The sequence below is a fragment of the Vigna umbellata genome, chromosome 9 (assembly GCF_029865625.1).
Source record: "Vigna umbellata cultivar VRB3 chromosome 9, Vumbellata_1.0, whole genome shotgun sequence".
NCBI lineage: Eukaryota > Viridiplantae > Streptophyta > Magnoliopsida > Fabales > Fabaceae > Vigna > Vigna umbellata.
This window is the reverse complement of record NC_142173.1, coordinates 40,336,198-40,401,557: the sequence shown is the minus strand read 5'-3', so window position 1 is coordinate 40,401,557 and position 65,360 is coordinate 40,336,198. Positions and strand designations below refer to the sequence as shown.

Sequence of the window (65,360 nt, the reverse complement as noted above, 5' to 3'; positions counted from 1 at the left end):
TAATAATAATAATAATATAAAATAATAATAATAATAATAATAATCTAATATCTATAATAATAATAATAATAATATAATAATAATATAATAATAATATAATAATAATAATAATAATAATAATAATAATAATAATAATAATAATAATAATAATAATATAATAATAATAATAATAATAATAATAATAATAATAATAATAATAATAATAATAATAATAATAATAATAATAATAATAATAATAATATAATAATAATAATAATAATAATAATAATAATAATAATAATAATAATAATAATAATAATAATAATATAATAATAATAATAATAATAATATAATAATAATAATAATAATAATAATAATAATAATATAATATAATAATAATAATAATAATAATAATAATAATAATAATAATAATATAATATAATAATAATAATAAAATATAATAATATAATAATAATAATAATAATAAGAATATAATAATAATAATAATATAATAATAATAATATATAATAATATAATAATAATAATAATAATAATAATAATAATAAATAATAATAATAATAATAATAATAATATAATAATAAATATATAATAATAATAATAATAATATATAATAATAATATAATAATAATAATAATAATAATAAACAGAAAAGGACAATGTACAAATTTTGGCCTAACACGGCAAATATAGACCAACCAATTAAGCCACTTTGTTAGTTCTTTGAAGGAGACAAGCAATAGTTTACACACTTTCTTTTTCATCCAACTAATTGAGAGAGTCATTAAAAAGTTATAAAAGCATATTTATATATTTATATATATCCACAATCGTAAATATAGGATATTATCTTTCTCTAGATCATATTTCATCTTTATAATTAATATTACAAATTATTGTTTCTCTTTCATAATTTTTAATGTTATATAAAATCAAACTTAGGTACAGGTTGAGCCTCTGTTGCCCTGTATTTTTAGAAGAACATTTAATCATATTTTTTAATTGTAACTAATTAATTAATATTTCTACTAAAATAATTATTATTTTTACTATTCTATTATAATTAATAATTAGAATATAATTTATGTAAAGTTAAAAAATAGTATTTTAAAATTGATAGTTTGTTTAAAATGACAATACTCAATTATTTTAATATTAAAAAATTAAAGTATGAATAGAAGATTTATAAAGTGATCTTCAGGACAAGCTCTCCAACATTTTAACTAGTCATTGTCTTTTAGAGTAAGTTGGCTTTTTACCATTTTCTTGGTATATTTCATCTTCTTCACATGTGAGTTTTTCTATCTTGCATGTAGTGTTCAAGTTTTCTATAAGAGTCTTTATTGATGAGTGATCCTAATGGCATGCCATAATATGTTTCTGTTGTTTCTAAGTACAGATAGAGTTTCTTGTACGTTTAAGAGTATTTTGGGGTCTTTGAGCTATTTTAGCTTCTCACAAGTAAGGAAAGTTAATGTTTTTAAGTTATAGATATGTTGAAATTACTAATTGTATGATTGTGTTGTGATTTGCCTGAATGATTGAGCTTTGTGATGAATATGACCTCTTGAGTTGAGATTAGATTCCTAAACTGCATGAATTGGTTGTATGATGAAATGTGAGAATGTTGTCTGAGTTGTATCACAATTGGGATGAATTGAGTTCATGTAGGTTGTATAATTCAAAATTTGTATGTATTGATCTCTGTATATTTTGTTTAACTGAATTAGTATGGTTGTAATTAGTATGGTTGAAATTATATAAATCACTGAATGAATTATGAGTAATTTAATTTCTAAGAATTCCAGCACTAGTGTCGTTGGACGAGATGTCTAGTCGTTAGACAAGCGGACCTTCAGACACTATTCGTTGAGCGAGTGAATGTTTTCGCTAAACGAGATTAGCAGAGTTTCAATCAGTTTCATTTAACCGTTTTTGTGTGTTTTACCTGATCTTATAAGTTGATGTAATAGTTACTTGTGTATGAGATCTGTATGAGTATTATTGGTATCGAATTAAACTTATAAATATTTAAATATTAAATTTATAAATATTTAAATATTTAAATATTAATTTATATCGTATGTGTATAATTTATAAATATTAATTATTTAAATTACAATAATATTATATATCTACATTAAATTTAATATTCGTTATTATTACAATATTAGTATAATAATAGAGGGTTTGAATAATTCACTTAAGATTTTAGATTTAAATAAAGTCATTGTTATAAATCAAGAGCCGTTTCTCTATTATTATTATCGCAATTATAAACTTTCAATAATGACCGTAAGAATATATTCTTCTGATACTTAATAAATAGTTGTGGACAAAAATTTTCAGAAGTGTAGATCGGCGTAATAAATTACATAATAGATCAACTTTCTTCTACTGTAACAATTAACAATCAAACTTTAGTCAACATATTTAAAAAACACAAAAAATCAACAGAAATTGGATTAAAATATAAGAACCAGCTTAATCACAATCCCTTTATTAATATCCCAAATGAATATTCTACTTGGATCTGCCTTGGTTTTCACGACTAAGTTTCCAAATATTAATCAATAAATTATAATTTTCATACAGCTAGACAAAGACCTTCCAAATCACACTATTGGAAAGTTTAATTATTTATAAAGTGTCGAAGTTTAAGTTATTAATTATTTATCACATGGCTTTGGATATGAAATTATCTCCCAAAAATAAATTTAATAGTGTTGAGTGATCGTGATGAAAACGTAGTTAAGAATTAATCTACAAAAAGATTCACACAATTTACTCGTTTGATCCATAAAGTAATAAAAGGTTTAGGGAGAAAGAGTTTGTATTACGTCTTGCATTGATATCTATGAAGAATTTAAGTAATAAATTTTTATGGTCAACTTTGAACAACCATAATAAAAAGTAAATCAGACGTCTTATGTAAAAGTAAAAGTCATCGTTCTATAACCAGTAATCACAACTTAATCTTATAATAATAATAAAACAAAACAAAAACTCAAATTCATTTCTAGAATGTTGCATACTTTTAAAAAGTTATATAAAACTCTTACTAGCATGTGTCTCAAAACAAGAAATTAAAAAAAATTATTATATAGGAGATTAAAAAAATATTGAAAAGTTAATTTTTCTACTTTGGTATAAAAATGCTTGCTCTATAATTTGTATATAAATTATTCGATGTCTTAAAAAAAATAACAACTTATTCTTTTAAGACATATAAGAAGAAAGTTTAATCAACTTATTTTAGAATTCTAGAAAAATAATAATAATTGTTTTATTCAAACTTGATTGAAGATATCTATCGTTTAAGCTAAGAACTACTAATAAACAACTTCCCAACTTATCAAAGGAAATTTTCAAAACTTCAACCTATAAAATTAACACTGTTACGATCAATAGAATTTTTTTATTTTTTAATTGATTTAGATAAATAATAGAGTGTAAAACTCATTAACTCAGAAAAAGAGAAACAGAAATATAATCAATTTTAAGGAAACTAAAAGCTTAGTGAGATCAAAATTTAATTCGTCTCTCTTGAATTCCTCTTTATTAGCTCCTAATAACATATATATGATCTTAAAATGATAGATAATCAACACCAAAGCTTTAAAAAGTATAAAGAAAATTTAAATTTCTAGAAATGTAAATTTTATTAGAATAAAGAATGAACTATTTAAATTTATTTATAATTTAAGAAAAACATTTTTGTTTTAAAATAAATCTTCTAAAATCAATTAAATTGAATCTTCATTAAGAACATGCACATGTTTTACGATCAAGTTTTAACACAATAGTAAAGTTAATTTAACATAATTACGAACTTTTTGAAATCAATCTGAACTCAAACAGACTTGAAAAAAGTCAAATTAATTGTAAAGTCTAAAGTTGGTTAACTTTTTTTCAAACATTTGAAAATTACAACCAGAAATAATCCCAAACAATTCTTAGGAAAAAAAAAAGTATTTTAGAAAATCATCTGTTAACTTAAGATCTTGTTCTCAAGCACAATACCTTGTATTAAATAAAAACTCAACACCTATCTATAAAACTGAATCAAAAATTATAACTCAACTCAATTTTTATCATTATTTTCCTAATCCAAAAAAAAAATTATTGGCCTAACTTTGCATTATCAAAATCATTGAGTCACTAACGGTATAGCTGCCTAGTGCTACTAATTTATTTTATTATCATGGTCTTACTATTATTGTGTAAGCAAAGGTATCATACTTTTTTATATTTAAATTACATAATTTTTTATATTTAAACAAACACACATAATACAAGAATGTTATGTTCAGTTGATTATAACCAAGTGTATAATTTTAAGAAGGATTATTGGTCTTTTAACTTTTAGTTAAAATTGAAATTAGTCTTTTATTAAGACTTTAGACTAATTTAGTTTTCTAGAACAGTATAAATTTAATTATTTTAATCAAATTTTGTTAAGTTTATTTGACGTTTCAAATGCATTTCTCAACTAACATTTAAGAAAAAAAATATGTTAAATTGTGTAAACAACTCAAATACTATCATGAGATGTGTTTGAGACGTCAAATAAACTTAACAAAATTTCGTTAAAAAAATTAAATCCAAACAAGAAATGAGAGACTAAATTGGATTAAAATTTTGAAAAGAGACTAACTCTAATTTTTTTCTTAAATAAAAACATATTTAACCAATAATCATGAATTTTTTTTTTATCTTTAATAATGAAATATGATAATCTCTGTTCTTTGAACAAGAGAAAAGATGAGGTATTCACGTAAAATAGAATTTGCAAAGTTTTAGCTTTCAAGTGCCACTAATTTCAACATAGTTGAAATTACACTTTATTTGGCACATAAATTATTTACAACAAGAATGAAATAGAAAGGCTAAAAGTAAAACTATAGAAATGAGTTAAAACTAAAATCACATAATCGACATTTGAGTGTGATTCCTTGATTCCATCATTGCTCCCTTTTGAACAACAGATGGTCCAAATTGTTTAAGAGATAATGAATGGCGTATGCAAAAGCAACTAAGCAGATCATCCAACGTAATCCATAGACAGCACCACCATTTTGTTCTGAAATAGCTGTTCCTTCTCTCACACCTTCACCACTGCAATGCAAATGGAAAGTTCTCAAGGGTGTTAGACAATGTTCTTTCTCATTCAAATCAAACAATGTAATCACTCACTTCCCACCATTTACCAAAACCTCATGCAAATATTCATAATACTCTTCTGTTATTCATTCACAGACAGACTAATCTGATGAACTTGTTCATTTTTATGATATACATCTTAAGAGTCATACCAGAAACGAATTTTTGTGAATAACAATGTTAAAAAACATTTGCATTAATACTGCAGGATCTAAGAAACTCGACATTCATTCATGTTGCTTGTTTTTTTGTTTGATTTGTGTTCGAAACTGGATTAAAATAAAACATTCATCTAGAGTTGTAGTTCAAATTTTAATATGTGTTTGAAATAATATAAGTGAGTTTGACTCTTACACCTTAAATAGAAATGATAAAGTTAAACACCATCTAAAAAAGAAGACACTCTTAAACTTAATAACTTTAGATTTTGGATTAAAAATATTATTAATGTTTATATGAGTTTGACTCATATCACATATATATAATCTTCCATATGTGGTATCATAATCCTAGGTTAGTTTCTGTGACCGGCTTGGACCATTATGACAAGTAAAAGTGGACAAATGTTACATCATGCATTAAATGACTTACTGTGTAGTTGGCTGATGTTTAACTTTTGGTGGAACTGGTGCTGGTAATAGGCTTATAGGAGCTCCAACTATACCATGTCCATCAACTCTTTGAGGCCTGGATTTTGCTTCTGGTCTTCTGGCTGGAGATGGAGCAGAAGACTTTGGCATTTGTGTAGAATATTGGGCTGTCTCACTAGGAATAGGTACCTTTTTTGCCTGCAATACAATAAAAAGTTTTCCATAGTATTTCAGTAACTATTGAATTTGAAGTAAAAGTACAACCAGTCAAAAACCTCAGGTTGTGTTAAAATAATAATGAAGTGTGTTGTAAAAAGTTATGTTCATATGATCTTGAACTTTTGACTGCTTTATTCTGTACCTATAGAAATTAGAAAGTATGAAGTATTGATCTTGAATTTATGACAAAGAAAGAAATATCCTACAGCAAACTTACCAAGTTCCTGAATTGAAGATTATAGAACATGTGGATGTATCTTTCCTTTGCCAACTTTTGCTCCTTGTTCAACCTTCTCCAAAAGCCATAAATTGATCCCATGTTCAAGACCTTGTTTGCATATATCTTCCATGTATAGCTGCAAGGAAAAAACAAGACTTACGTTAACAAATCCAACCATGAATGTAGTAAAAAGCAAAACATTTGTTGGTTAAGAATTACCATTCGTTGATGCGCTGAAGACCAGCTTTTGACATTCTGTTCCAGTGCTCAGAATCAGTGTTGCACCTTTCAAAGAAATCAGCAATTTTATCACTTGACTCCTCTCCATTATAAGGACTAATGTGAAAACCTGAGACCCCATCAACAATAATTTCTGCAGGTCCACCTTGATTTGTTGCAAAAGTTGGTAAACCACAGTTCATTGCCTCAATGACTGTCAGACCAAAAGCCTCATACAATGCCGGTTGCACAAAGGCTCCCTTTGTATCTGCAATGCACCGGTACAACTCACCATTGCGGTAGCGGTCAGTTTGAGCTGCAATCCATCTGAATTGCCCCTTGAGATTGTACTCCTTCATTAGCAGATGAATCTTCTTGATTTCCTCAGTTTCTTCTCTGTCTTTGGATTTGGCAGGATCGAAGAATCCTCCAACAACCACAAGGTTCACCAAGCTTCTGAGCCTCTTGTTTCTTGCATACCACTCAACTAGGCCACTAAGGTTCTTCACTTTGTCAAGCCTGGCCATGGAGAATATGATTGGCTTCTTCATGTCTTCCAAAAATCCTCTGAGTCAAATCATATTTTAGTTTGAATCAGGACACATTTGAATTACAACGAAACGATGAGGGCAAAGTGGAATGAATGAAACTCACATGTGTTCTTCACTGTCAACCTTACTGTAAAGTAGTTCTTGAATAGCTGGATGAAATGAAGTCAGCCGCTGGTCCTTCTCTGTGGGAGGGAAGTAGACAGATTGATCAGCTCCAGGTGCAGCAATGTTGAACTTTGGATCAAACACATTGATGCCGGAGACTGCTCGACAAAGTCCAGGCATGGTGAATGCAGTGTGTGTTTCATATTGTCCTGGCTTCTGCTTGCTGATGAAACAAAGTAGTGAAATGTTACCTCATGCTAATTTTGACCACAGGGTGAATACTTAGCTTAAAAGAAGGTTTCACTCAAAGAAAAGGAGGTGTACCTTCCAGCTATCTCTTGGTATGTGCTAGTTATAATGAAATCAGCTGAATTCATTGCGATTATGTCAGCTGAGAACTGACATGAGAAGTGGTACTTATCATCAAGCACCTTCCATTTGGCATCTGAGTCTTCATATTTGGTCATCTCCAAAGCATGAGCAATGGTTGCCTTCATTTGTTATGGATATAAGTTTTAGTTCAAAGTGATGATAAGAAAAGATTGTGCAAAAGCTAAAGGAGAATGAATGAATGAATGAATGAACCTGAGTCACTCCAAGTTTCGAGGCCATTAAGGATGACACCAAGTTTCCGTCTGTGTAATTTCCAATTATGAGGTCAGGCTTGTCTTCCATGAGGTCGAGAATCTTGGCAGTAGCAACCTGTTGATGATAAAGACATATGAATAAAAAGAGAAACACGAGTGTAACATGTTTCATGTTACATTCCTTTATTCTTCTCCGTTCTCTGATATATGGGAAATGGAGGATATGATTGTTTACATACCTGAGCAAATCTTTCTAAATAAGGGTAGATATCAAAACGGGAGACCCATTGACGAAGCATTCCCTTTTCTGTATAGAAAGGGACCCTGAGAATGTTGGAGTGCTTAGTGTGTGTGACAGGTTCCAGTTCTTGGTTGCATGTGGTTCCTTTGGCATCTGGTATAAGACGAGTTACCTGTGCATGGAACAAAAGTTCAGAGCCTTTGAAGATATAGGAAGCAAAAGCAAAAGAGAATAATGTATGTAATGGCTTTGGCGTTTTCAAGCTTAGTTTTTTATTGTTATTAGCTAGAACTCGGTGGCCTACCACTAGAATCTGAGGCTTCACATCAAGGCCTTGCAGCTCAATCTTATGAAGTAGCTCCTCCTCTAAGGCCCTCACTTGATCAAGAATGTATACCACCTGTTGGAAGAAAAAGAACAGCCTCAAGCTCATCAAAGTTATGCATTAAAATGTAGTGTTACAGAAGAAGAAAAAATAGTCATGATTGATGCATTTAAGTCAAATATTCAGGAACAGTGTTTTGAGTACTGTTTCCTAGTAAGAGGAGGAATTCAAACCTGGCCTCCTGTGTCTGGCAATCCAAGGACATCTGCTTGGCCAAAGTATCCATGAATAGAGAGGATAACTATGTTGAACATGTTTGGAAGCCTGCTGAAAAGTGATTCCAATTTCACCGGATCTGCAGATTCTAGTACCTCCGAAAGTAATTTCATTGTCTCTTTAACCCTTCCTGCAGTGTTGCCCCAACCTTTATCAAATCCCCATTCCTTGAATCTGCAGACAGTAATAGAGAATGAGACAGTAGGAAGCTATTTTACTTAATCTCAGGAAAGATAAAATAAAGAAAACAACAAATAATGTTAATTCATTATTATCTCTCAATAGAATTTTCAAATGAAGCTAATTGGCATCTTAAGAACATCAGATTGAACTTTCTTAACCTTTTTTCCAATCATTTTATGTATACTTATTCACTGATACCAAAATGGAGGAATAAAGAAAAAGAGTTAGATGTGGACCTGTCTTCAAATTTGTGGTATGGTGTATCTTTGTGAAGTGCAGATACATAGGCTTCAGCCACCTTCAGCGCTTGCTGAAGCTTTGGCATGGTATTCAAAGTGTCATTGATCATAAGATTCTGCACATTGATAAAAGAAATATGCAGTCACTGTTGTTGAACTCTGCTTTTTCCACTATTGCAAAATCATTTGTGTATATATTTCAATGTTTGATTTGATTCACTCATGCCTTTATTTACCTCTCCTTGATAGTTAAGGCTCAATAAGTATTCCAGCAAAGGATTTACGCTTGGGGAGCCTTCACTCAACCTTGATGTCAAGATCTTGGTGGTAAAGTTCAGTCCACTACCTATAGAAGAAGAAAGAACCATGCGAGGGGTGGTGAAATCAATAGCTCCAAAATCTAACTCCAAAGAGTTTTCATCATTTGCCCTGCAAATTCAAGTATGTTCAGCATTTGCACTAATCATTGGCACAAGCCAAAAGGGAATGTGAATGAGCTTCAGAGAGCATAACTTACCATTTCTCATCAAATATCAGTTCCTTGTACTTCAAGTATTCCACTGCATCAATACCTTCCACTTGCAAATCATCAGCATTCACTTTAACATATTCCCAGAAACCAGGATTAGGCCTAACTGCAAAAGCAACATACGGTGGAACAACAGCAGCTTCCTGAACACAATTCCAATTTGTTCCATAAGCTATATTGTCCTCCTCTTGATCTTAAACCCCACCTATGTTTTGAGTGTTAGCTATGAAATGAAACAACTGTACCTGAGTGCAACTGAAGATGTAACCCAACATGCCATCTAAAAGTTTTTTCCTCTCAGCTTTGTCTTCAACTGATTTCTCCAAATCATCCATCACATGATATTGTTTCATTAACCTCTTCCCACTCGCAACAAACCTGTTTCACATTTCCCTCCCATGTTACACAAATTGTAGAACAGAAATATGAAACCCTTTTGAGTATAGCTTATTGACATAGGATAAAACTAATGCAAAGGAACTTTTGATACACTTTCCAATCAGAATGCACCTCAGAAATTTATGCTGACTTTTAATGCATCCTCATCATACAATTTGAATTCTGATAAGAAAAAAAAAACTAGGATACCAAAGTTTCCTTCACATAAAGTACCTGCCAAAGCATTTCTTCATATGAAACCTGCTTTGCTTCAAGGCATCTGGCATGCTATCTGTGATGAATCTGATCTCTTCAAGGACAAGGATGAGGTATTAAAGGAAGCCATTTGAGGAGAATGAGTAGCAGTGGTTGATTAAGAAAGGGTAGTTTTGTGCATGGTGTTTTGGAGGGTATGGAGAGAGTATTTATATCGAATAATGAGAAAGAAAGAGTAGAAGCAAGGAAAGAATATGTGAAATATTGTGCATGAGGGACAAAGCAAAATATAGATTGCTCCGTTCAGTCATATTTAAAAGTAGGCAAAGAATGTTTAAGAACATGAAGTTGTTCTCTGAGGTAACACTCTTGTTCTTTTCTTTATTCCATGTCAAGTGCACACGTTGTTCTTCATCACTTTTCTCACTAATATTGCTTCCTAATCATGCAAACTAGATTTAAACTCATGCACTTAATAGTGATAAATAATAAATCACGACCATTTTTTATTTATGTTACAAAGTATACTTATTTGAAGATTAAGTAGGTGAAAGTGGTATTATTAAAAAATAGTATATTTAAATGAATGTGTTAAAGCATGCTTGTTTAGGATAGTGAGTTTCATTTTCTTACAAATATTCTTACAACATTCCTAACACCTATTCTACTATTTTTCAATTTTCCTTATCTCTTAGGAGAAGGGTTTTATGATAACTTTACATTTTCATATAACTATTTTTTTTATTTTTTATTAAATATTTTATTTATACTTTAACTAAATATCTTAATTTAATATTCTATCTTTAAAAAAGTTTGGGAAATAGGTGGCGTTTAAGAAAAAGGAGTTGTCCGTCTCTCTTTAAGAAAAGTTTTTTTTCGTATTCACAAAACTAAAATTTTATACGGATAACTATGAAAGTTTAAGAGTGCATTAATATTTTTACAAAAAGAAAATTATTTACTGTATTAAATATCCAATATAGGTAGTGAGAGTTGTTTTAATTATAAACCCTATGTACTAACTTAACCAGTTAATGGTTATATAAATGGTTTACTTATTCCATGATATCAAAGTACGAATTATTAAAATTAGTGAAAAGTATTAGGTTATCGTCATAGTGTATGATATTTTAATTTATCTTTGTGCTAATTGTGTCATACTAATAAATAAACGGAGAAACAAAAATAAAATTGATATTATAATTTTTTTTAATTTAATTTACTAACTTTTTTAATTAATTATTTCATTTGATATCCAATTTTTTTCTTTTATTAAGTTTTATTTACAATAATGAAGTTTGTTTTGCAAAAATCTGAATTCCTTACCATGATTTTTTTATTTATTAATTTTTGCTAACCATTTATTTATTCCATTTAACATCATAAAGGAACTTCAGCTAACAAAACATGAATTGACAATTTTAATTTAATTTTTATAATTGTTTTACAACTAACTGAATGGATAAATATGAACTTTTATATATATATATATATATATAAATAAAAGTTCATATTTTTCAAATACAATTTTGTATGTGTACTATATATATATATAGTACACATACAAAATTGTATTTGAAAAATAATAACAGTTTAAAAATGGTGAGACTCTCAAATTATTTTAATATTAAAATATTTTAATACAAATAGTTTTGTTATAAACGAATTTCTTTATTTTAAAAATATCATTTCTCTAAAAATCATTTTTTTAGAATTTTCTTAAGGTTCTTCCTCTTTGCTTGTTTGATTGAAGAATTGGGATTGAATGATTGATCTTGCAATAAGTTCTTCAGTTTGGATCAATCAATTTTTCATTTGCTTAAATTAAGTTTCAAATCTTTTTCATGGTCTGTTTGTTCTTTCTTTGTATGTGAATCTTTATGGCTTGTATGTAGCATTTGAATTTTCTATATGAATCTCTACTAATCAATGGTTCTAATGGTGTATTTGGATCATGTTTGTGTTGTTCCAAGATATAGATAGGATATCTTATGAGTTGAAAGAGATTTGGAATTCCTTAGAACAAGTTCATCTACCTCTCAAATAAAAAAGTTAATTGCATTGTTTTTAAAAATATAATACCTTGAAACTTCTAATTGTATGATTGTATGGTAATTGACTAGGTGTGATATGTGAGATGAGTATGACATGTTGAACTCTGGTTAGGCTCTTGAAGTGCACAATTGAATTGTGTGATGAAATTTGATGAATTCAAATTTATGGTTTAAATGTTTAATTCATGAATTTGTTGGTTTGGATTTGATTTTGTGTTTAAGAGAGTAATAATCTAAGTACTTGGTCAAGTGGTACGAGTTTTCAAATTTAAAACTACTTTGAACTAATTCACTCATAAAAGAGTACTCATTTGATGAGTTGAGTAGGTATAAGTTTGCTTAAAATGTACAAAATATAGGTCTTACATTTGGTATAGCACTAAGCAACGCCAAGATTATGCTGAGCGTCCTATTTTAAGAATGGGGTAGCGTTCGACGATGTTGGATTGACGTTGAATGCCTAGTTTTGCAAATAGTTTGGCATTGAGCAGCGTCAAGGTGCCACTGAGCATCATCCTTATATTATAGGTCTAAAGCATTTTAACTCCAAGATGTTAAGCGCCAGAAAATGTTATTGAGCACACCTTTTTGCCAGAAGAATAGAGCTAAGTGCCATGTTATCGCTCAGCACCAAGTTTTGTGAGAGGTCTAGCGTTGGATGACATTTTTTAGCATGAGTGTTTATGTTTGAATTATCTTTTTCTTTGACTATTTAAAATGAATTCACAATGGACTTTATGTATGTTTAAAAGTATTATGTTGTTTATTTAGGTATGATTTATTGAACATTAAAGTAATTGTTGATTTATGAAGTTATTTTGAGAATGGTTAATATATTTATGGATAAATATGCTTGTGAATAATAATTTAATGATTTTGAAGAAGAAAATCCTATCTACTATGTAAATCTTTAGAGTGTGCATTGAACTAAGAATTGTTCCATCTTGTGAAACTATGTTGAACTCTATTAATCTTTTATGCTCATGTAGAGGAGAATGGTTGGATGGTGAAAGTGACATAAGATCATGTCATAAGGATGGTCTCACGATTCTTATGATGGTATAAAAAACTAACTTTATAAGTGAGAGTAAGTCGTTGAATAGAACAGTGTATTACCATCACAATTATAGAGTTTAACACATTTAACTTTTTGTATAACTTCCTAAAATACCTTAGGTAACCAATTACAAGGAACATGTAATCTATCACCAGGGCCAAGTGTTGGACACCAACCCTCATGATTTTGACACATCTATGTTTAAACCACCTATCTAAACTTTGGCCTTCACAATTAAACAATTAAATGAACTAAGATTTCTTTTGATTTCCTAAAGACCATAAATGATGAGGCAACTCATTTATCCAAGGAAAAAATTAAAAAAATCACTCAAACACAAGGTCCAGACAATCCTAAAGAACCTAATTCTCCTGAGTGAGGAGTCATTTCCAACTTTCTATATAACTCCCAAAATGCTTATGGTAATTACCAGGACTATGTGATCTTTATTTAGTATTCTCAACCTCATTTAATAAAAAACATTTAATATGCATATAAATGTCGTTGAGAATATCTAGAGTAAGGAAATCTTCTTCCTTAGCAAACAACTGTTTGTAACGTACGTATCATCTTTCCTTCGTGCACTTGTACACATCCATTTCTTTAAATTTTATAATTTTCTCTCTGAAACAAAACTCATCCCTCAAATCAACCCATCTAACGACTCTTTCAAGACACTTATACTAAATATATCTTTTTGATTAAAGCTTTTCTGTTCTGAAATCAGTCTCCAATTCAAACCACCAACTAACTTCGTTTTAAAACAATATCACACACAACTACATCAAAAATAAACTAATTCACATCATAACAATTTAAAATAAAATAATGAAAGAGAAAACGTGAAAGGGAAAATAGCAAAAGAAATAACAAAAATAGCTTACTTCCATTAGCAAAATCATGGATATTTTCATTTGGCAACCTACAATCCAAGAAAGGGAAAAGAAAAGAGACAACAATTTCACACACACAACTATATCAAAAATAGACTAATTCACGTCATAACAATGTAAAATAAATAATGAAACAGAAAACGTGAAAAGAAAAATAGCAAAACAAATAACAAAAATAGCTTACTTCCATTACCAAAATCACTGGATATTTTCATTTAACAACCTACAATCAAAGAAAGGAAAAAGAAAAGAGACAATTTCGCAACCTTACTAAAATTAAGAAAGGGAAAAGAACGAAAATCAAATTAAGAACCTTACTACCTTATTGATACGACCGTTGTAAAAAAGTTGTTCACCTATCATAATCTTTACTAAAACTGTGGTTATACTTATATTAACCATTGTTACCCCATTCACGGAACAGAACCTTAACCTTTTAACAGAAATCTTTACACGCTAAAAACATCTCATCCGAATCCCAGATCATCATCCCTAGACTCGATAAAACACGTTAAACAAAACATCGTCCGTGCAACAACAAAAGTGAAACTTCTCAAGAGCAATAACAAAGACTGACCACAACATAGTCTGCATCAAATTAGGATCCTGATGACTCTACTAAGGAGTTCCGAGGATTTGACAAAATCATAAAATCTAAAAACAAATTATTCACAACACCACATTAACTCGGTCCCTACCAAATGACAGCACACACTTAGGAATAACCACTCCACAAAGCAAGGTTTTTGTCAACAAAATATCTTAACAATAAAACATAACCCTCTTCACATTCTCCTTCAGAGCAGGTAGTGGTCTCACAGCAGCATTAGCTCCAGGTGCTCGGGTGCTTCGACCAATACCGCCACCCATTCCACGGCCAGCAACTGCACCACTCGTCATGGACCCACTATCCGACGTCTCTGGTTCCATGTAAAATCTTGCTCGGAAAGCAGCCAAGTGGGCATAATATGCAGGAGGCACTGCAATTGATCAAAACAAAACACAATCAGTTAATCACATACATAACAATATACATAAACGTATAAATAAGACTCTATTGAACAAGACAAAAGGGGGAAACTCACCAATTGAAACAGATCGTGTGCATCTAGCATATCTAACAAAACAAAAATATCAAATTCAGTATCCTGTCTAAAAATGGAACAGTGGAAGCTGAAAAGCAACGCAAATTAACTTACGTGTAGCAAAGGTTGTTAGTAAGAGTTTGCAAAGCATCTGCAGTAAAATTGTTTTCATCCCACAACACGTGATAGTGAGCAGGACGGCTTGTACCCTGTGTAACACATGGTTTACATCAATGAGGATGCAGTTTAACATATAATTATATGTTTTTTAGCACAAAGTGTAGCAAATCACACCTGTATTCCAGCATGGCTACAAAGATAAAAGTCAAATTCTGTTGGATGACAGATTTTGGAATCGACAACTGTGCCTGCAATATTTTGAGGCAGTATAATCATTTAACAACATAGCTAAACAAGTTCCTTTAAAAAGTATGTCATCAAATAATGAACTAAAAAATATACCAGGCAATATGTTGCCACTCCTGTCAACAGAACTCTTGTCATGATGGTTGCTAGCAAAGAGCCTCGTGTGATGACGCTTCTGAACCACAACAAATGTAACAGGAGGTTGATAGTTGGGTTCAAGGGATGCACATGCCTGGGATTGGAACAAAAGAAAGATGAACATATTAGCATTAAAAACATTAAATTCTCACATTGATGCTGAACAAAACGTAAAACCATTCTTACCTTTCGAATAGCATCAAGTTCAAACAGTAGAACTTGGTAAAATTGACCTTCACTGACACCATCCCTGACAAATAATATTTGAGAATCATCATTATGTTGAAAGAAATACTGATATGTTGGTCACAACAAACAATTTGAGAACACAAGACTACCTGTAAAATATAATGCGTTGTGGCTTCTGTCCCGTAGCCCTCCTAAAAGATATAAGAAGTTCTCTGCCAAAACACAAGCGAAAATGAAAATCTACAAAATCAATATTAATATTTAAAAACTATCAAAAAAGCTAGCAACCCCCAATGTGCATTAATCAGCTCACATATGAGAGAAGGGTAGGAGAGTACTTGATCATTCCACCAGTCACTGTTCCTCTGACTGGATCTTGCCATTGTTTGAAAAGGTCCTGAATGAGTTCCTGTCTATGAGCTTGGGCGCAGACTAAACCAGCATACTTTGTAATTTCAGGATAATCTTGGGAAGCCACAACCTACAGTTTTAACACCTCATTACAATTTACATAGCTAAAGAAAAATAGCCAATAACTTGAGTTGTTTGATCAAAAATCCATACAGCTGCAATTGATGGGCTTGAATCCTCTCCAGGATGTGGATGAGTCACATCAGCTCCAAAAATAATAGTTGGTCTGTCTCCAACCAAGGGGATGCGCCGTGAAAGTGCATCAACAAGTACAGTGTTTCTCCCTCCCACTTTGACATTAATTTTCAATGCCACATTTGCAAGGTATTGCTTGCTCATTTTAAAACATGCTTAGTCAAACAACATTGTGAAACCAGTCCAAGATCTGTCTCACATATACGTTTGAGATCACCTACACAAAAAATAATACATATTACGATATTTTCACAAGTATGATTGGTACAACAGAAGAATAAATTACAAAGATCATGGTCATGCACCAACCATAAAGAGATCCATTATTGTCAGGTAAAATAACAATGAGCAAATCAAGCTCCCTTCCCTGAAGCTTATTCTTTGCATCATGATAACGGGTTTTTAGAACTTTCTCCACCTGATCCGGGCGAGCACTGACTGGTGGGACAACTGGCTCCGGATTAAATGCCTAATCACATGAAACTAATGAGTCAAGTATCAAAACACTCAATTCAAAACAATTTGATTAAAAGGAATATATACAAACCATTCCAGATATATAGCACATCTGAGCAAGTTCATAGCAAAAGCCACGGGCAACGCTATCCTGAACACTCCTTGAAAAATTGATGCAGAACCAATGGTTAACAGTACCCCCATTAACCATTTTCTGAAAGAAATAGAAATTTGTTATTATTCATCAAATAAAAGTCAACAAATAATCAGATTGCAAACCATAAGCCAGACATTTTCTATCCCTCGTAAAGTCATTCCAAAGACAAACACCTCGTCACCATGCATGTATTTCAACATGATACATTCAAATAGAACTTTACTCAAACTTACAAACTCGAACGAAATCTTAAAAACCAACTAACCCAATACACCTCACACCTTAAAACCGTTCAAGAAAGAAAAACCACACTTTTTATATTATCATTGTATACTGTACATAACCACCACACAAAAAGGCGCCAAACAAGTACCTTATTCATCATATTCCACTGCCCAACTTGAGGAAGACAATCCTTCTCTCTACCTGTATCATGATATTTGAGCTGAAGGAAACATAAAATCAATGGTTATTAATTAGAAAAAGAATACCTAAGTTCCTATAAGTTAATAAGTTGATCTTGATATTAAAAGAAGGTACCCAGGGTGCAGGTAGGATGCGTGCTTCAACTTGAGCGAGCTTCTCACTAATTTTGATTCCAAACTCTTGGGCATAAGGATCTTCATGGTATGCATTGTGATATACAGTCTACATAATGCAGAGAGAGATTACACCGGGAAAAAATAACATACAAAGAAATTGCCACATGGAAAGAATACAAACATAACACCTCACTAATTTTAGAAAAAATAAACAATATAATCCCAAAACATCAATTACCTGCATGATATCACGCTCCCTCTCAACGGACGCTGGCATGTAACTTTCAGAAGAGCAGTGATCTGTCTCTCATTCAACCTCTTAGAATATCTCTGCCCTTCCACAATCTTGCATACCTACTCCAGAGAAGCTATTAGCTAAAGAAGGCTAGTCCAACAAAAATAGCAAAAAACTAACAACAAGGGAGTTTACCTCCATTGGCAAATAGTTTGGCCTTTGTGTATTCCCAACTTGCAGACAAGGCCACTGAGTATGCTGAATGACAAACCCATATGTCTCATAGAAGTACTCCACAACAGATTTCATAGTTCCTCTTTCATCTACAGGGAACCTAAAACGAACCAAAACCAAATCAATATAAAAACTCATTCCATAAAATAAAAACTGCCACACATACTCACGTCAACTCTCTTGTTGCCTGAGAAGTCAGGCCAGAAATTCGGTATTTTCTTCTCATATTCCCTCTGTGTGTCACTTCAACTTTGATCCCTCGGAGAGCTTTCTTGATCTGTCATACATAAGCAGAGGGTGAGTATTTGTGTTTATTAGAGCGAATTATATCTTTATTTCTGTATAACTATGGTGCATTATTATCGTGTTAAACAAATGTAGGTAATTTAATCAAACCAAAAGATAATCTTAAATGGCAATATCAAAAAGGACACTACAAAATCTAACCTTCACTCGATCAGCATCAGACAGAGGTCGAGCAGAAACATCTCTATTCAGCAATTGGGTAACAAAATCTATAACTGGCAGTGGCTCGATAAAAGCAGTGGAGGACATATCTGCATATCCAAAGGAACTATTTAGATTATAAAATTTATTTGACATAACAGATTTAATAAAAATGAATAAAGAATTAAAGAAAGAGGGAACCAAATTTTGGTGTTACTTACCAATATTCAGTGACAACCCCATCTGAGTTGGACGAATACTCTGGTAGAAACCACGCCAGCTCTCCAATCCCTCACCTAAAGGTTGTCTTCTTCCCAGATCGGGTGAATAAAATGATCTTCCTACAGGACAATACCTACAACATCAAAAATCCAGTTAACAAATGAGTTGCAACACACTGAAGAAAATTGTAATAAAACAGCACTAAAAAAGAATTGTATAAGGAACCTTGTAGTAGGGAGTTCACGCAGTACAATGTCAAGGACCTGCAAAGCCTCTTGTGGCGCATCAGTCTGCCTTCCTTGTAAAAACAGCCCTAAATGGTGAAGGTCTGCCCGTGCAGCCAACTTAATCACCACCTTGAACTCTCGGTCCCTCCTATATAAAATATAAATAAAAGAAAATACATAAAAAAAAAGATAAAATCAAAAACTAAGAAACAACCACAAGCAATAAACACAAGTAAACCTCTGTCCTCCTGCTGCTCCTTCATCATCATCAATAAGAGTAATTCTAAACTCCTTTGAAATAAATGGCAAGGGCCCAGCAGTATAGAGGCTTTTGCGTCCATCATAGGCAGGAAGCCTCCTGCCCAAGTGAGATTCCCGATAAAGCCTGACCAATTGCTCCATAACAGCACGGTTCACACCTCTAGACGTCACTTCTGGAGTAATGGTTACCTGTGCAACAAGACAGAAAACAAATAGTTTGTTAAAGCAAGAGAATAAGAATTTTCCACCTACAATCGCTAAAAAGGGAACTTACGTCATATTGATGAAGATCTTTGTTAGGTAACTCCGCAAAGAAATGATTAGCCTTAACAATGCATTTTATGCCATAGCTACCCTTCCCAGGTCGAAGGGGAAACCTCATGGATGATTTACTTTGAGGAGGAGGGGTAGGAGTAGCTTCAGAAATCACCATCTGCCCCACCGATGGCTCCAAATCCACCGGTTCAGGCGGCAGGGAAGAACTCGCCTCAGATGATGTAGGCTGAGGACTCACCCCAGTTTGATATGATTGAACTGAGGTTGCTTGGTGCAGCTCGGGTACTGGTGGCCTAGAAGAGCCACCATATGAAGGACCTATTCCTCGGCCACCACCGCCGACACCACCACTGCGGCCACCACCATATCCCCCACGGCCTCCTTGCTGAGAAGACCCTCCTCTTCCCCTACCTTGATAATCAGCTGGAGCGCCATATTGCTGTTGGGGGATGCCATATTGTTGCTGAGGCATCCCACGGCCACGGCCTCCACCATAACCTCCTCGCCCTCCTTGGGGACCCCAGGCTCTACCTCCTTGGGGTCCAGTCCCACCAGGGGCAGCAGCCTGTTGTTGGGGCGGTGCACTTCTTTCAGCAGGGCGTTGAGCCTCAGAGCTTTCACCCCCACTAGGTCCTTCAGTTCTTTTCTTTCTACCCATGACGGAAACTACACTCATGGAACACAAGTTCGTGATTAACAATCCAATAACAACAGGCAAACCTACTATCAGCATTTGGCAATGCCGATAGATCAAGAAGTAAATAACCAAATGGCAGCAACAAAATCGAAAAATGCAACCAGTTGGAGGACGAGTACTGGAGCAGGTGAAACAACACAGTCAAACAGACAAAATATTCAATCAAGACAATGTCCAACACCGAGCACACACTTACTAAACATACATTACTTACAAATTATCATGACTCCAGGATAAAGGGTATGCGATACACACGAAAACTAAAACTCCGTTCCGCAATTTCAACTTCAACCACGATTGAGACGTGAGCAACAACATTTCAAAACCTCGAGAGCAACAACTTACCAATTTAAATTAAATGACAAAACACTCCACAGGCTCAACTCAAGACGAAAACACACTCAACTAAAATAACAGGAACAAAGCCCACGGACTGCATAAATCATCATCGGAGGTTAGAAACCCTAAGAAAATAGTGAGCGAGCAAAAATACTTCATACAGTACAGAAAGAATAAAGGCAAACAGCAAAGCACACAGTGATTATTTTCACCCCCGACATAGTCAAACACAAACAAACAGTCACAACCTACTCTTCTCTTCTCACGTAACGCTAAAAATTAACCGACTAAAACGAGCAAATAACCCATAAATAACACAAACTTCTAAAACTTCGATAAAAACCACACAGACATTGCAACAAAATGCAAAGCCGACACAAAAATGTTGCTAAATCCGCCAAACCTAAATCCCAAACCAAAAAATCGGTATAAAAGATACAAAAAAAAACGATCTGAAAGCCGCCGAAAACCTAACAAACAAAAGCAGAAAAGAACAGAAAAGGAAAAAACCAGAGAAATCAAACGAAAACACAGATCAGAGTCAATCTTGCTTACATCAAGAAGCACCACAGAAGGCAGAGACAGTAGATCTAGGCAAAGAAAGACCGAATAGAAGATAAAAACCCTTGAAAAAAAGAAGAAAGCAAGTGCAGAACGATTCTTTACCTTAGCAAAAAGAGAAAAAATATATATAGCAGAAACGGTTTGAGCAATGGAAGGGAGAGAAGGTGGGAGAGTGGAGAGAAAGAGTGGGTTTCTCTGACTAAGCAGAATAGAGAGAGAGAAATGAGTGACTAAGGTGCCTTGGTTTGAAGGAAAGAGGAAAACACATGAGAAGTTGGAATTGGACATGTTATAAAGATGGGGTAGGTCTTTGAAAATGACCACTCCGTCCCTACACTCTCCTATTCTTTTCTCTTTTTTCTCCTTCTTCTCTAAGTTCTTCTTCTACTTCTCCTCCAAGCAGTTTCTTTCTTTATTCTTTATTCTTTATTCTTCATACTAACAGTGTTTGTGTGTTTAAATTTCAAATAAAATTATTTAAAATGATTTTTTTAAAATAAAATTCATATCAAATTAACTATATTTGTTACCATTTCTTGAAAGTGGTTTCTTTTACTATTTACAACCACCAAATATATTTTTAGATTTTCTTTTCTTAAAACAAAAAATGTTAACTAATGATTACGTATTAAATAGTCGAATTAGTAAATTAAATATTTTGTGAAAATACTGCGGTAGTTTGAGAGATGGAAGGGTGAGTTTCAATTTTAATTAATATAGATTGTTTTATTTATTTTTAAAGGTAAAAATATATGAATGATATCCACTTAGAAAAAGTAATTATGGAGATGACATGAGGAATGTTAACAGATAAAATAGTTGTTTTTCAATTGATAATTACATTTTTTCCATTTTTAAAATAAATTAAGTTAATTAATAATGACATGTACCTAACATGAGTGTGGAAATTATTCATAGGGTGTTAGGAGGAGAAAGAGTAAGAATCAACTTATTTATTTGTATATAATATGTTAACGACATTGGATAATTTGCACATGTGAGACCCTTTAATATGCATGAGTCTGTGGGATGTTTATTTTCTTTTATGGTATTCCTAGTTCTACTTTACACCTACACAATACTCAAAAAACTATATTTTAAATATAAAATAATCTAAAAGAAATTAAATGAAAAATAAAAGTATTAGTTTTATTAGGTATTAGTTACAAGTACAAATTTAATGGTGTTGATGTAAAAATTTGTTTTTGTTTTCTTTTTATTTGAAATTCTGTTTATACTATCAGTGTATATTATTGTTGGATATAATTTTTTAGTAATGACAAAGGTTCACCACAAATTTAAGTTTGATAACATATTATTAATAGTCGTAAATTTATTGATAAAATGCACCAGTGAAATTTTCAAACGAATTTTAAAATCTGCTATTAATTATTGATAATTATAAATTTATTGATTAATTCTTTTGGTCGTTGATAAAAACTTGATTGGATTTTCTTTATTTTTTTCCTCTCTTCCTTTTTTTTATTCTTTTTCTATTTCTCTTCATGATCAACCTTTATCATTATCATCGTTATCAATAAAATAAATTTTCAAATTCATTAGTAAAATTTGGATTTAAAAATTGATGTAATTTTTGTTAACAATAATAAAAAAATTACTGATAAAACATATTTATCTTCAGTTTTAAGTTCATTTCTTTATTTTCTCTTTCTTTCTTATTTTTTTATTTTCACAAAACATAATTGCTTTTCTTTTCTAAGTGTCAAAGTGGAATCAAGACGAACAAAAAATAAATAGATTTAAAAAAGAATGTTTTGGAAATCTTCATCTTAATTTATTCTGAAAAACTAATAGAAAAAACATATAATAAGATATAGTCTACGAAAACAGAATTTTGGGTTCGAGAATCGATTACACGTACAGAAAATTTAAACACTATACCGTCTGTCCAAAAGCAATATTAATTAATTGTACAAAATTGAGGTTGTTTATCAAAATATTTAATTTTCACCAAAAATAATACAACAAAATATTTTTTTTTGTTTTATGGACCGACAATAATTGACCTTGCTCCTACGTATTCTCATTCAGAATGAAAAATCAAGGTTACATAATTATTTATGTGGAAAAATTGTTTCAAAATTTGTCAAAAATTATTATGGATTATTTTAGATTTTTAGAAAGTGATTCCGACAAGGATTAACCTTGGTATTTTAGGAATTATGAATGAAAAAAAACAAGTATTATACGCGAGTAGTCACACGAGTACTAGACGCGGGTAGTCACACGAGTACTAGACGCGGATAGTCACACGAGTACTAGACGCGGATAGTCACACGAGTACTTATACTTTTAAAACAACATTTAATTATTTAGGAAAAAAGTTATTAAACACTAAGACGATGTGAGAGTACTTATACTTTCAAAACCATATTTAGTTATTTAGAGAAGAAAAAATGATTAAACATTAAGACGATGCAACCCATGTCAAGAGTACTCATACCTTTAGGCAAACATTTTTATCTTTTTTTATAATTTAATTTTTTTTGTAAAAAAGGACACACATATGAGATAATAAAGAATGAAAAAACAAAGGTGTAGAAAGCGAGCAAAAACTTTTAAAATGAGAAGAGATGCAGATGTTAAGAAAAGTGCCAAAAGATGTTTTAGGTTTCAGCCTAGACAAAATTCATAACATGAAATATATGTAATAAGAAAATCTATTTTATTCTTTGAAATTGTTTATTTTTTTTAAAAGAAATTTGAAAAGATATATCACCATGTTAAAAAGTATACTTTAGGTCTAACTAAACCCCACAAAACGAGCTTAAAATCCACTTCTGAAAGTGGTATAAGAGATTAGAACCTATCCTAGCAAGATTTGTGTGGACATATTGTTCCATCCGCTATCGGATCACTATCGGACCATCCATTAATGTCTAGTCACACACTTGAGATGTATATACCTCGGGTGTAAGGGGAGTGTTAAAAATCTCACATCGACTAAAGATAACGCCAATTTAAAGTTTTAAAGTATATAAGTGAGTATAAACCTCACCTTACAATCGATTTTTATTATTTAAAACAAAATATTTGTGAATAGTGAAAATAACATCCTTAAAAGAAAAGGTCAAAGTTAAGTGTAAAAGTAAAACACATACAATATGAAGACATAATATATTGCCCAAATTAAAAGAAAAAAAAAGTGAAAGTGACATACCTTTCAAGCTTTACGATTATCTAAACTTTCAGTACTCTAACTATTTCTTCCTTAGTCATTGTTGTTGACAGAGGTCCTTTTTATGTGAGAACTTATTCCCTTCTATCTATACTTTCATTCCCTCTTTCTATGTTTCTCTCTCTATTTTTTTATGATAGGATGTGTATTTATATACACATATTATGATCTTGTTTTAACTGTGAATCAATTAATAATTAACAAAATAGAGAAAGAAAGGATTTTGATTGCAATATTCAAAAAATCAATCAAATCATATAATATCTAAGACATTAATTATAATTATTATCATAAATATTTTCAATTTTTATACTCTTTTAGAAAGAAGTTAACCCAATAAATTATAGTATTGTTACAATATATTATTATAAGGAATATTGCTTATAATTATTACCATGATATTGATTCAAATTATTATATATTAAAAAGGATACATTTATCTAGAAATCAATATTTTAAAAATATTTTATAGTGACTTGTTTTGAGGGATATGAAGAATAAATAGGGTGAAAATATGCATAAAATTCTTGGACTCTAGTTAAATTAAAATTTAAAATTTATATATTCTTCAAAAGAGATTTATTTATTTATTTTTTATCCATCATTAATTATTATTATTTTATTTTTTATATTAATTTTTTTTTTACTTAAACGTAATTGGATGTTGACACTAACTTTTTTTTTCTCTTTTCATTATAACACATGTTCTAATTTTTTTTTATCGTCAGATACTACTTTGTACATTATAGTTGGACAAGAAACATATTTATTTTTTGAAAGTAAGCTCATTTTTATTTACCAATTTCGTTGTTTTTTATAGTTTTTTTTTTTAGTTTTTGAAGTTGTGAACTTCGATTTTCTCAATTGGCTCACATGAATGATTTATATTGATGTTTTTGTGGATATTGGACTTAGAAGTTTCAAGGTGTTTTAACCCTTGGAGTTTTAATTGTTTGTACTATTAATGAATTTAAGGCAAATTTCTAGCAAATGATTTTATCTACTTTTAATATCTACTCTTAATATAGAGTTGAATTAGTGTTTTAGTATGTGACATGATATTTTTCTATTAAGATTTTGAAGTGAAAACAATTTAGCTATGAAATTAGTAAAATTACGAATGGGTTAATGTAAATTTTTAGTATAATTTAAAAAATAAATAAATTATCATAAAATATTTCATGTAATGTTATTTTTTTTATAAATATTCAAGACTGTAAGCAAAGTTGATAACTTGCATTACGAATTTTTATTCAAAAACAAATCTAAAAGGCATAAATAGTTTTCCTTCTGATCCCTGCTTTTGGTAATTATATTTTTTTTTTTTGTATTTTCGTATAGAAACTATTGGTAGATTATAGATTACTTATGTTTGAAGTTATTACTTATTTTGTGTATTGCGAAAGTGACAAACCAACATATCAAATTAATAATTATCAATGTTACTAACTGCTTCTATTATTAAAAATATTGTTTAAGCTTGATTCTAATTAATTATAGTTGTATTTTTTAAAATGGTCACAAATTTTAAATGTTGGTTCGTACTTCTTTTTTTCACCACAGGTCTTAATTAAAAAATACAATCTTCATTAAACTATTATAATATATAACAGATTTGACAATATATTTATTGTGGATATTATTATTTGAATCAAGCTTAAATTAAGGCAAATCAAAAAAATTTACAATAATACTTTTCTTAATTTGTTTAGATTTTCGTATTGTTGAGATGTTTCTCAATATAAACTGAAATTAGATGATGATACTTTTATTTTTTTTTTTACAGTTGAAAGCTAATAGCTCAAACTAAAACCCACCCAAAAAGAACACAGAAGAAACAATTAAAATAGCTAAAGATATTAAAAGAATAATAACTCCATTTTCCATGTTTAGCAGAAGATTTTCATTACTATACTCTCATACGATTTAAACTTAAATAAGGTGAATATGAAAGAGAACACATATTTATTTTTCTGATTGATTTTACTTATTATTTTCAATTTTTATATTGTATTATTTTAATTTTTCTTCATGAATTTCATCACAAGTTCAATAAAAAAATGTATGAACATTTTTCTTAGTTTGTTTTACTTTTATGATATTTAATTATTTTAATATGATGTAAATACTCTTAAGGAAATATTTATTTTAACTAGCTGCTGGTGTTATTTGATTCCAACATGAATAAAGTTCATTAGATTTTATTTTTACATTGTTTTTTTGCTACTTTGAATATTTCAATTATATTATAACTTAAAATCCTCATTGCCACGCATTCAAAAGTATTTTATTTTATTTCAATTTAAATAAGGTAGAAGATCAATAATATGTAATTAATAAATGATAAAAGCAAGGTCTTCGTTTCAATATTGTTAATTGAAAAAAAAAGGTTATATTATTTAGTGTTTTCTCTCTCAATATTAACTATTTTATATTATTTTTATTAATATGTTATTCGACATGCTCAATTAAATTTAAAAATACGTTTATTGTTTAAATTAGTTTATCTCAATTTTCTTAGCAGTAGTGGTGGTATTCTTGATAAATTTAAATATTTTCGATACAGTATTCTACTAAATTTTTGTAGGCCAGAGAGTAGTAGAAAATTTATATGCTTCAATTGGGTGACATAATTGTTATGATTATTAAAACAAAATACATGTGTATTTTATATGATGTTGTTAGTAAAAAAGTAAAGTATCAAAGTAAAAGTTATTTTTAGCACAACAATTTAAATGTAACACAAGATATCAATTTAAGGCAAGCTTATTAAACTCAATAATTAACTCGTTGGAGTTTATGTTTTTGAACTTTTTCGAGTTAACTTGAAAATAAATTCATTTGCTGAGTAAATTTGGTATAATCATAACTAAAATTGATGGATCATTTAGAATAACAATTTTGCAACGGTTTTGTGAGTTTGAAAGGAGAAAAACAATAAAAGATTATGTCGTTTTGAGTTTAAGGTTTAATGTCTTGGTTAGGGCTCCATCATTGTTCTTCGTTTTTATTGTGCTCCACTTCACCATTGTCTCTCACTATCGTGCGTCAAAGTAAAGCCTGAGTCATCTTTTGCTACTGTTTTTTTAGTGAAAAAACTTCAAGCATCATGTCTGGAAATGCATCAAATTCAATGGATATTAATCTAAGTGCATCTTCGTCTATTAAAATTAGAAGTAAAAGTACTATAGGAAATCAGTTTGATATTGGATGAAAAAATGGGTTTGATATTAATGGTAATGGAAAAAAAAAAGTTAAATGTAAGTATTACTCAAAGATTATGAGTGGAGTGATATTTAGATTTAAGCATCATCTTTCTAGAACCAGGGATGATTTTGAACCTTATGCTTCTATTTTAGATGAAATAAAAAAAAACATAAAAATAGTTGCAAAAGCTAAAGATGCTTCATTTTAGAAAAGAAAGTTAAATGTCATTAATGGACATTAATGGATAAAGGAGGATCCAAGGTATTTAGTTTTAAAGAAAAACAAAAAGTTCCTAGAACTAGCAAGGGGAAGTCCAAGCAACCATAAATCAAATGATGGAAAATGATACAAAAAAGAAGTTAATGCTAAAGTCGCTCAACCCTTTTACACCAGTGTCATTCCTTTTAATGTAATTAGAAATCCAACATTTGCAAAGATGTGTGAAATGATTGGTAAATATGAAGTTGACTACAAACCACCGTCTTATCACGATATTATAGATAAGCTCTTGAAATAAGCTATGAACAAAACATATACAATCCTTGAGGAATATAAGGAGGAGTGGAAGAGAATTAGACGTATCATTAACTCTAATGGTTGGACAAATTAAAAAAAGACATTCTATTTGCAACTTCTTGATGAATAGTCATAAAGAGACAATTTTTCTTCATTCACTTAACACCTCAGACATTTAAAAATAATTGATAAAGTATTCAGAATGTTAGAGTTTGTTGGAGAAAAAAATGTTGTCTAAGTTGTCACTGATAACGCTGCAAATTTCAAGGCAGTTGAAGAGTTGTTGATGCAAAAAAAGAAAATTTGTTTTGGACTTCATGTGCACTACACTACATTGATTTAATCTTTGAAGATTTTGAAAAAAAAAATAAAGGTACATGAATTATGAATTGACAATTAAAAATGGAAGAAAGATTACCACTACGATTTATGGAAGATCAATGTTGATTTTCTTGCTGAAAAAGTTCACTAAAGGTAGAAACTTGATGAGACCTAGTGCTACTAGATTTGCCACAACTTATTTAACTTTTACTTGTCTTCGTGAGTTAAAGGCGTCATTGTTAACCATATTTAGCTCTAAGGAGAGGAAGACAAGCAAGTTTGGAATTTCACAAGAGGGGAGAAAAGTATAACATGTGGTATTAGATAGCTAATTTTGGAAGAATCACTATGTCAAAAAAGGGTTTTTATACCTATTAAAAAAGTTTTTTCTACCCTTTTTAGCAGGTATAGAAAGTTTCGCTTTTTACACCGGTTCTAAAACCGGTGTAAAATGTGTACAACTTTTACATCGTTTCTGTCTACAACAGGTATAAAAGTTTTATATTTATGCCTGATATTCTTAAGACAGGTATAAAAAGTCTCATTAGTTGCTAGGTTAAAAGCTTAGTTTTCACACATTGTTGCTGCTAGACCAGGTATAAAAGAGTATCACTTTTATACTTGTACTGTTATAACCTATGTGAAAAAACAAAGATTTTTTATACCTATTATGAGTTTAACCGGTCTAAAAAGTGACGTTTCTTTAAATATTTGCTTTGTATGTGCTACTATCCATATTCAGGCCTGTATAAAATTCAATCCCAAGATACAGTCTAAATAATCCCAGAATACTTTCTTGGTTTCTATATCCAAGAAAAGACAATGCTAAAGTAAAAAAATTGTACAAGAAAATATATAAGGATCCTATACTTGAATGAATAAATAAAATATCTATCTAGAATGGTAAAATATCTGAGTCTAAAGGCAGAGAAAGATGTTTACAACAACTACAATATCTTTTGTGGATAGAGAAAGATGTCAACTAGATATATGTTGCGCTATTCTTTTCAAAACAAGATGTCTAGCCCATTGCTAAGTTTCCCATAGTGTGAAATGTTATAGGACAAGAAGCTATCACCATGTCAATAGTTGTCAAAACAGCAACCTGCAACTGCTCCAATACTAGTAGTCTTGTTAAAGCAACAAAAGCAATTGCCCAAACCTGCAGTAATACGGAAAAAAAGAAATACAATTAATAGTTTAAGAAATTAATTGAAAGATTCTACACTTAACTCATTAAAATAATAGAAATTTACTATATGTCAATTTTTGTATGAGTCTATACATCAGTTTATAATTTTACAAAACTTCTTTCTTTATTGATATATTAACTCGCCAAATAAGTCTATATATAAGTTGATTTTTATTTGCGATGAAGACTTTTTTTCTTATTTTCTTTTCTTGAGAATTTTTATCTAAAACTTTATGAAAAGGAATTCAACTAATTAATAACAATTGAATCCAAATCAGCAACAAGATTATACTAAAATCACAAGGTACATTCACACGTTCATACATCCAAATGTAATTAATTTTGCAGCAATCTAGTTAATACTTTTAATATAATATACTAATAATCCCAGAGGAAAAAGTTTATTACAAACTATCAAATAATTTTCTACAACATTTGAATCAAAATAGCAACAATTTTCAGCATATTTTTATTATGAAACAACAATAGTTTATGCAGAATTCTGAGAGATGAATAAAATAGAATTAAGGGGAAAAGCAGAAGTTGTACAAATATAATATTTTACAATATACAAACCTGGTAAAATGCATTGAAGCACAAACTTATCCATTGAGTCCAATTCCAAATCTAGAGCAACATCATAATCCTTGACCTGAGATCATAAATGAAGTTGCTGAGTGACAAATGTGAATCAATATTTCTCCCAAAAAGTTAAGAGTTAAACCTTACCACCTCTTTGTATTCTTCAAGAGCATGGTAGCATGAAGCTCGCAAATATAAACACTCAACATTGGGGCCATCAACGCTCAAACCCATTGACAAATCATTGATCGCCTTCCTGTCACAATCAAACCCAATTTAAGTCAGAAACAAGATAAATTATATGATGGCACTTGTAGGGTCATAATTTAATTGATGGCATGCTTTTAGGTTATACAAACATGGTCTTCTTACCAATAGAGAGGGGAGAAAAAAAGATCAATATTGTCTTTTAATGTCTTTTAGATAAAGATTTTATGTACTTTTGAGTAGTTTAGTTCTTCCTATCAGATTTCATCATATTCCAACTTCTACCACCATATTTTCTTCAATAACTACCTATAGGTGTGCCACTATATCTCAAAGTGTGTTACTTTAATTCATGGCCCCAATCATAATACTATTGAAGGCTTGCAAGGTATAGTTATCTCAATTAAATAGTCAATCTCCAATTAAACAACAGTTAAGGTTGCTTACATACCTATGTTGTCCCATAGCATGGAACAAAACGTCACGCAAATTATGAGCTCTGGAAAACCTAACATACAACACAAGTAATCAGCTGCTGATAAAGAGCAAACATGCATAAAGTACTTCAAACTTTATAAACCAATTACCAGCTAAAATGCTTGTGATGCCAATGATACCATTTCATTAACAACAATTACCTTCCATCAATTTGCAACATCTGACTTAGACATTCTTGAGCTTTTGTTGGCTTTGATATATCTTGATAGAACTGCCAAAAACCTCATGTTCAAAATAAATTTAGCAGCCAAAATAATTTAAAATACATAAAATGAAAGGCCAAAATCTATGTCCCATAATTAATAGATAATTTTATAAATCACACACTGATAGATCCTGATAAACTACAAAAATCACACATTCAGAACCGGGTTAGTAACAAAGTCATCAAACAGAAAAGCCACCATTAAAAGGCATGAAAGACGAAACCTATTTTGTAGAGTTAAACTTAAACCTATAAGTTACTAAAGGAAAAATGCAAATGTAAACTAAGTTACTTGGCTGACATTAAATGGAAACTTTAATTCAAGTAGAATGAGTTAGTAGTATACGAGACAAAAATGTTATGAATGAAAGAAGTGAGGAAAGATACTATTAGAGAACATAGAGCATCCATTGATACAATAGATTACATTTCAAACCACAAAATAATATGCACACAAATGACTCAGGATGTTTAGAAAAAGCTTTCTGCTAAGTTAATAACTAAATGTTCCAACAATCTATTAGTACAATAAGGTTGATAGATACCTGAGTCAGGTGTGCCCATGCTTCAAGAAAATTTCTATCAATTTGAAGTGATTTTATATGTGCATCCTCAGCTTTCTTATATTCACCAATTGAAGATAATGCTAAACCCTGTAAAAGAAAGCATTAACTCAGAAAAATAATAAAGATATATTTTCATGTGACGTGAGAAACCCAACATAAAGGGCTCATAATCAATGAGGACTAAAATGTTAAGACTTGGGACCCACCAAATATGTGTAGGCAAACTTATTATCCATGTTTAATTGCACACAGGCTGAAAGGTCTTCAACGACAACATTAAACTCTTTAAATTTGACAAACTCAACAAGCAGATACCCGAAAATCAAAACAATCAAAACATAAAACAATCAACTTGAATCAATTCAAGACAAACAAATAGAAACACATATCACAAAGTATTTGAAATTAAGGTTTATCAGAATTTGAAACTTGAAATGAAAAACAAAATTGAAAATGACTTGGGAGATAATAAATTTACAGATATAAGAAAACACTTATGAAAAGGTAAATCTATGAGGAGGAGAAGATGACTTACATAGGAGAAAGGCTTCTGTGAATAGAAAATGCTCTGAAGGAGAAGAAAAGATGATGCGGATGAGAAGCGAAGATGGCTTCGTAGCAACTCTGTAAATGAAAAACCTATCCTTTCTCGTCACCAATCACTCTTTCTCGAGCTTTTCAAACTTCTCCCTTAGAATGATAGGGAGGTTGTCGAAGATAATGATGTTACCAAATCCAGACTCGAACTCGAGATTATCCTCTTCGTAAACTTCTTCATCATCACTAAACAATGCAAGAAAAAAAAAAGAGCGTGAGAACATCGCTTCCTAGGGTTTCAGTTCAGTGGCCAGAACAAAATAAATTAAAAATCACAAAATAGACACCTAACAATTCTGCAAGTTTCGTTGGGAGGAAGACAAATGGAGTCGAGATCAAGAATGGAGAGATTGACACCGAGAAGCAGTGTAGTGTCTTCGATCTCCTTCATTACCATGACATCCACCATGATTATGGCCTCAGCGTTTTCAGAGGCGAGTATGAAGAACAGAAGTTTGGTTTCTAGGGTTCAACACATGTGCGTTTTCAGCTCTAAATTAAATTAGAACTAATTTTTATTTTTACAGCGGTTATAGTGTTTAACAAGTATAAAAGAAGTTTTTCAATTTTATATTGTTATTATTATATTATTTTTATACCGGTTCTAGGTTTAACAGATGTAGAATTATTTTTTATACCAGTTTAGGATGTAACTGGTATAAAAAGTTTCTCTTATTTACGATACTGTCATCGCACCATTTTTTAAATCTGTTGGATTTCAACCGGTATAAAAATTAGCTATAAAAAGTATATTTTGCATTAGTGAATGTCTCCACATGCCTGAAAGTTGTTGCCCCTCTTATGGTGGTTTTGATATTGGTGGACTTAGATTTAAACCCACAATGTGTTCCATTTATAAAGAGATGAATTGTGCATAAGAGAATATTAGGTTCAACATTAACAATATTAAGATGAGGTAAAATTTCAAACTTTTACTCATTCAAAGTTTAATTATTTATGTGTGAAATTATTTGTAATATAGCATAATTGGTTTGATCATTATATGTAGTTATGAAGAGGTTTAGAGAATAATTGATGCTCCATGGGATAATCAACTTCATAGGCCTTTATATGCAACTGCCTATTTTATAAACCTCCATTTTCACTGTGAACATACTTTAAATATGATGATGATGGAGAGGTGAAAGAATGATTGTATTTGTGCATGAGAAGATTGGTACCAAATATGGTAGAAAAAGAAAAATTAATTTGCAAATTGTTGAATTTCATTTTGCTATAAGACTTTTTGGAATGGAAGATGCAAAAGAATGCAATAAAGAATTAAATCACAGGGAATGGTGGGAGATGTTTGGGGATGGAACTTTAGAGTTGAAGATATTTGATATTTGAATTCTAAGTTTGACTTTTAATTCTTCATGATGTGAGTGCAATAGAAGTTCATTTGAAATGGTAATTTAAATTATTTTTAATTTATAGTTTTCTTTATTATGTTTAAATATTTACTAAAAATTTGATATTTCATTTTAGGTTCATACAAATAGAAGAAATCGTTTGTATAAGAAAAAGATGAATGATTTAGTTTATGTGATGTATAACTTGAAGCTGAAAAATAGATAAATTCGAAAAACGGTTATTCTTCCATTTGATGACATTGAATTAGATGATGAATGAATAATTAAAGAGGCAGATGATGTTGGTGAGATTGAGTAAGTTGAAAGTGAAAATGATGGTGAAAATGTTCACTTGGATGGAGTAACAACCGATCCTGCTCTAGATGTTTTTTATCTTGATAACATAACATTTTAAGATAATGAGGATGAACAACATTCATCAGGAAAAGAGTTGGATGAAGATGATGATAGAAATGATGATGCCATTATTAGAGGATTAGACACAAACTTTGACATTTCAATTTATGTTTTACAATATTTTTATAAACTTATTTATTTCAATTTATATAATTTTATGGACTTGTTTGAATTATGATGTTATTCATATATTTATTTTTATGTAAACGAGTTTACAAGTCAAATTCAGTCAACTATCATATGTTTACGTATAAACTTTCACTTTTGACTTTTGAAAAGTTCTTAAACATTTAACAAAATAAAGCGAATTAGTAACATTAATCTCACGTATGTGTATAAATAGATTGTCATTTGCAAAATCAAGTAACAAACAACAAAATATACTTTAACATGTCTAAATGTTAGACCATCAAATAAAAAACAATTGAAAGTTAACCTGATTTATCAATTACCTTAAAAAAGAATTAAACTTTACATTTTTTATAGAGAGATATTCATTTTATTTTATAATACTTTTCTTAATCAATAGTAATAATTATACAACATACGTGAAAGAAAAAAAAAACTTAATGTAAAAGAATACTTATTATTTCAACAATAAATAAAAGGATAATAATCCGTCACTTTGTCTATTTATGTAAATAGAATGTTTTTTATAGTATTTAATTTATACTATTTTTCTCTTATCCAATGTAATAATTAATTTATTTGATCTCATTTGGGATAGTTTTGTCACTTCTATTTTGACTATCTTACATATATATAAAAATAATTATATGTTTTTTTCCTTTAATTTGAAGTAAAAATTAGAATTAGTTTTTTATAATTTATTATCCAATTTAGTATCACATTTTTATAAATGTGTTTAAACTAAATTTTGTTAAGTTATTTAATGTTTTAAACTTGTTTTATAATATAATAGTATTAGAATTATTTACAGTGTTGTATATATTTTGTTTCAATACTAGTTAAGAAATACATATAAAAAATTATATAAATTTAACAAAATTTGATTAATAATTCTAAAAATAATAGATTACGTTGATCTAATTTTTCTTAAAGACTAATTTTAATTTTTATTTAAAGTTAAGATATCAAAAGTATATTTAATTCATATAAATATTGTAATGATTGAAGAAAAAATTCATTTACTTCAATTTTTTTCCTTAAAAATAAAATTTCTTTATTAAGAGAGTGAAAAAAATACGTATTCAAAGACCGAAATAGATAAATTTGACACTCAAAATAGAAAAAAAAATTGATGTCACAAATAATTTTGTTGATTGCATTTTGTAAGACATGATTTTATAATAAACAAACAAACCATTTTAGATAGAAAAATGATTTATTTTGGAGAGATTTAGTAAATATTGAACACGTGACAAGGAAGAGTTTTTAAAATGATAGGAGTCTTTGCTGTAGTAAATTTATAAAAGTGCGTTGAATAAATATAAAATGTTAAAATGAACTCTTAACACGAGGTTAAAAACAAAAGAACAAGACAATACACGCATATAATCCAATATTTGTTAACTGTATTCTTGGAACTTTAAAATATAATGAATTTGGTGAAAACATGACTTAACATGAAATGATGTGGTGATTAAGAATATAATCAATAATTTACTTTCATCACTCAATTACATGTTTGAATGTTATTCGAAAACACTGTGATAGGAAAAATGTTAATTATTTTGTTTTATTAATGATCCAATTGAAGAAAAAAAGAAAAAAAAAAGGTTTTGGTGAGGGATGGAGGTGACGGTGACCATCACGATGACGGTGACCAGTAACGGTTACAAAATCCATATGGAGAGAGTGAACGTGTGTCTTTCACAGTTGACCCGTTTGACCAGACTTGGATGAGAGAAATGAAGAAAAAATAAAATAAAAATTATTTATTTATTTTAATTTTTAAGAAATAAAATAATGAAGGTGGCGGTGGGTCCCAGAGCGAGTGGATGAACGTATATTCATTCATTCACGTTTGGCTTTCGCATTATTGCCAGCTTTCACTTCGTCCTTTTATTTTCTCGAAACCCACACCCAATTCATCTCTTCAACTTCATCGACCCTTTTTCTTCCTAATTATCAATATTCTTTATTTAATTTTTTATTTTATATTATTAAATAAAATAATAATATATACTGTATGATCGGACGGTCATAGTAATAGAAGCGAATGATTTCGTTTCTCTTAATCCACTAAAGATAAAATGAAGATGAAGTTCACTAAACCACGTATGAATGAAAGTCCACTAACAAAGTAATTCTCAAAAGATGCTAAGAATCGATATTAAAGATAAATATCAATCAGTATAATAATCAAAATTAGACCATGATTAAAATTTTACTAATTTTATATGATCGTATTTATTATAAATTTAAAACTTTGTTTTAACGTGTTCGAAAAGATTATTAACTTAAGTACCGAAATATTGCATCGAAACAACAATAAAATAAATAAAGAAAATCCGTAAAGCTTAACCTTTTTGTTTGTCTCTCTCCTACGCCACTTGCCTTATAAGTTCCAACCACGATCTTGCTTCTCCCATCTCATTCCCTTCTTTTATCCACAAGGCCACCACTCTTTGCTTCATAAAACCCTAATTTCTTATTTTGTTTTGCTCCATTCAATTTCAGCATGCCAAAAATGAATCGCCTTCGTGGGTCCATCTGCTTCCTAAATCAAGAAAATAAAACACAACCTTAAATCTGCATAAAATCTGTCTTGTGACCACTCTGCAAACGTAGCTCCAACGAGCTAATTACCCCCTTCAATTCAACAACACTAACTATTTATTCATTTTCTCAAGTTACTTTATTCACATTCTTCCAAAAAATTTCTTCACATGTTTTCCACAACATTAAAAAATCTACTTAAAATATATAAGTAAGACTATTTTACCTTTCAAAAGTTAGATTTAAATTTATTTCTTCATACATTATGAAATCATATTATAAGAATTGCATTTATGTTTGTTATATCACCTACTATTAAATCATACTTCTCATTCATATTTAAATTTCTTTATTATTCGTATAAGGCTAAGATTAATAATATTTTATGTTTTTTCTCTTTACTTTATAAATGTATTTTAAAAACTTATGTATGATTAATTCATAAAAATTTCTCATGCAATTTAATAAGAATGATAAAATGATTCTTATTCTTAATGTAAAGTTAAGCTATGTTAGGATAGATGAAATTGTGTCTAGATATGTTGTAAAGTCAAACTAGAATGTCCTTAAAATTAATCTGATTACAACGTAATTGATTAAGTTTTATTGTGGCACTGAAACATATCTTTTTCAAATGCTTAATTGCCTAAACTATTATAATAAATTAGAAATATATATAATATAATCGATTAAAATAGTAATACTTGAAAAATGAGTTTCATTTATTAAATTATCAACATAATCGATTAATTTGCTTGTTTTGTTACTAGGCTTAAAATATTAATGCTTTTAAGCAAATAAGACACTGATACAATCTATTAAAACAATAAAAGCTTAATTTTTTAGAACTAAAAAATAAATAGTTTTAATCGATTATCCCACTAGTATAATTGATTAACATATTCAGAAAAAGTTTTTTCATTAAAAATAATCTTTCCTCTGGTTTCAAAAAGGAGTTTTTGAGATTAAAATAACGAATGATAGAATTTACACTAGTACAGATAAAAGAAATGGCACCGGTTATTTTCATTGATAGGCACCTGTTCATGAACCGAGGCATATTCAGGCGAGGTAAAAAGTGATAGACTTTATGCCTCGGTTTTAAAACGAGACAAAAAATAGTCCGATTCGACCTCGGTTAACAGAACCGAGATTGTTCTTCTCCCTCTACTGCCTCGGTTGGAGGCTGAACCGAGGCAGCAGGGTCTTTTTTTTTTCATTATAATTTTCCTAGTATTCTAGCAGTGGCAAGCGTTATTATGCTCAAACGTTATGCTTAAAAAAACACACAAACTTGCCCAGAGAAAATACACACAAATAATCTACCTTAGTTAATTTTCATTAACAAATTACACACAAACTTGCCCAGAGAATTTACAGTTGCAAATTACACAAATAAGAAACTTTGAGAGAACTGGATTAAGCAAAACCATGGAGTTCTTCATTTTTCTCCCCTCACCCCTTTTGCAGATCTGAGCACTAGCCTGCTTAGAAAATGATGGCAAATTAACACAGGAATTTAATTTTGGTGCCTCGGGCAAATTAACACAAGCAAATTAACACATTTACCTTTTGCAGATTCGCAAAACCCTAATCTGACCCCAATCTGACCCTAATCTCATATTCGCACCACCACCACCACTATCACCGCCGCCACCATTGACGCACCACCACCGCATGCTCTTCCCTCCAGAGGCGACGCACTCGCAGGAGAGAGCGAGACCGAGAGAGCGACAGAGCGAGAGCGAGGGGAGGCGAGAGCGAAGGGAGGGAGGCGAGAGCGAGGGAGGCGAGACCGAGGGGAGGGAGGCGAGACCAAGGGGGAGGCGAGACCGAGGGGAGGGGAGGCGAGACCGAGACCGAGGGAGGCGAGACCAAGACCGAGGGAGGCGAGACCGAGGGGAGGGAGGCGAGACCGAGGTAGGCGAGACCGAGGGGAGGCGAGGCCGAGGGAGGCGAGACTGAGGGGAGGGAGGCCAGAGCGAGGGAGGCGAGAATGAGGGGAGGGAGGCGAGAGTGAGGGGAGGGAGGCGAGAGTGAGGGGAGGGAGGCGAGCGCGAGGGGTGAAGGGGGCTAGGTCTTCGTGTTTGGGGAAAATGTCTGGGGAAATAAGAGGCTTATATGCCTCGGTCCTTTTGGGCCTGAGGTAGTAGAGGCTTATACGCCTCGGTCCTTTTGGGCCTGAGGTAGTAGAGGCTTATACGCCTCGGTCCTTCTTACCAACCGGTGCAGTATACCCCTTTTACCTCGGGTTTCTCTTAACCGCGTCAGAAACCATGTCAGAAACCACTAATTAGGCACCAGTTGTTTTCACAACCGAAGTGGTATTCCTCTTTGGCACCGGTTTAGTCTGAACCGAGGCCTATAAGGTCTCGTTAATTACAAAACTGCCACCGTGTCTGAATAGACAGCGGTTTGATGTAAACCGAGGTTTATTGTGCGAGTTTAAAAGCACATTTTGTACTAGTGTTAGAATGTTGCATTATTTGTGGTCTTCAAAAAAAATCAATCAACATCAATTGATGGTAAGAAATTATCGTTTGGCTAGGTCAATTTGTAATATCTTCACAAATCAAGTGAATTATTTTCTTTCTATTTTTGTATAATCCTTCTTTTATATTGTTTTGACCTTGTAGCTGACATATTAGGGTAATTCTATATAGCATTTGTTTTGTAATTTTTAAAATATGTTTCAAGTTCTTTCTTATATATTGAAACTTATATAAGAAACTTTTTAAAACTCGATGTAAATTCTTAAGTGTAACATCCCAAAATCTCACACTTGATAATTCATAATTTATATATATGTGTGTGTTTTAAACTCAGATTTCAACTACAAACTCATAAATATAACTTGAATTCTTCTACTTTATTCTTCTATCCCTCTTTTCATTGGCACTGATCACACGACATTCCTTCATCTACTCCCGTATAACGAATTATACGATCATCGCACATATACAAACACAAACAAGTAGGGTGAGCTAACATGCAACCAATCATTTATAAAACATGCATAACTATTTTGATACACTCAACAAACATCATATAATAATTATGTCAGACACCCTCATACCATCATACAACAATCGCATCATAGATACACATCCATTACTTTGATACACTCAACAAACCTCATATAATAATTATGTCTGACACCCTCATACCATCATACAACAATCGCATCATACTTATCCATTACTTTGATACACTCAACAAACCTCATATAATAATTATGTCAGACACCCTCATACCATCATACAACAATCGCATCATAGATACCCATCCCACAATACCCAATAGACACACATCCCACAATACTCAATAGACACTCATCCCACAATACCCAATAGACATTCATTCAACAATACCCAATAGACACTCATTCCACAATACCCAATAGACACTCATTCCACAATACCCAATATACACTCATTCTAGAATACCCAATATACACTCATTATAGAATACCCAATATACACTCATTCCACAATACCCAATAAACACTCATTCGGATGATACGTTGATGAGCGGTCACGGGAGGTTATGCACTTGTGATGACTTCTACTTCTTCTTACAAATACACTTCCAAAATACTCCATATCATCCACAATGTTAGTCCTCAACACTATGTCCAAAATCGGCACATAGACTAGGACCTCCTGCCCCTCTCACCACATAATTCATCCTTCTCTACTTGAGACTGAATGATTATTAGAGTATCAGGATAACCTCCAACATCAGGACCCTCAACATCAACATATACACAAATATCATATCATTACAAAATCTCTCCACGAGACTCATACCATGCTCACATTCCTCAACTCATATAATACCATTACGAAATCTCCCCATAATACTCATATCATGTTCAGATGCATAAATTCAAATCCAATATAATAAATTACAATCATCATAGAAGTCGTACAAAATGAATATATCACAAAATAAATTAACAATACTAAAATATCACCATAAATGGTCACCGGAGAAGAATCAAATGTTTGACGAATCAAACTCACCATAAACGCCAGTACATATGACTAATCACAACTTACTCGATTTGACCAGGGATGCTCTATGATCAGGGATGTATCAACTTCGGTTTTTAAGATTTCTCTATCCTACCATCACAATTATAATTCATAATTCCATATCTACCACAATGACATGAATTCATCAGAAATTTTCATTCCAACAAGATATATTGCACAATAATTTAACAGTACATAATCTATTCAACGAGATTTAAGTTAAAAACTTGTCGAGTAGACTTCCAAGAAAGAGAGGTGCGTCACAATGGACAACTTAAGTACCAAGTCTTTCCTTAGCCAAAGTGTTCCTGAACTAGTTTTAACAAATTTCTTATTTACAGATTCAAAACAACTACATATAATATTAACACGGAAATTCAATATAGATAGATACAGTAAACACATGTGTTTTTCATTAACAGTATTCAGACATAATTTCAAGACATGAATAGTAATAAAACAATACTAAATCATAATATAAAAGCTTAGAAAGTCCCTTACCTCTATTCAAGACTTAATATCTTGCTCAGAATTTGTTTCACCGAAAACCCTCAAGAACCTCTACTCTTCTTGGATCCCTCAATAATACCTTCAAACCTGGAGTGCTTTATTCACTATCAATATTTTAATTTCTTTTAAATAAAAAGGTAGAAAAGAGTTTGAACCCATGTTCTTGAAATCACCACAATTTTCTACCAATTAAGCTACCAAAATTTCTTATTTAGTTTTCCATATTTTATTTTTACTTAAACTTATTATATTTTCCATTCACAAAGAAATTTATTACTACTAGTAATAAAATTGTTACTATTAAGGTAAATATTTTTCATGGGTTTTAAAAATTTGATTAGGTTATTTAATTGTACATCATCTAGTCACTTTATCAATTGATAATAAAGTATCATTTCGATATTGTTTTAAAATTGAAAAAAAAAATTTTAAAAAACAATTCACTCCTTCTTGATGGAAAAAATTAACAATATTAACACCTTTATCAAGTTCTATTTTTTTTATATAAAAAATGTTAATCTAGCTAGTAATCCTAAATATAATACAGTAATAATTTTTCATTGTATAAATATATTTTGTATATATTTTAAGTTTTTATCCCAAATTCTGATAAACTGTGTGAATGATTCAAAATAACATTTTTTTAATTGTTTTATCAATGATTAAAATAACATTTTCATTAAATTTGATATGTCCTTCAATATTTAATCTTAAAATTTTCATTGCATAATATTCAATACGCAAAGGTGAAGAACTCCGTTATCTTTGTTTATCGATATACAATATTTTAGTTATTATATAATTACTAGTATGTCACTTAAGTATTTATCTCAAATTGTTATTATACAATATTAAATTCACAAATTTCATTTGTTGAGAGAAATATTTGAACTTCTTTATATACGTAACATCTTCTTAATGTTATTCAATATTTAATGTGAAAACTATCATGGTAAGATATCGGTATAGAATGTCTTAATTATTCTAATATTGGTTAAGAAATAAATTTTATTATGTGTAAACAATTACTTACTACCAATATCATAACTCTTTATACACCATATTTATCCATTTTCCCTACCTACTTATTAATGCAAATATGCTAGAAAATGATATAAATAATACCAAAAAGGAACACATTCAATGAACTTCAAAATTTCCAATTGTAGCAAAACTTGAACTCTAAGCTATCATCATTAGTTAGTTGATTTTGGATAAACATAGAATCTAGTTCATCCTCCAAGAAATCTTGATATCCAACTTTTATTTATTTTCTTACCTTTATATTATTCGTTAACTCCCCCTTCTATTTTTTTTTTCAATAAATGAAAATTCTCGAGGAATATTAGAGAAGATGAGATTGTGAATTGCACCAATGGGAGAAGGGCACTACGAAGCTCTTATCAATGAGTCTTTTTCAGCACTAAAAATGAAAATCAATGCCATTAACATTTTTTGAACCTTTCAATGAATTCATTATATCCTCAATTTGATTCATTGGGTGCTCTCCAATCATTCTCATAACAAGCTATGGCTAAAAGAATTGTTTTAATCGTGACAGATCTAAAACCCTAAGTCAAGAACATAAATATATTAAAATAAGAAAATAAAATATATATATTTCAAATATTTAATAACATTTTTAACAAAATTTAACCACAAAGCATCATCTGACATGAAGCACACAATTTTTTTTGAAAAAAAGGAAAAGGGCTGAAAATTAATCCCAAAGTAGTAACTTATTATGCCTTGAAAATTCTCAATATAATAATTGTTATTTGGCATCTCCATGTTTAACATTTGATTTAAATTGTAACACCCACGAAAAATATTTATTTTAGTAGTAACAATTTTATTATAAGTTTATGTAAAAATAAAATGTGGAAAGCTAAATAAGAAATTTTGGTAGCTTAAATGGTAGAAAATTGTGATGATTTCAAGAACATGAGTTCAAACTCTTTTCTACCTTTTTGTTTAAAAAAATTTAAAATAGTGATAGTGGATAAGCACTCCACGTTTGAAGTCATTATTGAGGATCAAATATGTCAAGTGGTGATTAAAATATTAATATAATAAAATAATATTAAAATAATAAATAATATTAAAAAAATTGTTAAATAGTAAAATTTTTGGACTATAAATAGACATGAGAGGGGAGGTTATTCTGCACAAAGAAAGGAAGAATCAAGTGAGAAATCTTGAGAAATAGAGAAGAAAGAGTTAGGAAGAAATTTTTAGTTGCAAGAAAAGTAGAGGTTCTTGAGGGTTTTCGGAGAAACAAATTTTGAGCAAGAGATTAAGTTTGGAATAGAGGTAGGAGAGCTAACCTTTCTAAGCTTTTATATTATGATTTAGTATTGTTTTATTACTATTCATGTCTTGAAATTTTGTGTGAATATTGTTAATGAAAAACATATGTGTTTGTTGTATTGAATTTCTGTGTTAATATTATATGTTGTTGTTTTGAATATGTAAATAAGAAATTTGTTAAAAACTAGTTGAGGAAAACTTTGGCTAAGGAAAAACTTGGTACTTAAGTTGTCCATGGTGACACACCTCTCTTTCGTAGAAGTCTACTCGATAGGTTTTAACTTAAATCCTATTGAACATATTAAGTATTGTTAAACTATTATGCAATATACTCAATTGATATAAAATATGTGATGGATTCATCTTTCTGGAAGGATAAGAAGATGTCTAACCGGCTATGCCAGATTCAACTTCTTAGTTCCCCAGAACGTTTATATTAAGGTTATAATTGTGATGGTAGGATAGAGGAATCTTAAAAACCGGAAGTACATTCCTGATCATAGAGCAACCCTGGTCAAATCTAGTAAGTTGTGATTAGTCATATGTACTAGCGTTTATGATGAGTTTGATTCGTCAAACATTCGAATCTTCTCCGGTGACCATTTATAGTGATATTTTAGTATTGTTAATTTATTTTGTGATACATTCATTTTATATGATTTCTGTGATGATTGTATTTTATTATATTGGATTTGAATTTATGCATCTGAACATGATATGAGTATTATGGGGAGATTTTGTAATGGTATAATATGAGTTGAGGAATATGAGCATGGTATGAGTCTCGTGGAGAGATTCTGTAATGATATGATATTAATGTATATGTTGATGTTGAGGGTCCTGTTGTTGGAGGTTATCCTGATACTCTAATAATCATCCAGTCTCAAGTAGAGAAGGATGAATTATGTGGTGAGAGGGGCAGGAGGTCCTGGTCTATGTGCCGGTTTTGGACATAGTGTTGAGGACTAACCTTGTGGATGGTATGGAGTATTTTGGAAGTGTATTGGTAAGAAGAAGTAGAAGTCATCACAAGTGCATAACCTCCCGTGATCGCTCATCAACGTATCATCTGAATGAGTGTTTATTGGGTATTGTGGAATGAGTGTCTATTGAGTATTGTGGGATGAGTGTCTATTGGGTATTGTGGGATGAGTGTCTATTGGGTATTGTGGGATGAATGTCTATTAGGGATTGTGGTATGATAAGAAGAGTATCTATGGTGCGATTGTTGTATGATGGTATGAGGGTGTCTGACATAATTATTATATGATGTTTGTTGAGTGTATCAAAGTAATTATGCATGTTTTATAAATGATTTGTTGCATATTAACTCACCCTACTTGTTTGTGTTTGTGTATGTGCGATGAACGTATAATTCGTTATACGGAAATGCCGTCTGATTCAGTGCTAATGAAGAAACAAATAAAAGAATAAATTAGAAGAATTCGAGTTATATTTATGAGTTTGTAGTTGAAATATATATCAACTATGAATTATCAAGTGTGAGATTATGGGATGTTACTAATGCTACAAAATATTAATTATGAATTATCAAGTATGAGATTATGGGATGTTACGTAAATAAGTAATAAAAGGTGAAGAAGTTTGTTTCTTTCTTTTTTAACGGTTTTGCTACTGAAATATATATATATAGGTTTGCATCTATCCATAATCTATAATTGTCATTTTGTTAATATCTTAAGCCTTAATTAACTTAATAAAGTGTTTTCCATTATGTAAATATAAGATTATGTAAGATCATTTTTAAACCCAATCATTAGATTTCATTTACGTCAGAATTCATTTACTTAACCTTTAAAATGAATGTTTTTTTAAGGTCCAAGTATCAGTAATAAAACTCTTTCAAATAAATATAACTTAACGTTGATGTGAATTTTTGAATAAAATCAATCGATTCTTTATTAAATTCTTAGTATATTTATCTTCTTCGATCATCTTGTTTATTAAGAAATGTAATATTTTATATATAATATAAAAGTAATATTTCTGTTAATGTAAAATAATGAGAGATTTTTGCTATTCTCTTTGAAAATGTATTAGATATTGATAGTACTCTTGTTGATTCTCATATTTGGTGCTCTTCAATCCTTTTCCATGGAGATGCTATGCAGCAAATAAATTCTTTTTCTCAGAACTACTTGTCTCCATCGTCTTTCCAAGGCCCACTTTTCCATATTCACACTTCCACACGAATACACCCTTTGTCCCATTTGCCACCATCACAGGGAAAACAATCTTCATTAATTTTTATTTTTTATTTTTTATTTTCTTTTCATATATTCATACACATGTCACAAACAAACCCTAAAAGAAGAATCTAGAATCCAAGAATCAAATTCATAAGCTTGCTAGATTCTTTCCATATTCTAAACGCCATTTTTGTTTTGGTACAACACAGCGAATTTACCTCGCAAGTGAAAGAACAAGAATATTGGCAAGTGACGAGTGTGCAGTGCCTGAGCAATTATTATATTTCTTTTTTCTGCTACAAATTATTTTGTTTCCTGCAAAATAATTCTCGATTAATTGTTTTCCATTATCATCCACAATTTACGAATCATTACACACCCAGTGGCCTGTAATAATCATGCACACCCAACGTCATTTTGTTGTCTCTTCTCAAAAAATCAGCTCCAGATTTATGACCTGCATGAAAATCTCTCCAATGTCATTATTTTTTATTTTTCAAAATATTTTTCTATTGAATTATTGACGATGGAAATAAATAATCATGTTAGATGTATTTATTCACTCATATAATATTAATCAAAACCTTATCTTTGTGTGAAAGGGACAAAAACAAAGACTATCTGGTCTTTGTATATATGAGTTGGTTTGCTATATATTCTCTTTGTCACAATGACCTACCTCTCATAATTTTTTTTTCTTTATTCATGGATTTGATTATACACATATATGAATTTCTAATACCCATTTTTTTTAATTTTTAAATTTATCTAATTTTTCTAAAAATACCCTTTCTTTGTAAATTTCACCACCTAAATGAAAGTTTTTTTCTTTTCTCTCTCTCTCTATATATCTGAAAGTGTTGGTGATGAAGATCCTTGTCATCCCACAAAATGATATTAATTTAACAGTGAATGAGAAGGAATGGAGGAAAACTCTTGATGAGTTTGTAAGCACCAATGGCTGTGAATGAATATGGCACCCACATAAACGCACTCTTTGTGTTGATATTTAATGGTGCTAATTCTAAAAAAAGTGATTCCTACCATTTCAAAAAGTGGTGTTAGGGGCCAAATCATGTAAAAAGGTGTATATTCTATATTATATATTATTTAGGTGCAACTAGCTCGAACTAAATAAGAGTAATATGGATAACATCATTTCTTTAAATGTTCGATTTTAAGATATATAGGTAATATAATTATAAATAAGCCATCGAGAATTTATAATGCTATATTTCGGGTATGAGAATTAATGAGTGATAATAACATATCTAATAATTGGTGACATAATAAATTCAAGAAACAATAATTTTTTAATATGATAAGTTTTAAATGTCTTTGAAATCATTTAAAAAAAACAACTTCATAAAATTGAATTGTAAAATGAAAATTGTATAATCTATAATATTATTTATATTACAATTCAATCTTAATTATGTTCATTCTAAATTAAGTAAAAAAATTAGAATTTTTAATATCACATGTATAATTAACAACACTTAGTTTTCCTAGTAATAAATTGTTAAACCACTTTCTATCCTTTTAACAACCTATCAAAACTATAGTAAGACATGCTGTTAACACATATTAACATATTTTAGCATAAATAAATGGAAAACAAAGTATGATATTTTATTCTTCAATGTTATATTAATGTTTATACTCAATTATTTGCAATGTGGGAGACAAAAGAACTTGAACAATATATATAATATATGTTGTAAATGTCGGATATAGAAAATATATTATGTGGTCACCTTGCAACAAAACAAGGCTAGTCACTAGTTGATACATCAAGGTCAACAATATTTGATGAAATGACCAATGGTTTCCAACAACAAAAACACAATCCAGTGGTTCGAATTTTAACGTGAGACATGGAAATACAAACACATGTAGTGTCCATGAGAATTGGAAAAGAAGAAATGTCCTTTTATGGAAAAAATCAATGAATATCTAACGCTGGCAGAATCATACAACTTTCCAATAATGATGTTTTTGGCAAATTTTTTAAGTTAAAAATATATAACTCTATATACAAGTAATTTTTTTAGAAAAGTTAAGCGATTTTAGCACGTAAAACTTATCCAAACGATCCTTTACTCTTTTAGTTGTTTTTTTTATGGGGCTTTGAGTTTATATATTTTAACCCTTTCACTAATTTCTGCTCTATCATTAAATGATTGATTTTGCCAATATTGGTCATTTTATAGTTGTATGTTTGGCTTCTCAAGCAACGTAATTAGCAAGTTTGATAACCAATAAAATAGTTTATTAGTGGATTATGCCATAGATTATAACCATAATTCAGATAATGCTTGATCTCCATTGGGGTGCAAAAGATCAGCAATGCTTAATGCCCTTGTTCCTATCGTTTTCCCTTCTCTCTTTCTGAACGTACTAAAGGTTCTCCTTTAATTAATATAATTTATTAGGAAAAATACAAATTCTGATCATGATATAAAATTAATAAAATATTTTAGTCAATACCGATGAATGGTCAGAAATTGAAGTAAAATATACAACAACTTTATCTAATGTTTGGTTAGGTGAGATGACCATATGGTATTTGTAACCTAATATTTTATTGTCACTTGATGAGCCAATAAGGTAATGTCACGTTATCGTTTGTTCGTACCTATTAAATAGTATGCATATCTTTGCCATTTAAAGTCGAGTGTCCCTTCTGAACAAGGGGTACCCTCTGAGTTTTCTTCCCATGATTTTGATTTTAACCACATGAAGTGACAACAGTGAAGTGAACCGTCAGATCTCTCAAATCTTTGTAAGGGGTTTGAAGGAAATAGTAACAATGGTACAAGAAATCAAAGACCATTCCTTCAAATAGGACTCAAAATCAACAACTTCAATTTTTCACGCACTTTCACTGTCTCATCGAGCAAGAGCCACATTAATTATTTAGTTATTTTATTTGATGGTGACTCAAAAATGGTGTGGGCAAAATTAATAATCTACCACTTGTTTCTGGTGTCCAATTATAAGCAATTAGAACAAACTTAGAAGAGTTTATTACGGTTGAACCACATTATTAAATTCATTTTCGATATCATTGATTCCATCACTTGCTATTTCCCTATAGTGGCCCCGTTTTCTTTCTGTTTTTTTTAAGTAACATATCAACTTTAATTTTATGGAATTGTGTAAGATTTTAAATTATGATTTTATGAATGCATTGTATATGAATGAACGGCATACAAATTTTACATAGTTAAAAAGTGAATTTTAAACCCATTTAATAATAGATTTTGATATCATGTTAAAATATAAATTTTAAATTTATTTTAATTTAACAAAATCAAATTGTAAAATGAAATTTGTATTTATTTATAATTAATTTTATTTTTAGTCGAGATTATCAGGATTTTTATATAATTCTATATTATATCAAGGGTTTGTACATATAGTTTTTCTGTATTATTTGTTTTTCTACAAGTGTTTGAATAGTGTTTGGTCCATCTCTACCAAACTTTTTCCTTCCAATTATTGATATTGTTTTCATTTCAGTTTTCTCACAATACAAGTACTTCTTCTCAGACCAACTTTAGTGAAGTTCCTTCCAAAGCTGCTTAAAGAAAGTAAGTTTTGCATTTACCATCAATAATGTAAAACCAGAAAATAATAAAATGCATCAGATTAGTCTTACTTTTTAACAATATTTATTGTTTATATTTTATTATTTAAGCTATTTAAAGTCAGTATGTCTTAAATAAATCTTTCTTAAAAAAAATAATGAAATTTGACGTTACTAATTATTATGTTTTGAAAATAAATCAGATATAAGATATGATTGAAATGTGTTTGGATTAGGTAGGTGGATTTAATAAGAAGATCTGCATAAGGGGTCCCTTGTTTTACAGAAAGAGCAGTGTAGAATATTTGTGGTCGTCTCAGTTAGCAACAAGTTTCAGAAGAATTCAGAAATGAGAGGTTGGAAAGGATGAGCTGAAGGAGATACTCACAGCCACACTATAACTGAACTCAGATATCAAATGAAAAAAAGAAAAGATTGATGTAATATTATTCTATTTTCAAATTCACACCATTCATATTCAAATTTATACCTTTTAATTAATTCTTATGTAATTTAAAATATCCATCAGTATATAATTCTCTATATGTACAATTTTTCTTATAATAATCCAATTCTCAAAGATGGGAATTTGAAATAAAAATGTTTACAGTATTTAAAAGAAGTATAATCAGTAATCAATGTTTACTGTAATAATCAAAACATTACTTAATTAATTAGTGACTTCCTTTCAATCTTTAAGAGAATATTAATAATTAATATATAATATTACATGATCCTGAATTAAGGACGTTAGTGGTCTTATCCTTGACTTGTCCTTTATTTTTTTGGTTTATATTCATAATAATGATAAAGTCATCCATTGTCCCAATTTGTATTCTTCCACTAAAATAATATTTATATTCTAAGGAACACTGTTAACCCATGTGTTGCTTACAAATAAATAAATCAACAGTAAAAAATAAAATATTCTTACAAATATTTTTTCATCGTTCTGGTCAAGTACGAAAATACTTTTTTCATCATTTTGGAAAACGACACGAAGTTAAGCACAAATAACTATTCCAGTGTTTCTCACATTCAATCGAAAACTGATAATGCCTTCTATTTCGATTAGAGTTTGTTAAGTATTATTATTAGAGTGAATTATATATTTAATATCCTCTGTGTTTGGAAGGATAAAAAAAAATATATTTTAAACTGCTATTGTCAAAATGGATTGTAACCCATGAGTCAATCCAATCCATCATGAGTTTGAACCGGGAGTTTGAAAAAAGATTAGTTTTCAATTCGGCTCACTTAAAACTCGGCTCATCCGGATTGAACCGTGATGAGCCGAATTGACTCAACAACCCACCTAATTTAATTTAATTATTTATTATTTTGTGTTTTAATAATATTAGTTATCATTTTTTTATTATATTGTAGACCAGGATAAAAAAAATGTTTCTAAGAGAAAAATATTATAGATTTATCTATTCAAGACTCTATTATTATAAATGGACAAATGATACAAAAATTATCAATATTAAAACTTATTTCTTCGCCTTTTGTGCTTGTTTTTGAATTATGCTTGGATGATATGATATTTTTTTATTTATTTTGAATTGTCTTTGGAGTTTAACATAGAGTGAAATTTATTTAGATTTGAATTAAAAAAATTATATATATTTTTTATTTTTAAAAAAAAACTTATAATTAAGTGAGATAGTGAGCCAATTCGTTTAACTCACCAACCCGTGGTGGGTCGAGACGAGTTCAAATTTTTTTAGGTCGCTAATAAGTGAGCCGAGTTGGATTGACTCACTAAGTGACCAATCCGTGATGAGTTGGGCCGGGTCGAGTCGAGTTATCCGCTTTGATAGCTCTATTTTAAACAATATAAAACTATTAAATGTAATAAAAATATAAATTCTTAGTCAAGATGTATAAGAAATGACTTATTATTCTCCATACAATACTTAAGAAACCAATTTGGTTATCAACTCATAACAGATCTTAATATTCCTATCTCAAGTATGTTGAATAATATACTTAAGATCAATCAGTATAGATCTGAATTATTATTTATTTTGAAATTTTTATTTATTACAGTTTTATTTTTAAAAAATATATATTTAAATTGGCTTAAACTTTATTCATTTGCTATTATTGGAGGTTGTAATAATAAATTCATTTAACCTAATCCATTTAATAATTTGGATAATATATATATATATATATAAATTCTTCAATCAACCTAAGGCAATATATTCTATATTCTCTTGGATCTTACTTTCACTTTTTCTCTTAATTTTCATTTCTTAATTTCAAGTTTCCAAATGTTTTTAATAATTTATTAATTTGTACTTTTATTCACACTCTCATATCTTTCCATTCAGTTTTTAATTTTCCCCTTTTCGTAACTAAATTTATCTTTCTATTTTTATTATTTAAGCGAGTTAACTTTTCAACATGTAATTTTAAAAAAATAATTAAGTGGTTAATGGAAGAAGATGAATTGAGTCTTTGAGTGTTTATACGAACTAAACTTTTGATTTTCACTAAAGTCAAAACTATTCCAACATATGGGCCAAAACCCGAGTCCCTAATATTCATTGTAATCTAAAACATTGATTTTTCTTTCTGCACCTCCATAATTTTCAAAACGACTATTTCTGGAATTGGATATTTAGAATAAATTTTCTTAAATGCATGAAATGCGATCTGAAGTAAGTTTTTCGGAACAAAATTTTTGGACCAAACATTCAAAATATATATAATATATATTGAAATGAGTTTTTCCAGAACAAACTTTCTAAAACACATGTAATTATTCTTGAATATGTTTTTTATTTTGGAATTAAGCTGAGAATATTTTAGTCTTTATTTGTAATATGGGGTGCAGTTAGTAATAATGGACGCGGATAAAAAAGAAGCCTAATGTTATCGTGTTCAGCCCAAGAGGCCGTACAATGAAGGCTCAATAAAACTGTTCAAATCGATTGGCATTGCTTTTATTCGTAAACATGGGAATTCTTTTAATAACATAAAAAAATTAGTCTAATAAAAAATATAAATAAGTCACACTTAATATTAAGAAATCAGATGGACTGCGAATCGATTTCTCAATATTCCATTTTTTTAATATCGAGATCTTTTTTTTTTATAATTTCTTTCTATTTAAAATTGTATTTTATTTTAGTTTTAATATTTTTTTTATTATGTTAATATTTTTAATTACAAAATTAAACATATTTGAAATATGTCATCTAAATTATTTAAATATTTTTAGAAAACACTTATTAAGCTGTTAATTTTGAAATTTAGTTACATAGATTTAATGAAGTTTTTTATAATTTGATATAAATAAAATGAACAATTAACACCAGAAATTTAATCATATATATACATATTATGATATTAATCAATATTTAGTTTCTATATTATTATAAGTTTATACTTATAATAAATTATATTATTAATTAAATAGTCATTTTAACTTTTAATAATAATTTGCACATATTTTAAATTACTTAGAAGAGATCAACACAACTTTCAATAAAAATACATTTAAGCAATCAATTTAGGGATAGTTTAATTTTTTATTTGAAAGTGAAATTTATATTCTTGGATTCTAAACCATTTTTTTTAAGGGTGATTTTCTTCCACATTCGTCCACTCTCTATTTAGCATAAATATTATTAACCATGAACACCAATTTCGAACTGTCATTCATCTTAAGAGGATGTGCTTACTTTAACTATTTATTAAGAAGACTTTTCATATAGGAGACCTTACATACTCGTATAAGTCAATCACTAAGATTAACCATAGACTCTGGTACTATTGATAGGTTTTTCAAGAGGAGAATTCATCATGGATATACAATACCAATAAGACCTGAATCCAACCCACATAAATGATCAACACCACTTTTAGTCTAAAACTTTAAAATAATGGATTTGTGAATCTTCTACCTTATATGTTAGTCAACTTACTCGTTTATACATTATACTTGACTCATACTTAAATTTCCAATATTATCCATATAATTCTATTTATTTATTTTAAATATAATTCAAAATTTCAAAACAATTGAGGAATATTATTCTTTTTTGAAAAACTTCATATATTCTAAAATCAACGCCATCTAAATCAAGAATCAAGAAATTGTATCTTTCTACACTCTATCAATATTGATAGTTCTCCATTAGACTAATTAAACACTAGCAATTCACAACATCCAATAAATTCACCAATTTGCTTCACATAGTTCAACACATGCCAGAATTTCAATCATCTTTTAAAATTGTTAGGAAGAGTCTCATGAACGAATTTAATAGTTATTAAATGTGGAAGAGAAAGTAAGAGATGAAGAAGTATTTAAAAAATGAAGTAGAAAGAAAAGAGGAAGAGAGATGCGATCTGTTGTTAAAGCCTAAAATGATGTTATTATGCTATGAAAATTGAGGAGACACATGAATGGGATGGGTCCAACATCCATGTGAGTGGGTATCCAAGTTCCATTAATCTCATTTCAACAAAATTTGCAATCTCATTCTAATAATGGATTAATGAAATAGAAATTGTTAAACTACTTTTTCTTTGACCTTATAGTTGAAGCTTATGGCAAGTTCTCGTTTGACAAGACAAGCAACAAACTAAACAAGTTTAAAGAAAGAGTACATTGTTCTTTTGTGAAATATGCAAAATCTGAAAAAGTTAAGATGTAATAAGAAAGATATGATAGCTAGAGATCTTGATCAAAGACAACAATAAAGCAATGAGAAAACACAAAAGAGATGCACTCAGAATATATATATGGGGATTATTGCTGAGTAATAATTACGTAGAAAGTTAGCTTATAAAGCAAAAGCTCACTGATTCAACTTGAAAATTTTAAATAAATAAATAAATAAAAATTGTGATGAAGGAGAAAAAAAAGAGAAAGGAAAAGAAAAGAAAGGTTAGTGAAACAAGTGAATTATGAATATTGCTGCCACTTTATCTTCTACTTCCTTTTACCCTCTCAATCTTATTTCAAAGAGTTTTTCAAACTATCTTTTTATTTTTCAAGCTTAACATTATCACTTGTGTACGTTAATTATTCACCAATGTGTGTATACAACATCATTTTCCATTCTAGTGCTTTAGAGAATATTACATTTTAGATCATAGTAAAAATTTGCAAATTAATATTTAGTATTTGTCAAGAAAACTATACATTATAAAATATCATTAAATTAAAGAAAAAATACGTAATCATTATATTAATTAATTTAAATATTATTTTATAAATTAAAAAGTATTGATGTCTAAAATAATCTTTATTATAAATAAAAAATTATAATTAATTTGTTAAATTTGTTTCTAACATTAATTATCGATATTTTTCATACTTATTATTATCAATCATTAGATACTTGTATAAACCTAGATTAGTAAAGGACATAAATAGAAAATGTGACAATAATTAAAGAAACCAAATAGAAAAATAAATAGAAAATAAGTCTAAAAGACAATGTGATAAAAAATATATTTTCTATTCAAGAGAAGAAAAACGAAAAAATATCATGATTTTTTAAAAGACTAAAATTTTGAAAAACAAAAACAAATTAGATTATACTTTTACTTTATTATGTGATTATTAGTAATATTATTTAATTGAGTCATAATCATGTTGTAATAAATAAAAAGAGATGAATTGGTGTGGAGAACATGTTAGTTCAATTTGTTGGCTTTATTTATTTATTTTTTTTATATACCATTTCACTATCAATCATGAATTTGAATGAAATATAATTGATAGCATTTATTTTAGATATAAAACATCATCATTGAATTGAAGTGTTTATGATGGATAGAGCTCCTTATATAAATTGTGATGTGAACTATTTCAACTGTGACTTGAGGTTTAAATATAAAAAATACAAAAGCAATTTTTTTTTTCTTTTTTATATTACTTAAGCACAAAATATGTGTGAGATTTGTAATGAGATTTTTGAGATTAGTTGTTGTAAGACCCATAAAAAATATATATATATATATATATATATATATATATATATTTATAGTAGTAAATTTTAGTATTTTATTAGTAATAATAATTTTAATGGATAGAAAATTGTAAATTTTGGATATAAAATTATAGTAATTTTAGAAGGAGAGGTTCAAATTTTTGGTAACTTATTTAGTAAAATTTTTTAAATGGAATAGTAAAAAGTAAATAGTAAATAGTAAAAAGTAAATAGTAAAAATAAATTTTCTGCATTAAGATTCCTTAGCATGGAAGAAAGTAGTAGGTAGAAATTAGGATCAGATTTGGTGAGAAAATGATTGAAATATTATTTTTAAATAATATTAAAATAATAAATAATATTAAAATATTAATGAATAGTAAATTTTTTTTACTATAAATAGCCATGGGAGGGAAGGGTATTTTGCACCAAGAAAAGAGGAATCAAGTGAGAGCTTGAGAAATAGAGAAGAAAGAGTTAGGGAGAAATTTTTAGTTGCAAGAAGAGTAGAGGTTCTGAAGGGTTTCAGGGAAACAAATTCGGAGCAGGAGATTAAGTCTGGAATAGAGGTAGGGGAGCTAACCTTTCTATGTTTTTTTTTATGATTTAATAGTTCTATGCTTTTATATTATGATTTAGTATTATTTTATTACTATTCATATATTGAAATTCTGTGTGAATATTGTTAATGTTTACTGTATGTTTATCTATGTTGAAATTCGGTATAAATATTATATGCTGTTGTTTTGAATCTGTAAATAAGAAATTTGTTAAAAACTAGTTGAGGAACACTTTGGCTAAGGAAAGACTTGGTACTTAAGTTGTCCATTGTGACGCACCTCTCTTTCCTGGAAGTCTACTCGACAAGTTTTTAACTTAAATCCTATTGAACAGATTGAGTACTGTTAAATTATTATGCAATATATTGAGTTTGTGTGATTTATGCGATGATTGTATTTTATTATATTGCATTTGAATTTATGCATCTGAACATGTTATGAGTATTATGGGGAGATTTTGTAGGGGTATAATGTGAGTTGAGGAATATGAGTATGGCATGAGTCTCGTGGAGAGATTCAGTAATATTATGGTATTTGTGTATATGTTGATGTTGAGGGTCCCGTAGTTGGAGGTTATCCTGATACTCTAATAATCATCTAGTCTCAAGTAGAGAGGGATGAATTATGTGGTGAGAGGAGCAGGAGGTCCTGGTCTATGTGCCGGTTTTGGACATAGTGAGGGGATTAACCTTGTGAATGGTATGAAGTATTTTGAAAGTGTATTTGTAAAAAGAAGTAGAAGTCATTACAAGTGCATAACCTCCCGTGACCGCTCATCAACGTATCATCCGGATGAGTGTCTATTGGGTATTGTGGTGTCTATTGGGTATTGTGAGACGAGTGTCTAATAGGAATTGTGGTATGAGAGTGTCGAACATAATTATTATATGATGTTTATATCAAGGTAATTATGCATGATTTATAAATGATTTGTTGCATGTTAGCTCACCCTACTTGTTTGTGTTTGTTTTGTGTTTGGGTATGTGCGATGATCGTATAATTCGTTATACGGGAGCAGATGAAGGAATGTCGTCTGATCCAATGCCAATGAAGAGAGAGACAGAAGAATAAGCTAGAAGAATTCGAATTATATTTATGAGTTTATAGTTGAAATCTGAGTTTAAAACATGTGTAGACATATATTAACTATGAATTTATAAGTGTGAGATTACGGGATATTACCGTAAATGTAATGTTACAATATATAAATTATGAATTATCCAGTGTGAGATATTGGGATGTTACAGTTGTGTGGTACTAAAGATAAGTCACTTAAAACAATTATACCACACTTAAACAATGAAAATCCAGTGTTGTTTATGTATGTCGAATAGTCTCGTATAGTTCAGGAATTGAGATCATAATTTGAATATTTTTTCATCTTTTTACTTTGTGAGACACTTTTTTAATTCCATTTAGACCTATATCGAGAATGCTAATTTTAAAATAAATGAGTGATTGTCCTTCTTCGATCCTTATTGTCCGTCTAGAGACTAAAGACGTTCTTGAAGTAATCTCCTAGTTCTTACAAAACGGAGACAGTAGATCAATTTATAGAATTTCTTTTTGGCACATTTCACTCACAAAATTAAAGGGACATAATATTAATGTTATCTCTTCAATAACTCAAGTGTTTACAAGTGAGAATCTTGTAAGTTATGTTATGTAAGATGTAACACAAGACAGATACTCACAATTCAAAAAATCATTCTCCTCTATCTGAAATTTAGGAATTGACTATTTTGGTGATTTGTTTTGTTATTTCAAGTTGAATGTTGATTGTATTGTTATTCATAAGTGTATGCTTATAATATTATTTATAAACCTTATAATATATTATTTATATTTTAATCCTTTAAAATTACTTTTAATATGCATAAAAATGCCTATATAATACACGTGTAAGAAGCGCATGTCTATGTAAAGTTTTACACTCTATCTTGAAAACTATTAAATAAGAGATGAACATAAGTTTATATATACATAAAATTCATCTATGGGTAAGAGTTTTCTCGAGTGATACCAAAAACAAATCCGTGAAGGTTTGACCTATAGAGGACAATAATAAATAGTGAATTAACTCATATTACAAGGTCACTTTCAATTCAAAACTTTAAAATAATAGGTTTATGGATATTTTCCTTATATATTATTCTTAAATATTTTTATTCAATAGAACTTCCAACTTACCCTGAATTCTTATACTCAGCGTATTAGTTCTAGTTCTTTTTTCTGTTTTTTCAAACAATATCGTATGAAAGTTTAAGCTCAAAGAAAATTGCATTTTATAGGAGAAAGATATGAGTTAAACTATGAAATAGAAGGATACCATGCATCAATGTATGACTCATCCGGAAAACTAAAAAGAATGAGCTTTTATGAAATTAATTTAACTGTTTGAAGCAACATCACACAGCTGTTTTGAGGAATAACATTTAATATTCAAATAAACAACGACAGGGACAGGGTGTGATGCAAAGGTTGTAGTTTATTATTATTAGTAGCAGTATTTGAATTGCTACATTGATTAATTTAATATATATCAACTTATCTTCTGCTTCTAAAAAGTGTGTTTGTCTGCTTTCTATTACGGATTGGCTGATGAAGATACAATTAATTAGTGGACGTTTCACGTTAATTTGAAGTCTAAAGATCCCTCACTCACTCCATAGGCTTCTTTTGCCACAAAATGTTCTCACAAAAGAAAGGAAAAGGGTCATCAATTAAACTATATTAAGGAAAGAAAAGGATTAAGGAGGATATTTGTATGATGTAAATGGAAGTACCTACATACAAGGAAGTATATATTATCAGTGATAGGGGAAAGGCTTGTATCAAACGTTATGCCAGAATCTGTAAAATCTGTAAAAGAAAAAGAGAAAAAAACTCAAAGATAAGGAACTTTGGTTCCTTTTGGTCTGTTTATAAGCAATGATGGTTGTGATGAGTGAAAACACTTTAGCAGAAGCTACAACAAGAAGAGAAGAAGAGAAAAAATGTCACCGGTTGGATTACCACCAGGCTTTAGGTTCCATCCAACCGATGAAGAGCTTGTCAACTACTATCTCAAGAGGAAGATCAATGGCCAAGAAATTGAACTTGATATCATTCCTGAAGTTGATCTCTACAAATGTGAACCTTGGGAATTAGCAGGTTTTCTTCTCTTTAACTACCCTTCAATGCAATTCTTCCAAATACTTTGTTTCTCCTACTTGTCATTCATCCATTTATATCTCATAATACTTGGCTTGCACATTCACATTTTGTGTGAACAATGAAATTTAAAACCTTGTGTAAACTACTCAGCCTCTTCATCACTATGTTGATCCTGGTGGATATACAGTAGACCCTTTATCTAGTTCCAACATTTAGCTATCTGATAGGTAATATATATGGAAAAACTACCACCAAAATAGTACCTAACTTGAAATATCTTTGATGGACCATGCATGTACCTACTTACTACTTAGTGACATTCTTCTTTGTTGAGAAGTAGATTTTAAACTTAACCTTATAAAATCAACTTCTAAAATGAAGTTTGTACTAATTTAATCCATAATGGGATCTCCAACATTCTTCGTATATATATGAATAGTCTTATTAGGCAAGGGCTATCAATCTGATGCACTGTATATGGCCTAAATTTTCAGTGAGGCAAAGTTGTTCAACTGATAGACTGATTTTGGAACATTTTTTGTTGTTTTTGCATGGTTAGAGAAATCATTTTTACCCAGTAGAGATCCAGAGTGGTACTTTTTTGGACCCCGGGATAGGAAATACCCGAATGGGTTTAGAACAAATAGAGCAACTCGTGCAGGGTACTGGAAGTCCACTGGAAAAGATAGGAAAGTTTCCTGCCAAAGCAGACCCATTGGCATGAAGAAGACTTTGGTGTACTATAGAGGCAGAGCTCCTCAAGGAATCAGAACTGATTGGGTAATGCATGAGTATCGCCTTGATGACAAAGAGTGTGAAGACACCACTGGATTACAGGTATGTGTGTACATATATATATATATATATATATATATATATATATATATATATATATATATATATATATATATCAACCTATATTAAAATATCAACAATGATACATACACATTTTAACAGTATAATAACTTCATGTTTATCTTTTATATCTTTCTTTATGACACATTTATTAAGTTATCAATATCACATTATCATCTTTTCTTATGTAAGCTTTCTATCACATAATATTATTTCAGTATCTCACATTGTTATCATTTTCACCTCTGAGTATCTCTCATAGTGTATGCACACCGGCATTTGTATTCAAAATATGTAACTATTAGCACCATAAAGTAAAGCTCTCAATGCCTACTCATATTCAAAAGTGATTAAAATAAGACAAAAGAACAGTAACCCTGTAGCCACGGCAGACCTATTATACAAAACCAGTAGCAATTCAAATGTAAGATACATTAAAATAATATTTGAAGAATGATAAAGTCCTTCTTGCACTTATTTTAATGTTATCTTGAGTATTTCGCTAGTTATGCTTATTGAATTGCTTGTTGGCTTTTTAGGTGTACCAGTAGCTTTTTACTCTGATTCAGTAATTGTTATCAGTTTTCATAATCAAGTGATATTAGCTTGCTTTAGTTTTAAAATGGCTATGCATTAGCAATCATGCAACTTATATAGTCACTCAGTCATGTCATGTACACATTTACAATGTAGTCAAAACTCCTTTTATGAAATCAATAGTTAACCACTTTAAATTTTTTTGACTTCTAAGTTACTGCAATCAATGGAGTGAAATAAGTTAGGAACTGAAGACGATTTAGGGTGGTATGAGTGTGGGGAATTAGTAAGTTACACCTTCCAAATTAGCTTTACAAGTCACATCTTAGAAAAGTAAATGTTTTTGTTGTCTTTAAAACTAGCCTATGGTACCCACCTGACCCTTTACCTACTTTCAGAAGTCTCTTTTGTTTGTGTGTGAAGTATGCACACTTGTCATCACATATTTGAACCAAAAAGCAAGAAGTTCGATGCTTAAGGGAGTGACAAAAGCATTTTTCATTGATTATTTTCAGCTCCTCTTTTACACCAAAGACAAGGAGCAAAAAAATAGATAAGCTTTAGTTCCATATTCCCATGATGATCACTTCATCAGAGTCACACTAGGAACACAGTGAGAATAAAACTTGAAACTGTAGAAAAAATTGAAGTAGATAAGACATTGTACATATTTGGACAGTAGAAGAACGTGAAAATTGCATGGCGTGCATGGAAAGCCTTCACTTTTGTAGGAGCTTTATTCCTCCTCTCTCTCATGTTATTACTTTATGTTTGTTTATTGTAGGTACTCTATAAACGTATGGCTGACATATTCTTTACTTGTGTTACTCTAATACCTCTAAAATGACAAAGTTCTAGTGCTCCTTGTCCTTTATATTATTGCATGTACAATATAATATAGTGTAATGTAATGAGACAAAACTACTATCCTCTTTATTATCCCTATCCCTTCTTCATTAAAATTCTTTAGTTATCTGTTCAACCTTCCAACCCTGATCTACAATTATTAGATTCTATGTAAGCCATGAAGGCTTCTGCATCTCAAAAAGCAGCAACCATTCTCCCATCACTTTCATTCTGTGTCGGTCACTTTTTACTTTATTCCTAAACACCAAAACTGACAAATGGGTACTACACTATACCCCAGAAAATTTACAAATAATTAAGATAATAAAAAGGAGAGGGATGGTACCAGTCAATTGTACCAACCAAGTATTCGTTGTAAGTAAACTAATATCTATGCCAGAATGTGCCAATTCAGGTAGGTCATGGTGATTATGGCAAGGAATTTAGCAATGAAGTTAGCATCTATAATATGTTCACCCTTTTAGTAACCACAAAAGTCTCCACTTGATTAGGACACAGTAGCAGCATTTTTAATATTCTTAATAAGAAACAAGGACAGAACATTTAGCACTCTTTGAATCTTTGTGCCACTGCTTGTTCAGAGGTTTTCTTTTAAGGTTTTAACCTCCACCACATTGTGTAGATCTGGTTAGGCCTCAATTTTTGACTACACTGCTTTTGTTGATCATTTCAAATGTAGGTAATAAAAAGACCTAAAGCAATTATTGGTAGGAAAATCCTACACTATCCTTGTGTGTTACTTTAGGCTGCATTAATTTATATGTATCCAAAAGAGAAAAGTGACACCAACAAAAGTCCAAATGAAGTTCCTTTAGCACACTAGTTAACTATATTAATAACTACCTTGCAGGATACTTATGCATTGTGCCGGGTGTTCAAGAAAAATGGAATCTGTTCTGAGATTGAAGAGCAAGGACAATGTAGTATATCACTCATTGAGAGCTGCCAAACCATGATTAATGAGTGTGATACCATGTCTCCTGACATACCAGGCGCATCATCATCATGCTTGGAAGAGGAAGACAAAGATGATTCATGGATGCAGTTCATTACAGAAGATGCATGGTATTCTTCTAATGCAGCTATGGTTGGTGGTGAAGAACTCTCACATGTTACATTTACAAACTAATATTTTGAAGACCTAATGGCAGGCCAGATTGGTGGTGAATAACTTGGGAGCCGGATATTAATATAAATATATATATATTTATATACATTTCATCATATAATAAAATATTTATACATTTTCCATATAACTGTTATTAAGAGATTTAACTTTTGCTTTTCTGATTATCATTATACTTAATTGGTGAGGATGGTTTGGTTTGTTTTTGGTTTGGTGGGCTTGTTAATTAGGATCATATTATTGCATTGATTTTATACATTTTTGTACTAACCTCTATCTCGAGGTGATCTGGGTGTTATTTGTGGAATAAATATAAATCACAACTCAAGTGTTAATTATTATTTTTATTGTTTTTCATTTGGAAGAAGGAATTCTATAAGTGAAAGGCAGTTAAGAGTATAATCAACTATGCTAATGCTAATGCCAAGTAACTTTGAAACCAATTGATCTCTAAAGAGTAACATTAAGAAAATTTTAGTCCAATGAAATTTTCAAATGATTGGAGAGACTATTCAAACATTGCTTTTGAATTACATAAAAAAAAAAAAAAAAAAAAACTCATTGATACCTAATTAATAGTCAAAAGAACTGCATAATAGAGTAATTAACAGAACTACCAAAACATTCCACATAACTTTGAAATTTGAGCAGTACACAGAAGATCATGTGTGACTGTAACTCCTTTATGTCTCCATGTCAAGTGCAAAAATCCAATCACACCTTTCACTGTTCAAATTCATCAGCTATTAACATGAAAAAGCTTGCATTTCAATGTCTACCACCTCCAAATTCCTAAGATGAGAAAAATATATCAGATACAAGTATATCTAACAAGAGTCACATAGAATATTCAATTAGCATTTTGATGAAGGAGAAACCTGAGAAATAGGCATGGTAACTTCATTCTCCACACCCCTCATGCTTATTTTGTCCTTTGTTCATTTTCAAGTTATGGTTCTTTATACAGAACTGCACAAATATCTCTAAAAGTAAAAATAAGAATAGCAAAGACAAGCTGTCAAAGAGAGAAAGAAGAAAAACTGTAACAGAATAAGCTGTAATATATGACTTGGTGAAGATGTTACAGGTATTCTGTTTTTGATTTTTCACTAATTATGGGACTTTATTCATCTCAGAATAGTTGAGTTTAATGTTTTAATTTTCTATAAACATTGTATGAACAAATTCTTATATTCAGTCTCTGAATATGTTAGATGTATACAATCTCAAGAAATCGAATACGGATAATCTTTCCCTAGTTACTTTTGAGAAAAGAAAAAATAAAATAAAATTCTACTCATAAAAATTAACTTGTGAATAAACTGATCTATATCTTTCTTTCTATATTAGATTTAATTTATAAACAGACTTGTTTCTTCTTTTTTTCTTAAACTTGAGAAGATGTTTATCTATACTAATTCTTATATAGATTTTTGGTTAATGCAATTGCAAGATCAAAGCTGTATAAACATGCAAAACAAGTTTTAAATCACCAATTTACTAATGGAATGAACTAAAATATCATGTTTGAGTTTCATCAGTAAAATTCTCTTTTAAATCAGCAAGTACTATCTTAATTGTCTACTCTAGAAGTTCTAAATATCCATCCTTAAAGAATTGAAATTTATTTATCAAGTTGATTTAACAAATCATTCTCTGATATAAAACTCTCAGTCCAATGAAAAGAATATTGTACTTGAAACAAATTAGGCCATATGATTATAGGACAGTAACTGAGGTTACTTCTGGTTAATACAGTGACTGATGAAAGTATGAAAACATTTCACATGGCTTTCAAATGTGAGCAGCATACAGAAGAACATCATATAAGAACTCCTTTGTCACCTCATGTCAAGTGCAAAAATCCAATCACACCTTCCATTGTTCAAACTTATCAGCTGTTAACATGAAAGAACCTGCATTTCGATGCCCACCACCTCCAAATTCCTAATAGAAGAGAAAAAGATCTTAACTACGAGTATAACCAATAAGAGTTGCAAAAAGATTCAATTAGCAATTTGATAAAAGGAAAACCTGAGTGATAGGTGTTGTATCTTCGTTCTTCTCACTCCTCAGACTGATTTTTAGCAGTTGGTCATTTTCAAGCTCTGGTACTTTATACACAACTGCACCAATACCTCTACAAGTAAAAATAAAACTAAGATCAGATATCAATTCCTTGATTATGTTCTGATTCTCCAATAATTAAGGACACCCATATTAACCTATTTCTTTTTGTATGGTGGCTATGAGTTATAGTCTATACATTGTATAAACAACTATGTATTTAGAGTGTAAGAGTATCAAAAGATGGTATGCAATAAAATACACACACATAAGTCCAAGATCACAAGATACATTAACATGTAAGACAAGTTTTACAGTACCATATTAACTATTAAATATAGTGAAAAAACTATGTATTGGATTAATCTCCTTGTGTAGAAAATACATATAACATTTGGGTTAAGCCCAAAATATAAATAAAAAAAAATACATATAATATTTGAGTTAAGCCCAAAATATAAATAAAAAATAATAACAAAGTAGCAGTAGAAGATAAGTAAGTTCCGGGTAAAGAAGGAGAGATAAGTTAAAGAAATATACAAAAATTATAGAAATTAAGGAAAGATAAACAAATCACTTGGGAATTGCAGATATTGAAAATCCTTTTGCTGTCATATAAATTAATTCATAAATTCAAGTACATGCCAAACCAGGCAAGTCTACTAGTATAAGTAGTTACTAAGATGAATTATATAGACTTTGGTACCATATCAAATTTTATCTTAAAACCAAATTGTATTAAAGTGAAATTGTCCAATATTATATATATATATATATATATATATATATATATATATATGTATGTATGTATATGTATGTATGTATATATATAAATAAATCAGGTTTCAAGACTTGAGCATGAGATGTGGGACTTCTCAACACGTATCACTAACCTTTTGTTCACTTGAATGGATTTGGGGGAGAGTGATTGAGTGGATTTGGAGATAAATTT

General features: G+C 29.9%; 4 protein-coding genes across 6 annotated transcripts in view; 1 reads left to right on the top strand and 3 right to left on the bottom strand.

Annotated features, from left to right (window-relative positions):
* Positions 1 to 4,794: 4,794 nt before the first annotated feature.
* LOC148193525 (sucrose synthase 7-like) lies at positions 4,795 to 10,131 on the bottom strand. The gene is made up of 15 exons (XM_088098339.1): positions 10,057 to 10,131; positions 9,690 to 9,822; positions 9,433 to 9,587; positions 9,152 to 9,344; positions 8,913 to 9,031; positions 8,451 to 8,667; positions 8,197 to 8,292; positions 7,891 to 8,064; positions 7,650 to 7,766; positions 7,389 to 7,555; positions 7,063 to 7,287; positions 6,409 to 6,975; positions 6,187 to 6,325; positions 5,752 to 5,948; positions 4,795 to 5,115 (listed from the first exon to the last, which is right to left on the bottom strand). The coding sequence occupies exons 1-15, from the start codon at positions 10,107 to 10,109 to the stop codon at positions 4,962 to 4,964; spliced, it is 2,706 nt and encodes a 901-aa protein (XP_087954465.1). The 5' UTR covers positions 10,110 to 10,131; the 3' UTR covers positions 4,795 to 4,961.
* Positions 10,132 to 14,572: 4,441 nt separating this feature from the next.
* LOC148193524 (protein argonaute 1-like) lies at positions 14,573 to 21,187 on the bottom strand. Its single transcript, XM_088098209.1, is given in 24 exon segments — positions 14,573 to 15,022; positions 15,128 to 15,159; positions 15,242 to 15,336; positions 15,422 to 15,495; positions 15,590 to 15,725; positions 15,818 to 15,881; positions 15,970 to 16,032; positions 16,159 to 16,301; positions 16,385 to 16,575; positions 16,578 to 16,643; positions 16,736 to 16,895; positions 16,974 to 17,096; positions 17,413 to 17,484; positions 17,580 to 17,687; positions 17,820 to 17,845; positions 17,848 to 17,935; positions 18,012 to 18,150; positions 18,221 to 18,327; positions 18,498 to 18,607; positions 18,719 to 18,852; positions 18,945 to 19,094; positions 19,185 to 19,396; positions 19,482 to 20,149; positions 21,075 to 21,187. Coding segments are annotated over 23 exon segments (3,171 nt in total). The 5' UTR covers positions 20,142 to 20,149; positions 21,075 to 21,187; the 3' UTR covers positions 14,573 to 14,804.
* Positions 21,188 to 58,666: 37,479 nt separating this feature from the next.
* Positions 58,667 to 62,678, top strand: LOC124836801 (NAC domain-containing protein 54). The gene is made up of 3 exons (XM_047312009.2): positions 58,667 to 58,953; positions 59,516 to 59,793; positions 62,066 to 62,678. The coding sequence occupies exons 1-3, from the start codon at positions 58,797 to 58,799 to the stop codon at positions 62,342 to 62,344; spliced, it is 714 nt and encodes a 237-aa protein (XP_047167965.2). The 5' UTR covers positions 58,667 to 58,796; the 3' UTR covers positions 62,345 to 62,678.
* A 106-nt stretch (positions 62,679 to 62,784) lies between these two features.
* LOC124836800 (uncharacterized) overlaps positions 62,785 to 65,360 on the bottom strand; it is a 4,628-nt gene continuing 2,052 nt past the window's right edge. The window contains exons 6-9 of one of the 3 annotated variants that reach the window (XR_015781965.1): positions 64,376 to 64,481; positions 64,187 to 64,288; positions 63,220 to 63,324; positions 62,785 to 63,133 (exon numbers count right to left, since the gene is read on the bottom strand). Coding sequence is in view for 1 of the 3 variants with exons in the window: in XM_088098293.1 (XP_087954419.1) it covers positions 63,242 to 63,310; positions 64,217 to 64,288; positions 64,376 to 64,481 (247 nt within the window). In the remaining 2 variants the exon portion in view is untranslated. The remainder of the gene's footprint in view (positions 63,134 to 63,219; positions 63,325 to 64,186; positions 64,289 to 64,375; positions 64,482 to 65,360) is intronic. The other 2 variants (XR_015781964.1, XM_088098293.1) reach the window with 2 other exon arrangements.

Excerpts from the sequence above, each read along its gene's own strand:
- LOC148193525 (XM_088098339.1), bottom strand. The coding sequence starts at position 10,109 with ATGCCAGATGCCTTGAAGCAAAGCAGGTTTCATATGAAGAAATGCTTT. Across the intron at positions 9,345-9,432 it reads CTGATATTTGATGAGAAATG|GGCAAATGATGAAAACTCTT; the intron begins GTAAGTTATGCT and ends TTGAATTTGCAG. Across the intron at positions 9,032-9,151 it reads GCCTTAACTATCAAGGAGAG|AATCTTATGATCAATGACAC; the intron begins GTAAATAAAGGC and ends ATCAATGTGCAG.
- LOC124836801 (XM_047312009.2), top strand. The coding sequence starts at position 58,797 with ATGTCACCGGTTGGATTACCACCAGGCTTTAGGTTCCATCCAACCGAT. Across the intron at positions 58,954-59,515 it reads TGAACCTTGGGAATTAGCAG|AGAAATCATTTTTACCCAGT; the intron begins GTTTTCTTCTCT and ends TTGCATGGTTAG. Across the intron at positions 59,794-62,065 it reads AAGACACCACTGGATTACAG|GATACTTATGCATTGTGCCG; the intron begins GTATGTGTGTAC and ends ACTACCTTGCAG.